Here is a 69,117-nt window from a genome sequence, read left to right as displayed (position 1 = left end):
GTAAAATGAATCACTCACCAGGCTCCTTTCCCTGTGCCTGCTGCACCCCCTGGGCTTGCAGAGCCCTCGCTTGGCGGTTCACAGCCAGATTTAGCACTTTATCTCTGGGTCCCTCCACCTTGCACAGGCCTGTGCTCAGTGGGCTCCACTCACTGCTGACCTCCTGGCACACGCTGTCCCTGCAGGTCCCCTGTGCTCTGCTGGCAGCTCCTGATCCCTTCCAGGAAAGCACTCATCTGCCATCAGCCCTAGCACATGCTGTAGAGCCCCAGGCAGGTTAATTGGAGACCCTTCCCCATCTGTGTGGGTGCTGTCCCCCAACCAGTAACACCTGAGACATTGCTCAGTCCCTGGAAGACCATACTGGGACCCATCCCACTGAGCCCAGGGAGAAACAAGCAAAGCAACAGTCCTCTGGAGACTCTGTTCCTTGGGCATGTTCTTGAGAACGACTTTGGACAAAGACCTCAGCCTTCGGGCACTGCCCTGAGGAGATCCCCTTTCCTGATGGAAATGGTGCTAGAGAGGCCAGCTCTGTCACCGATCTGCTGTGCAGGGACTCTGGACACAGGAACTGGCTCTGCAGCTCCAGAGAAGGTCTTGGAGGAAAAATCTCAGACAAAAAACATCCCTGCAGGGTCCTTCTTAATGTTGAAATGCACAGAGGGTGTGGAAATTCATTTGTGCTCTCTCTGGGTCAAATCAGACAGGTAGATAATGCATTTGAAATGGTATGAGTAATGAAAATTCCTTGTGGACAACATTATCAGAAGTGAAAAAAAAACCCAAAAAAACCCCCAGTAACATAAACAACTACAAAACATAAAAGACAGGTTGGGCCTGTAATGGGTTATGTTACGAGTGATATGTAGAAGAAGATGGGCAGTATATTGCTTCTAAAATACCATCTAGTCATCAGTTTCCACACTGCATCCTTGAGCTCCCGGTTCCTCATGCTGTAGATGAGGGGGTTCACTGCTGGAGGCACCACTGAGTACAGAACTGCCAGCACCAGGTCCTGGGGTGGGGAGGAGATGGAGGAGGGCTTCAGGTAGGCAAACATGGCGGTGCTGATAAACAGGGAGACCCCAGCCAGGTGAGGGAGGCACGTGGAAAAGGCTTTGTGCCGTCCCTGCTCAGAGGGGATCCCTTAATGGAAATGTTCAGTATCTGCACTCCTGACTCCTAAGCCTGTGGGCTGCAGAAGAGAGGCTTAGCATGTCTTGATGACAATTTTCTCTGTGTTTTTTGTTTTCCACCATCACATTTGCAGAGTACTATATGTAGGGGTAGAAATCCTCGGTCTTATGACTGAAAGTGTGGAGTCTTGAGACAAGACAGGCCAAAGGGCTCAGCTCCTGTGGCTCAGGGCAGAGTCAGGGGAGCTGCAGTGTCCATCAGTCTTGTTCCCAGCTGCCCTCTGCTTTCACTTCTGCTACCTCGAGCATGACTGCACGCACGTTACTCTTGAAGAAAAGAAAAGCAACTGGACTCTGATGAAAGCAGGGGAGTCCTGTTTCAATGGGCAGATCTGCAAACTCTTCTTTTGCCAGCACAGAGGTGTAGTTGTGATGGAGAGGGCAGGACACGGCCCCTCTCACAGAGAAGCAAAGGAATCTGAGAGGAGACTGGCGCCCCACAAGGGATGGCTCAGCACTCCCTGGGATCCTACAGGAGAGCCGTGCCTTTCTGGGGGGCAGCATGCAAGCCCGGCAGGATGGGCAAAACAGACAGTCGGGTGTCCTGAAGATGGGATGTCTTAAATGGAGAGTCAGCTCATTGCCCAGCAGACAACGGCCAGCAGACATCTCCAGTGAAGGCCCAAAAGAGAGCTGCCTGAACGCAGCCTCTCCCAGTGCTTCTTTGCAGTTGCCTCCCACTCCCTGCCCACGGCTCTGCTGGTTGAGCTGGAGTTGCCAGGAGCTGTTTCTCTTTCCCCAGGTCTCCTTCCTGTCCCTGCTCACAGATCCCATCCCACGCGCTGGGCACTCAGCTCTGCCCTGCAGACACCTCCTGGCAGCAAGGCACTGCCCAGGGGGATCTCCCTGCTGGCAAGTCTTCAAGAGAATATCAGGATAACCCTGAGGAGACCACAAAGCTGAGGTTAATGCTTTCGGTACGCTGAGGCGGGTGAAGTGACTTCATCAGGTTCCTTGAAAAGCCTATCCATCACTCACTGTAATGCTGTAGGAGTCCCTGTCTCTTGTGCAAACCTGACAGCTCCATCACCATTTCCACCTACCATCACAGCTGGGAAGTGAAAGCACCGACCCTGGCAAGCGCCTTTCCTCCCAGGTAGCCCCTGCCTTGATGTCCTTCTTGAAGAGTGCCCTGTGAAATGTCCCAGGGGTGATGTGGAGCTGTGAGCAGCCCTCACCCATGCAGCACCCTCTCGACAGCAGTGACCCTGCCCTGCCCCACCGGGGGTTGCTCCTTCCACACAGAGCTGCTCCCCGCAGTGCCATGGGGAGCTCCCCGGGCAGGCTGAGTGCTGACCCTGGCAGGGGGCAGAGTCCCTGCCCCAGCACACAGCCCCCTGGGGTGGGGGACCCTGCTCGGAAGGACAGCCCTGGGCACCTCCAGCTGCACACCGTGGCTTCAGATCAACGCAAAATTGCCTAAGAAGAGCCCCCTCCTTACAGATGCCACAAGCTGTGGGCTGTGCCAGCTTGAGGAGATGCCTCCAGGAGCTACAGCTGCATCGCCCTGCACCCAGAGACTGACCGTGTCCAGGGCTGCAAAGATTTCTCCTCTTTTGAGCTCTCAGTCCTCCTCCGAGTCCTGACCACCTTTGAGCTCTCAGTCTGCCTTGCTCATCTCCCTGGGAGACCCTGGGAGGGCCCTTCGCCCTGCTGCGCTTTGCAGAGGAGCTGCTCCTGGGCAGAGCTGTCTCTCTGCAGCACAGCGTAGTTGCCAGGAGCTCCTTCCATCCCAGCCGCCTGGACCAGCCCAGCAGCAGAGGACCAGCCCAAGGCATTTTAATGTCCCCTCTGGTGGGTTTGGTGCCGAGTCCATGAACCTCAGACCCTGAGAGAAAGTTGATGAAACCTCTCAAGAAGTCAAAGTCAGGTGCAACCTCCAACGTCCCTTGGAGCTTTAATGGCTCCCACTGAGGGACATCACTGAACAAAGCAACCCTGGGGGCTGGTTAGAGCAGACAACTGGAGGCAGGGATGAAGGGTAGGCAAGGGCTTTGTAAAGGTGGCTCTGATGCTGAGTAAACCTGGATGTGTTTTATCAGGCCAAGGCCTGGCCCCAGCCCCTGGGAAGGGAGATCCTGTCCCACACACATGGCTCGGGGCAGTGTTTTGTGGGGACGTGCAATGCCAAGTGCAGGACTAGGGTACGAGACCTCCCAGGCTCTTGGGTGGAGACAAGGAGGCCATGAGGCCCTAGTGCTGTAAGCAGGAGGTGTCTCCTGGCAGGCCTTGGTGACACAGACAACAGCCACACCCAACAGGAGAAAGACCTCAGCTCTGTTGGGGGCTTTCAGCCTTGTCAGCTCCCTTGACCACCTCCACCACAGGCTGTCCTATGGTGTCCTAGGCCTGCACCTGCTTCCTTGAAGGCTGTGGACATCCACTGTGGACTTTATTCCCTCCTGTCCCTACAAGCAGTTCTGGGATCACGCACAGGGTGTTTATAATCCCTTCAGACCGATCCATCTCCAGGCACAGGCCAGTCAGTCCAGCTGGGAACAGCCCCAGAGCTCTTTATTTTGGAGTTAGAGATGGATCTCGGCAGCTGAGAAGCCACCCAGCCCCTTTGCTAACAGCCACTGCTACAGTTGCTGCTCCCGGCACCTTCCCCTCTGCTGCGGTACCAGCATCTAGCGCTAGGGAGGAAGAAAGAAAAGTGCATGATCGTCTGACCAGGGAGAAGGCAGAGAAATGCTGCAGGCGTAGCTCAGGCCGCCTGTGATGGGATCTGCTTGCGCTGAAGCCTCAAGGTGCCTGTGAAGTGGGAGAGACCCCTTGTGCCCAAGCCCATGAGAAGGTCCCAGGTGCAGCTGATCAGCCTGGGGCTGAGTCAGCTTGGGCCAAGACCTTGAGTGTCACATACAGGTGTCCCCTCTTGGGGCAAGGTGTCTTGGCCCAGGACTCTGCAAGGGAAGGACATGCTCTCTGGTTTGGCAAGGGGAGAGCCAGCCATCAGAGGGATCCCTCGGTCTTCAGCCAGGACTTTCACATCACCCATGGAAAGCCAATCCTGGGTGCCCAGGCAGACCCCTTGGGTGTCAGGGAGGTCCAGCCCAAAGGCAGCCTCCAGAACCTGCTTTGGTCTTGCGAGGGCTGTCAGAGAAATGCCTCTTTCCCACAGGGCTGCCCTCCGTGCAGGGATGGGCCTTGCTGCTGTGGGAAACACCACCCCTTTTTGGAGATAGTTACCAGGGGAGCTGCCTCTGCTGCTCCTGCCGCCGCCTGTTGTTCTCAGCGACGTGCTGGAAGATCTTCCTCTGCACGTGATGTGGCTGCAGCCTTCTCAGGACCTGGACCGCTCGTGGGGAAAGGTGGCTGCAACAGCAGGGAAACATCATCCCTCAGCCCCTGCCGGAGACCCCTTCTGCCTCTCCCCTCGTCCAGCCTCTGCACCCACCCGGTCCCGCATGTGCCCACCCTTTCACCCTGTGGGGAGTTTTGGGCCTTGGCTGTGGGGGTAACCCACGTCAAGCCCATGTTAGGAGACATCAGAGGGTGTCCTACACAGCCCCAGGATGCAGGGATGGGGGTCCTGGACATCTCTGTGGGGTCACGACTGCTCGACTGCCCCAGGCTGTGGCCAGAGCCAGTGTACACTTACTCAGGCTGGAGTCTGTGCAGCTGGGCTGCTGCTGCCATCTGCTCTGCTGGGAGAGGCTTTTCAGCCCTTCTCCACCTCTCGTTGAGCTCCTTTCTCCTGGGCTGGTCTGGAGGGTGGGGAGTCCAAGTGCCTCCAGTGCCGAGTGCCTGCCAAGGAGGAGACGCTCTCAGCAAAGGGGATGGCAAAGAGGGGTGCTGCTTCCCAGAGGACCTCTTGAAAGGGGCCTGCAGCAGGACCTGGGAGCTGGGTAAGTCAGCACCACGCGCCCGTCATCACAGCTGACGGCTGCTTTTCCCCCTCGGATCCTGCTGCTGATCTCTCCCTCACAGGGATGAGCAGGCAAACCCCTGCCCTGCAGCTGGGTGTCAGTCCTGCTCCCAGCCCCTGGAGACCTGCCGCCCTGGGTGCCCCGACAGAGAGGGTCGCTGCTGCTCTCAGCGGTGTCAATCACTGCCCGTACCTGGGGCGGCTGTCGGTCCTCCCCTGCAGCCCAGGCTTCCCACGCCGCCCATTCTGCCTGTGCTTGCTGTCGCCGCTCTTGGCAATGGGTCTTTGTTTGCTCCCACTCTGCAGACAGCTGCCAGACCTCCTGGAGGGCATGGAAACGCAGCAGCAGGCAGGATTAGTCTCAGCTCCTGGAAGGGGATCCCTTGGGTCTGACCCGCCTTGGTGCCCCTTGCCTCAGCCGGTCGGTCAGCAGCGCTTTGCCCCTACCAGATCAGGGGCCGTGGAGTCATGGCAGGCTCCTCAGCTCAGGGCAAACACAGCTGAGTGACCAAAGACCTCCACTGTCAACGACCTACAAAGCACTTGTACATTTTCCAGAGCCCCTGGCCACAATCAAGTGTTTCATGACAACCCAGGGGGCAATAACAGGCAGGAAGGATGCGCAGCACCTTCCTTTTCGTGAAGAAGATGTGAAGGAGGTGACGGACAGGTTACAGTGAATGCACGCCAAGGGATCCTTTCAGGATGGCTCTCTGCACAAAAAGGCTTTTGCCCAGTCTCAAGCAGCACGGTCGTTACAGCAAGGCAGAGCACGTACCTGCAACGCTCTCTTGCAGCCTTCAGAGGACGGGAGTGCAGCGGTGCCCCTGGCTGGAGGAGCTGGCTCCTGCCTGCCTGCCTCCTTCGTCCTGGGGGAGCTGCCTGGACATGGCGGGAGAACACTGCCAAGAGACACCAGGAGGAGTCGGCGTGAGCACGGGGCAGTTTGCTCTCCCATTTTCATCTGCTATCAAAGCTCCACAGGCTGGCAGAAGCAGCAGGGGAGGTGGGGCCGTTTCCCATGGCAAGGGCAAGCCTTTCCTGAGCCCCATCAGATGGATGGGAGAGGACTGCACCTCAGGTCTGTTGTAAGGGCAAGCAAAGTGATGAGGGCTGCAATCAACATCTGCCATCTTCCCCACTAAGGGGCCTGTGATAGGGCAAGCAAGCTCCTAAAAACCCGTGGGGCATGTGTCAGGGACCCTCCCGAGTCCCTACAGCCGGAGTGTCCAGAGGGAATGTCTCTCCTGCACGGGTGCAAGGATCCCTTTCATCCCTTCCCACAAGGGGCTCACCTGGCAGAAGTCTTCTTCCCCACGTCTTGCTGCCTTGGGCCTGGCCCCTGGCTTGGCAGCACGGGGGAGGAAAACGTCACCCGCCTCTGCAGCAGCTTGTCAGGACGCCCCTCTGTACCTGGGAAAGGAGGAAGCTCTTCAGAGCAGCCCCGTGGAGAGTGCCTTTGAACCGGGCTGTGGTCACCCTCTGTGGGGCAGGGCCCCACCTGCACAGCAGGGACCCGTTCCTGTACCTCTTCTGGTCCTGTGCTTTTCTGCAGCCTTCTTGTGCCAGGTGGAGAAAGCCTTGGCCACCCTTCTGCTGATCACCAGGAACTTAAACCTGGAAAGCAGATGATAATAGAGGCTTGAAGAAGGGTGACCCCCTACCCTCTGCAGCTTCCCAGCACTGATCCTCCTGACTGCCGTGCCAGGCATGGCATCCCTTTTCCTTTGGGGCCACGCACGGCTTTTATTGGCAGCTCCCTCCCGTGGAGAAACACAACCACGACGTCTGGTCACTCCAGGAGAACATGCGTGGAGCCCAAACTCAGCATTAGTTAACCAGAAAGTAGTCACTTCAGGATTGATCCCTCACTCAACGCTGAGTGACGAGTCCCAACAACGTGCACTGCTCAGCAGGAGCTGGGAAGCCGCCCACTCGGTCGGTCGAGGGCTGCAGAGGAAACGCACTCACCTCGGGAACGCGCGGGCAGGAGCAGCCTGCATCCCCTGAGCGGCGGTCGCTCCACCGGAGACAGCTGCACCTGGCATCCACAGCCTCTGCAAAGTGACACAGAGCTGTTAGGAGGTTTCCAAGGCAGTTTTCTCTTGGCTCCCAAAGGCAGCAGACCTGTCTCCTGCTCCAAAAGAAAGCCATTTCTCCAAAACCCTCTTCCAAATCCTCAGAAACTACCAGGAAACTTTCTTTGCTAATGGAGAAGTCCGTGGGGGTGAGCATGGGGAAGGGCGTTTGACTGGCCTGCCACGTCCAGGCCGGCCAACGGCGATTGGGTTGCTCACCCTTCAACAGGCTTCCCAAAGACATTGAAGCAGCCCTCAAAACCTGAGCAACTCACGCTGTGAAGCAGTGCAATCCGGCTGGCCTTGCTCTCCAGCCCTGTGACGCAGTCGTAATAAAACCGCATGCACAGGACATCGTCCTTGCAGGACAGAACGCCAATGTCCTTGAAGGCGAAGGAGAGGCGCTGCCTGTTCCTCAGCTGGAACGAGTACAAGAGTATGGTCTCTTGCACACAGCCCTCCACCACGTGCCGCGGGAAGGAGGTGGCTCGCAACAGCCTCCTATAGTCCAGCGGCTTGATCTTGACATCGCCTGTAAGGAGAAGCACCATCGTCACTGCCACAGCAGGCCAAATAGCCACGTAAGATGCATAACAAAAGAAAATTCTCCAAAGAGCAGAGAGCACGCACCCCACCCCCAGACATGGAGGGGCAGAGGGGAGGGTGGCCGCTGCCTTCTCACCGGGGATAACCACTGTGGGGAACGCAAACTCCTGCAGACGTAACAAATCAGCGTCCAGCTGGAAGACGGGTCTTCGAACCACATACACCTCTTCTTTGCCCTGGAAGCGCTCATGCAGCATAGCGAAGGTCCCGAGTCCTGTGACCAGGACACCCTGCCCAGGAAAAAGACAAAAAGGCTGATGAGTGAGGACTTAAGAGAGCGGAGAAGTGAAGGCTTTGGAAAAGGCCCGCGATCTCCATGTGTTTTCTTCCCCTCCTCAAAAAAGTTGCTAACATCCCTTGGCTAGAGAAGAGGCCAGGCATTCCCAGCACAGGGAATACCCCAAGGATTATCCTTGGCACAGACCCAGCATAATCCCCTGTTTCTCTGCTTGTCCTCTCCACTCTGACCACAGGGAAGAGTGAAGCCCTATCGTGTGCCCAGTTCTTTCTCAGACTAGATCTGGACTTGGTTTCTCTCCGGGTTGACCAAGAGCAGCTCTGGGCACAACGGGTTGTCTCGGTGTGCTGCCACGATGCTCAGGGAGGGATCGCTCCCCAGGGCCCAGGCTCCCCAGGGCAAAGGAGGACCAAGATGCCATCCCACCTTGTCCAGCTTCAGCTGTCCCAGGATGTACGCAGACACAGCATCCCAGATGGCCACAACCTCTGGAAAGCAAGGGAAGGAGGTGTCAGGCTCTGGGCCAGCCAGCTCACAGCCTCTCGGCAGGCTCCTCGCCCAGGGGGTGACAGATGCAGGTGTCCACCAACAGCCCAGACCAACACTGCCATGGCTGCGGAGCTGGGCTGTGCCCCAATTTCAGACTGCCAGCCTTACCCTGCTCCCGGGGCAGGGCTGGAGCAGAAATGGGCATGTGGGAAGGGCTCAGGACCAGGGCTGTGACCATCTAACCCCCAGCAAGGGATGGCGCCCCAGAGCCCAGGACATGATCTGCCAGCCTGGTGGCACAAGAGGATCCCATGGGAAAGAACAGAGGTTCTCCCAAAGGAGACTAGCTCAAGGCAAAGGGCTGATTTACAGCAGAGGCATTTCCAGCTGGCTCCTGAGAGCCCTGTGGGAGCTGAAGGACACCCCAGCCTCCAGGACGCAGGGCCCCTTTTCATCGCAGAGCCAGAAGCCCAAGAGGTACCAGCTCCCAGGGGAAGCTGGCCCTGGACAGCCCCCCGAGCAAGGGCAACGAGCAATTCCCATGGGAGCCTCAGGGCAGCCGGGCGTCCTGGTTGCCACATTGTCCCCTGAGCCCGGTGGGACCCTCAGGCAGGGCTCTCGCGGCAGCCCCCAGCCCTGTCCAGCCACCCCCACAGCCCAGCAGCTGCAGCTTTTGACAGTGGACAGCCCCGGTACGACCCCTCGCGAAGCAGCTCCCAAAAGCCTTACCCTTGGTGGAGAGCTGCAGGAGCGTGGGGAACAAGCTGCTCAGCTCCAAGCTGACGGCCACGGTGCAGCAGCCCTCCATCGCGCTTGCTGCTTGCCCTCAGCTCAGGGAAAGGGATGCTCTTGGCAGCTCCTTGCCCAAAACTCCTCGCCGACGTGCCCCTGCTCTGCCAGTCAGCAAGGGTCCTGCCTGTCAGCGAGGGTCCCCCAGCGCAGCCCCGCTGCCTCCTGACCCCACTCCTGGCTGTGGAGCAGCTCTGAAGGGCAGCAGTGGGGAGCCCCTGAGCAGTGCCCAGCAGCACCCAGGCCTCGTCGGGAAGTGCCACGGTGCTGGGGACACCTCCCTGTCATGTGGGGCATCCCCCTGTGACATCAGCCCGCATCATCTGAAGGTGCATTATGACGCCAGCAGGGAGACGGCACAACTGGGTACAGAGGAGAGAGATTTCCCCTCTTGTCCTGAGAAACACTCATCCCCTTTCTCGCCAGTCCTTTCCCAAAAACCCGTCTGCCCCCTGCACCAGCGTCTCTGCTACTGGGAGCCCGTCTGGGCAGCTGGGGTTTGGGGGCTGGCTGCGGTTGGGCAGTGGAAAGGACCGATAGAAAAATGTGGTTTTTGTCTTGACATTGCCGCTATAGCGCCATCCTGCGTCGCGCTTCGAAAAGACCACCTTCTCCACAGCTTTGAGAAAAACAACCTCGTGCGCCTGCGCACAGACTAAAGGTGCAAAAATAGCTGAGGCGGGGACAAAAAGGCGCGAAAAGAGCAGAGGCGGGGACAGCACATCCGTGGCGAACCGCACGTCCGCATTTTTGATCCACGAATGCGTGAGAGCCCCTATATAAGGAGCACACGTGCCCCTCGGCGGGGCGGCCGCGGCGCGCGAGACCACTCCTTCTGTTCCTGCACCCTCAAGCCTCCCCCCACCGCCTTCAGTCCCCGACGAAGCCTGAGGCCACCGAAGACCCAGCAGAAGATCATCGGACTCGAAGTGCTGGTGATAAACTCCTCCTTCTCTTTCTCTCTCTCTCCCCCCTATTCTTTCCCTCTCCTCCCTTGCCCTCCTCCCTCCCTCCATTCTCTTCTCCCCTCAAATAAAAGTAAAAGGTTGTATATCTGACCGATTCCAACGTCTTAATCTCGTCCTTGGGATTGTATCGAAATCTCCTCCGACATTGGATCGGGAGAGGACTGTTGGTGCTGGAGGAAGGCTCCTTCTAAGCCACAGATCTACAGCTACAGAGCCGCCATGGTGCTCTGGCAAGAGGTGAAGGAGCAAGCAGGGCTGGGGCAGGCTGGAAGAAGGCAAATGGGCTTTGTAAACATATAAGGGAGAAATAGATTGCTGATCCCAGGGTTGAAGCAGGGACCTTGAGATCTTCAGTCTAACGCTCTCCCAGCTGAGCTACTTCAGCCCTGCCTTGCCCCCCCCAGCCCTTGTCCCTGTGGCAGCGGTGCCAGGCCACAGGCTGACACACAGGAGGAGGCTCCTCAGGGAGGTTCCCAGGGAAAAACTGTGCCCAGCCTCAGGCAGAGGGGACCTGGCCCCTCCCTGCCTCCAAGGCCCCGTGGGCTCCAGCTTTGGTGGAGGCCAGCTCGCACTGGCTGTGCCAAGATGTGCCGGGGCCTTGTACAAATGTGACAGGGGCAAAGGTAAGTGGGCAGGCCAGGCATGGGCAGCTGTAAAGGCTGAGGGTGGAAGAAGTGTGGGACTGGTGGAAGACCTTATCTCCTTCCCCATGGAAGGCCTCCCTCCCACCACCCTTTTTTCCCCAGCTCCACTTCACCCCTTTGTTCCCAACTCTTCTGCCCCTGAGCAGTGCAGGGGGATGGGGAATGGAGGCTGTGGTCAGTCCAGAACAGTTCCTCTCTGTGGCTCCTTCCTTCTCACACTTTTCCCATGGGGTCCGTCTTGTGGGCTACAGTCCTTTGAGATGAACTTGCTCCAGCATGGGCTCTCCTCAAGCCACCATTCTTGCAGGAAATATCCTACGTCTCCAGGCTTGGGTCCTCCACAGACTGCAGGGCTTACCTTCTCCACCGTGCTCTCTGCCATGGGCTGCAGGGAACCTGCTCTGGTGCCTGAAGCACCTCCTTCTTCACCAACCGTGGTGCCTGCAGGGCTGTTTCTCCCACTATTGTTTCCCTCACTCCTCTCCCACTTTGGCAGTTGTGACCTTTCTTAAATACACTTTCACAGAGGTTCCACCATCCTCGTTGATGGCCTCAGCTTTGGCCAGCGATGGGTCTGTTTGGAGCTGGCTGGAAGCAGCTCTGCCTGGCATGGAGGCAGCCCCTGGTCTCTTCTCACAGAGACCACCCCTGCAGCCGCCCCGCTACCAAAACCTGCACCTGGACACCAAGACACAGTGTAAAGCTTTGCCTTGCTAAATGACATCCCCTGCTCTTCCCTCATGCACAAATACAGTTTACTCGCTGGGGAGGCAGAGAGAGAAACAGAGAAGGCCTTGATGCTGTGCAAACCCAGTTCAGCAATGGCTACAACACTGGGATGTTGTCAACACTGTTTTGGTCACAAATCCCAAACATAGCACCATACGGGCTGATATGAAGAATATTAACTCCATCCCAGCCAAAACCAGTACAATGTGCCTGGAAATACAGTTTCCAGCATTCGCTGCTCTATCACCTTGCCAGGGAGAGAGGTGAGGCTGAGTGGCCTGTAGTTCCCTGGGTCCTCCTTCTTGCTCTTCTTGAAGATAGGACTGACATTTGATTTCCTCCACTCTTCGGCCACTTCCCCTGTTTTCGATGACTGGTAAAAGATTATTGAGAGTGGCCTCGCAATGACATCTGCCAGCTCCCTCAGCACTCGTGGCTGCATCCCCTCAGGGCCCAGAGACTTCGGTATGTCCAGTTTGCTTACGTATTCCCTGATCTGATCCTCTTGCACCAGAGATATGGCTGCCTGGCTCCCGACTTTCCCCTTGGTCTCTGGGATTGCTGAAGGCCTGTCTTGCCAGTAAAGGAGGAGGTGAAGAAGGCATTTAGTGTAATGGCCTTTCCCATGTCCTGTGTGAATAGGTCCCCTGGCTCCTTCAGCAATGGACCCACTGTTTTCAGAGCTTTTGTCAAAGCTTTTGTCAGCTCTGTCAGTGCAGAAACCCTTCCTCTTGCCATTAACTTCCTTCATGAGATTCAGTTCTACTTGGGCTTTGGTTTTCCAGACTGCGTCTCTGCATGCTTGGATAGTCTCTCTGTATTCCTCCCAGGTTACCTGTCCCTGCTTCCAACCTCTCTATGCTCCTTTTCATGTCTGAGTTTGCCCAGGAGGTCCTTGTTCCTCCATCCAGGCCTCCTGGCATTTTTGCCTGACCACCTCTGGCACCTCCAGTGTCACCAGGTGTTTGTGTTTGAACAACTCCCACCTGGCCTCCACCCCCAGTAATGAGCATGGGAGCTGAGACAAGGAACTCACATGCAGGAGCCTATTTTGTGCACCTGTGTGAACTGAGGCAAGAAGAAACCCACCACCTGTGGGGTTGTGGCAGGCATGGGATAAAGTTTAGTCTCCTTCTAGCCCAAGGACTACAAACCCAGAAGGAGATGCCTCGACTGACTCAGCTGAATCCCTTCCCTCAGCAGGGGTAAAGGAGATCATTCGCTGTCCCTCTCTGGGTGTCCTGTCTAATGATGGGAAAAGGAAATGTGATTTTCATGCGCAACTCTTTTTGCTGACAGGAGAAATGCCACTGCTGGGAGTAAGTGTCTCTCCCCAGCTAAGGGAGGGAACATGGAATCATAGAATCATAGAATGCTTTGGGATGGAAGGGACCTTTAAAGGTCATCTAGTCCAACCCCCCTGCAATGGGCAGGGACATCCACAACCAGATCAGGTTGCTCAGAGCCCCATCCAGCCTGGCCTTGAATGTTTCCAAGGATGGGGCAGGTACCACCTCTCTGGGCAACCCCTTCCAGTATTTCACAACTCTCATCACGAAAAATTTTTTTCTTGTCTTCAGTCTAAATCTTCCCTCCTTTCGTTTAAAGCCATTACCCCTTGTTCTGTCACAGCAGGCTTTGCTAAAAAGTCTGTCCCCATCTTTCTTGTAGGCCCCTTTTTAAGTACTGAAAGGCTGCAAGAAGGTTTCTTGTTGAAGAGCCTTCGCTTCTCCTGGCTGAACAACCCCAGCTCTCTCAGCCTTTCCTCATAGCAGAGGTGTTCCAGCCCTCTGATCATTTTTGGGGCCTCCTCTGGACCCGCGCCAACAGGTCTGTGACCTTCCTGTGCTGAGGACCCCAGAGCTGGATGCAGTGCTCCAGGTGGGGTCTCAACAGAGCAGAGAGGCAGAATCCACTCCCTCCCCCTGCTGGCCACGCTTCTTTTGATGCAGCCCAGGAGATGGTTGGCTTTCTGGGCTGTGAGAGCACATTGCCAGCTCATGTCCAGCTTTTTGTCTATCAGTACCCCCACGTCCTTCTCAGCAAGGCTGCACTCAATCCCTTCCTTCCCCAGCCTGTATTGATACCGGGGATTGCCCCGACCCAGGTGCAGGACCTTGCACTTGGCCTTGTTGAACCTCATGACGTTCCCACAGGCCCACCTCTCCAGCCTCTCCAGGTCCCTCTGCATGGCATCCCGTCCCTCAGGCGTGTCAACTGCACCGCAAAGCTTGGTGTCATCTGCACACTTGCTGAGGGTGCACTCGATCCCGCTGTCTGTGTCATTGATGAAGATATTGAACAGCACTGGCCCCAGTACGGACCCCTGAGGGACACCACTCGTCACTGATCTCCATCTGGACATCGAGCCATTGACCACTACCCTCTGGATGCGACCACCCAGCCAGTTTGCTATCCACCGAATGGTCCCCCCATCAAGTCCATATCCTTCCAATTTAGAGAGAAGGAGATTGTGGGAGGACCGTGTCAAAGGCCTTAGAGAAGTCCAGATAGATGACATCCTTAGCTCTTCCCTTGTCCACTGATGCAGTCACTCCATTGTAGAAGGCCTCTAGGTTGGTCAGGCAGGACTTGCCCTTGGTGAAGCCATGCTGGCTCTCTCAAATCACCTCCCTGTCCTCCGTGGGCCTTAGCATAGCTTCTAGGAGGATCTGCTCCATGGTCTTCCCACGCACAGAGGTGAGGCTGACAGGTCGGTAGTTCCCAGGGTCCTCCTTTGTACCCATTTTAAAAATGGCTGCAATATTTCCCTTTTTTTTGATCGCCACGATCCAAACTCTGCTCTGAGGTTAACTGCAAAATTAGCAAAGGTGCTTCTCTTCCGGCACTGGTTGTTCCTCTTTCAGCTCAGAATGAATACTGTGCCCTATAAAAGTAGGATGCAGTGGGAGAGGAGTTGGGAAGGGGGCTGTGAGCAGCAGTAGAGTTCAGGTGAGCAGCAAAACCCAGGTGTCTTTCATGGAAGCACTCACACTCTGGTAAACTTGTAGGATGAGCTGTCTGATCAAGAGCACAAACCTGGCAGCATTTTCCTTCTCTGCCTGGTGCAGTTGCAAGTCAAGGAGTTAGCTTGGCCGTTTCCATTACGTGACGTCCCAAACAAATACTCGCAAGGCTGAGAAATGCAAAAAAGCGTCCTCCTACCTAATAGGCTCAGTAGCCAGGGAATGGTAAGAGTAATAGCCAATCAGTAGTCAACAGCACAGGCAAGCCTTCTTTATAATGTGGTTTACCTATAATAATGTAATCTTATTTATAATAAAAATTGTCACCATTCTAATAATTATTATCCACCTTTATAATAATTATTATTCAACCTTCATCAATCACATCCATTTCTTTTTGCAACCTTTACTTATACCAAGCGGGATGTAGAACGTGAATGCTGAAAAGGGCAGAAACTCCTGGAAAATGCTCAGCTTGTCCCAAGGCTGACGGTCATCTTTATCTGCAAGCCCAGGAAAGCAATGTGTCATTACGTCAGCGCATGCTGAAGCAGCGGGAGAGGCTTAGTTTGGCCCATCATAAGACACTTGCTCTACAGGCTTACCAAGAAGAAAACTGGCACGCCACCGAATAAGTTTCCCTCTTGTCCGTGGCAGTTTTGCAACTCCGTAGGATAAATACCAGCCTGCATTTAAACCCTTCCTCGTAGAAATGTTTGGGTTTTTTTTTTGTTTTGCCTGAACAGAGACTGGAGGGGCTGGATAACACAAAGACTGATGTCCTTGATTTTATATGGATTGATGAGTTGCACAGTGGGGCCACTCTTCCAAATCCAGGTCAGAGACGTACCAGCGGGAGGCTGACTGTTTTACATGTAGCGTTGTCCTGGCAGGCAGCCACAAGCGCTGCAGAAACAGGAGGACCCTGTGAGAAAGCTGCAGCTGGGGCATTTGCTCAGCATCAGATGTGTAGACGTGGCGCTTAGGGACATGGTTTAGTGGTGGACTTGGCAGTGTTAGGTTTACAGTTGGACTCGATGATCTTAAGGGTCTTTTCCAACCTAAATGATTCTAGGATTCCATGATTCTATGATTCTATGGTTGATTTTGTGGCTGATGATGTTGTCTCAGTCTGGAACAATCTTTGTGAGAGTTACTATTCCTCTGACCCAGTTTGTAGGATCTTATTCCTCTTTTTATATGCGAACTTAGCAATGCAGCATGGACAATAACCATCAACCACAACTGACAGTCTTGTTTCCTTAATTTGGTGTACTAAAAGGACACTTAATTTCCTTACTCCTTTACATTTGTTGCTGGGCAGAATATGGTGGAGAAAATGGAGAAGATTCTGGGGAGGACAGGGCTTGGACGCAAGCTGCAAAACCTTGGCATATAAAAAGTTTGGTCTGTGCAACAAGACCTCCAAGTACATCTTCATCTGCGGTGGCATCTGCCTCCGCAGTGGTGTCTTCATCAGCAGTGGCAATTGCCTCTGCCATGGTACCTTAATCTCTAATGGTATCTGCACCTGCAATGGTATCTGAAATGGTATCTACAGCCACAGGGGCAGTTTCAGTGGTACCTGCATCTGCAGTGGCATCTGCATCTGTCTACAAGTTACAAAATCTCAGAATATAGGCTGTTCTGCATAATATTCCTAGCTTTATTTTATTGTATAGTATTGTTTTTTTTTTTACTGTTATATTCCTCCCCATTGGAACAAAGCAAACATTGACAGGGTCTTTGTGAACTAAGACAGGAGGTGCAGCACGTGGCCCTGAGGAGGCTCGGTGCCTGCCAGTGCCAGCGCAGAGAGCAGAGAGCTGGGGAGGCAGAGGAGAGGCAGGCTGGGGGCAGGGCAAGGGGCCAGCAGCGAGGTGGTGGCTGGGGCGGGGGCTGGTGAGGTCACTTCTGCCGGAGATGCTGGTAGGGTAGGAGCAGGCACGTGGCTTGGCTATTCCTTGGGAGGTCACCCCTGTCTCTGCAGGTGATAGGCCTGGAAGTTGCTTGTGAGGTCACCTCTGTCCCTGCAGGTGATAGGCCAGCAGCAGGCTGATGGCTGGGCAGTGCTTGTGAGGTCCAGCAGGCTGGAGGGGCATGGCTGGGTCTCTGCTCTCCACTGTGGCCCCTGGTCTCTCCTCCTTCTGCCACCTACCAGGACAAATAGCAGATGCTATTGCAGGTGCAGATACCATTGCAGATGCCACTGCAGATGCCGTAGGAGATGCAGATACCATTGAAGGTACGGTGGCAGATGCAGATACAATTCCAGATGCAATTGCAGGTCTCGGTATTGGTGTCTCTGTGTATATTGGCATCGGCATCTGTAACATCTATATGAGTACCTGCATCGGTACTGGTATTTGTATCTGCATCTGCACTGGCATCTGGACTTGCATCCACAAGTGTATTTGTATCAATAGCTTTATGTGTAATGGTACCTCTCTCTCTAATGGTATCTCTAAGGGACTCCGCTGGTGTCTGTACTTGTCTGAGTAACTGAATCCGTACGTGTATCTGCAGTGGTATGTGTAATGGTGCCTGTGACTGCACTTGCACCTGGACAAGTATGGCTAATTGTATCTTTATCCGTCATTGTCTCTGGAACTTTACAGACCTCGTGCCTGTATCTGCAGTTGTATCTCCAGTTCAGTGGGAGAATGTAATTATAAGGGTTTCTGTGATGGTATGGGTGATGGTACCTGTAGTTGTGATGGTACCACTCCCTGTGTCTCTTATAATTGTATCTAATGGCAGCTGTATCTGTACCTGTATCTGTATCAGTAACGGTATCTGTATCTGCACGTGTACATGCAATGGTTTTCATATGTGTACGTGTATTTGGTTTCTGTATGTCGTGGTTTAACCCCAGCCAAGCACCACACAGCTGCTCACTCGCTCCCCCTCCCCGGTGGGATGTGGGAGAGAATTGGAAGAGTAAAAGTGAGAAAACTCATGGTTTCATATGAGAACAGTTTAATAATTGAAATAAAACAAAGAGTAGTAATAATGATTATGATTATGATTATGATTATGATTATGATTATGATTATGATTGTGATTATGATATACAAAGCAAGTGATGCACGATGCAATTGCTCACCACCCACCGATCGATGCCAAGCCTCCCCAGTTTATATACTGAGCATGACGTCATACGGTATGGCATAGCTCTTTGGCCAGTCTGGGTCAGCGGTCCTGGCTGTGCCCCCTCCCAGCTTCTTGTGCACCTGGCAGAGCATGGGAAGCTGAAAAGTCCTTGACTGGTGTAAGAACTGCTTAGCAACAACTAAACCATCGGTGTGTTCTCAACATTATTCTCATCCTAAATCCAAAACACAGCACTGTACCAGCTACTAGGAAGAAAAGTAACTCTATCCCTGCCGAAACCAGGACAGTATCCACCCCTTATGCTATACCATCTACGTCATAACCAGGGCTTACACTTCCCAATACATTCCAATTAATCACCACCACTTTTCCAGTCTTTTGATGTACACATACAGATATCATTCCCTTAGTTGGTGGGCCATCCCTCCAAAGCGTTCGTTGAGTTCATTTAGTTCATGACTTTGGGCTCCATCTGTCATAACAGTCTTTCAGGGCAGGAGAGATGGTGCGCGGTGTTGGATTGTTGCACGCTGAAGCCAGTTCTGCTTCCATCCCCTCTGCACTTTGCTCGGTTTCCTCAAAGTTTAATCTGGGTGACTCAGTGGAAGCAGGGCCTGGTATCCTGGGAGGAGTAGAGGGACACTGCCCGGTTGTGTAAGGATGGGGTCAGGAAGGCCAAGGCTCGGCTGCAGCTGAACCTGGCGAGGGACGCAAAGCATAATAAGAAGGGCTTCTACAGGTCTGTCAACCAGAAAAGAAAGGTTAAAGAAAGCGTACCCCCTCTGATGAGCAAAACTGGCAAGCTGGTAACAACAGACGAGGAGAAGGCTGAGGTGCTCAACAACTTTTTTGCCTCCGTCTTCACTGGCAGCCTCTCTCCTCACACCTCCTGAGTCAATGGGCCATTTGGCGGGGATCAGGGGGGAAAAGTTCCTCCCACTGTAAGTGAAGCTCGGGTTCGTGACCACCTGAGGAACCTGAACGTCCATAAGTCTATGGGTCCCAATGAGATGCATCCCAGAGTCCTGAGGGAATTGGCTGATGTAGTTGCCAAACCACTCCCCATGATATTTGAAAAGTCATGGCAGTCAGGTGAAGTCCCTGTGGACTGGAAAAAGGGAAACATTGCAGCCCTTTTTAAAAAGGGTACAAAGGAGGACCCTGGGAACTACCGACCTGTCAGCCTCACCTCTGTGCCTGGGAAGACCATGGAGCAGATCCTCCTAGAAGCTATGCTAAGGCACATGGAGGACAGGGAGGTGATTTGAGAGAGCCAGCATGGCTTCACCAAGGGCAAGTCCTGCCTGACCAACCTAGAGGCCTTCTACAATGGAGTGACTGCATCAGTGGACAAGGGAAGAGCTAAGGATGTCATCTATCTGGACTTCTCTAAGGCCTTTGACACGGTCCTCCCACAATCTCCTTCTCTCTAAATTGGAAGGATATGGACTTGATGGGCGGACCATTCGGTGGATAGCAAACTGGCTGGATGGTCGCATCCAGAGGTCAATGGCTCGATGTCCAGATGGAGATCAGTGACAAGTGGTGTCCCTCAGGGGTCCATACTGGGGCCAGTGCTGTTCAATATCTTCATCAATGACATAGACAGCGGGATCGAGTGCACCCTCAGCAAGTGTGCAGATGACACCAAGCTGAGCGGTGCAGTTGACACGCCTGAGGGACGGGATGCCATGCAGAGGGACCTGGAGAGGCTGGAGAGGTGGGCCTGTGGGAACGTCATGAGGTTCAACAAGGCCAAGTGCAAGGTCCTGCACCTGGGTCGGGGCAATCCCCGGTATCAATACAGGCTGGGGAAGGAAGGGATTGAGTGCAGCCTTGCTGAGAAGGACGTGGGGGTACTGATAGGCAAAAAGCTGGACATGAGCTGGCAATGTGCTCTCACAGCCCAGAAAGCCAACCGTCTCCTGGGCTGCATCAAAGGAAGCGTGGCCAGCAGGGGGAGGGAGGGGATTCTACCCCTCTCCTTTGCTCTGGTGAGACCCCACCTGGAGCACTGCATCCAGCTCTGGGGTCCTCAGCACAGGAAGGTCACAGACCTGTTGGCGCGGGTCCAGAGGAGGCCCCAAAAATGATCAGAGGGCTGGAACACCTCTGCTATGAGGAAAGGCTGAGAGAGCTGGGGTTGTTGAGCCAGGAGAAGCGAAGGCTCTTCAACAAGAAACCTTCTTGCAGCCTTTCAGTACTTAAAAAGGGGCCTACAAGAAAGATGGGGACAGACTTTTTAGCAAAGCCTGCTGTGACAGAACAAGGGGTAATGGCTTTAAACGAAAGGAGGGAAGATTTAGACTGAAGACAAGAAAAAAATTTTTCGTGATGAGGGTTGTGAAATACTGGAAGGGGTTGCCCAGAGAGGTGGTACCTGCCCCATCCTTGGAAACATTCAAGGCCAGGCTGGATGGGGCTCTGAGTAACCTGATCTGGTTGTGGATGTCCCTGCCCATTGCAGGGGGGTTGGACTAGATGACCTTTAAAGGTCCCTTCCATCCCAAAGCATTCTATGATTCTATGATTCCATGTTCCCTCCCTTAGCTGGGGAGAGACACTTACTCCCAGCAGTGGCATTTCTCCTGTCAGCAAAAAGAGTTGCGCATGAAAATCACATTTCCTTTTCCCATCATTAGACAGGACACCCAGAGAGGGACAGCGAATGATCTCCTTTAGCCCTGCTGAGGGAAGGGATTCAGCTGAGTCAGTCGAGGGATCTCCTTCTGGGTTTGTAGTCCTTGGGCTAGAAGGAGACTAAACTTTATCCCATGCCTGCCACAACCCCACAGGTGGTGGGTTTCTTCTTGCCTCAGTTCACACAGGTGCACAAAATAGGCTCCTGCATGTGAGTTCCTTGTCTCAGCTCCCATGCTCATTACTGGGGGTGGAGGCCAGGTGGGAGTTGTTCAAACACAAACACCTGGTGACACTGGAGGTGCCAGAGGTGGTCAGGCAAAAATGCCAGGAGGCCTGGATGGAGGAACAAGGATCTCCTGGGCAAACTCAGACATGAAAAGGAGCATAGAGAGGTTGGAAGCAGGGACAGGTAACCTGGGAGGAATACAGAGAGACTGTCCAAGCATGCAGAGAGGCAGTCTGGAAAACCAAAGCCCAAGTAGAAGTGAATCTCATGAAGGATGTTAATGGCAAGAGGAAGGGTTTCTGCACTGACAGAGCTGACAAAAGCTGTGTCAAAAGCTCTGAAAAAAATGGGTCCATTGCTGAAGGAGGTGGGGGACCTATTGACACAGGACATGGGAAAGGCCAAGGCACTGAATGCCGCCTTCACCTCTTTCTTTGCTGGCAAGACAGGCCTTCAGCAATCCCAGGTCCCAGAGACCAGTGGGGAAAGTCGGGACCCAGGCAGCCATACCCCTGGTGCAAGAGGATCAGATCAGGGAATACGTAAGCAAACTGGACATACCGAAGTCTCTGGGCCCTGAGGGGATGCAGCCACGAGTGCTGAGGGAGCTGGCAGATGTCATTGCGAGGCCAATCTCAATAATCTTTTACCAGTCATCGAAACCGGGGGAAGTGGCCGAAGAGTGGAGGAAATCAAATGTCAGTCCTATCTTCAAGAAGAGGAAGAAGGAGGACCCAGGGAACTACAGGCCACTCAGCCTCACCTCTCTCCCTGGCAAGGTGATAGAGCAGCGAATGCTGGAAACTGTATTTCCAGGCACATTGTACTGGTTTTGGCTGGGATGGAGATGATTTTCTTCATAGCAGCCCGTATGCTGCTATGTTTGGGATTTGTGACCAAAACAGTGTTGACAACACCCCAGTGTTGTAGCCATTGCTGAACTGGGTTTGCACGGCATCAAGGCCTTCTCTGCTTCTCTCTCTGCCTCCGCAGTGAGTAAACTGTATTTGTGGATGACGGAAGAGCAGGGGACGTCATTTAGCAAGGCAAAGCTTTACACTGTGTCTTGGTGTCCAGGTGCAGGTTTTGGTAGCGGGGCGGCTGCAGGGGTGGTGTCTGTGAGAAGAGACCAGGGGCTGCCTCCATGCCAGGCAGAGCTGGTTCCAGCTGGCTCCAAACAGGCCCATCGCTGGCCAAAACTGAGCCCATCAACGAGGATGGTGGAACCTCTGTGAAAATGTATTTAAGAAAGGTCACAACTGCCAAAGTGGGAGAGGAGTGAGGGAAACAATAGTGGGAGAAACAGCCCTGCAGGCACCACGGTTGGTGAAGAAGGAGGTGCTTCAGGCACCAGAGCAGGTTCCTTGCAGCCCATGGCAGAGAGCACGGTGGAGAAGGTAAGCCCTGCAGTCTGTGGAGGACCCAAGCCTGGAGACGTAGGATGTTTCCTGCAAGAATGGTGGCTTGAGGAGAGCCCATGCTGGAGCAAGTTCATCTCAAAGGACTGTAGCCCACAAGACGGACCCCATGGGAAAAGTGTGAGAAGGAAGGAGCCACAGAGAGGAACTGTTCTGGACTGACCACAGCCTCCATTCTCCATCGCCCTGCACTGCTCAGGGGCAGAAGAGTTGGGAACAAAGGGGTGAAGTGGAGCTGGGGAAAAAAGGGTGGTGGGAGGGAGGCCTTCCATGGGGAAGGAGATAAGGTCTTCCACAGCCCCGCACTTCTTCCACCCTCAGCCTTTACAGCTGCCCATGCCTGGCCTGCCCTTTGCCACTGTCACATTTGTACAAGGCCCCCACACATCTTGGCACAGCCAGTGCGAGCTGGCCTCCACCAAACCTGGAGCCCACGGGGCCTTGGAGGCAGGGAGGGGCCAGGTCCCCTCTGCCTGAGGCTGGGCACAGCTTTTCCCTGGGAACCTCCCTGAGGAGCCTCCTCCTGTGTGTCAGCCTGTGGCCTGGCACCGCTGCCACAGGGACAAGGGCTAAAATGGGGCAAGGCAGGGCTGAAGTAGCTCAGCTGGGAGAGCGTTAGACTGAAGATCTAAAGGTCCCTGGTTCAACCCCGGGCTTCAGCAATCATTTTCTCCCTTCCATGTTTGCAAAGCCCATTTGCCTTCTTCCAACCTGCCCCAGCCCTGCTTGCTCCTTCACCTCTTGCCAGAGCACCATCGCGGCTCTGTAGCTGTAGATCTGTGGCTTAGAAGGAGCCTTCCTCCAGCACCAACAGGCCCCAGTCTCCCCCAGGTCAGGACTCTCCCTTCAGTGCTCCTCCAGGCTGGTCTCCAGCTGTCCCTCCTTCCCTGCTCCACAGGGATCGAGATCTCTCCTCTGCGGGGTCTCTGCAAAGACCCTGTCTCTCTCCTCTTTGTCATTCTCAGTGGTGCATAGACTGGTCCCATCCTCACACACCTCCTTCACCTGGACCCCCTTTCCCAGACCGGAGGCCACCATCCCCGCAGTCCCAGGGAGACGCACTCCCTGGAGCTGAGGCCTCAATGGCGGCATCCTCCCTCCGGAGGGAGCTCTGTCCCAGTAAGACCTCTCATGTGCCCAGGACAGCTGACAAAGCCGTGCTGAGGATCATCCGCTGTAGTGCATGGCCACCAGTCTTGCTCAGTCACACGCTGTCCTGAGCACTTTCTTGGCCCTCCCTTGCCCATCTCCTGCAATGACTGATGAAACATCTATGTGCTCCTCTCTGGGCATCAGCAGGAAGATACACAGCACAGGGGGGATCCCTCTGGGGCCCCACATCAACAGCCCTCTGCACCAGCTCCTCCCTGCTGCAAGGGCACAAGTTGGGACAGAAATGCCAGCACGGGCTCCCCTGGGGTTTAGCATGGAAGGTCACCAACTCTCACACTGTGCCTTCACAACAGCCCCAGATCAACCACTCAGCATCGTTTTACTCTCCAGATTTACCTTCCTCTGCGTGTCCTGGCATCGCACACGCTTCTGTGTTCTCCATCCCCTCAGCACCTATGGACCCAGGGCCCGTAGCACAAGTGTCTCAACTGTGCCCACTTTCCTTACCGAAACCTTCTCACCCACCACTGTCCAGCCCAGCTGCAGCCCCTCACAGCCATCAGGCCCTGCCCAGAGGAAGAAAGACCTGTTCTTGAGCTCCAACAACCTGCTGCAGTGCCCTCTTGCAACCTCTTGCTGCTACAAAATCCTGCTCACCCATCAGGAACACAATGACAACTGCAACCCAGGCCATCCCCCTCTGCTTCCAGTCTCAGCCTCTCCCCAGTCAACCACTCAGGTCAAGGAATGGCACATACGGGACTGTAGTCCCACAGCAATGTGCATGTCCTGGCCCCCTGCAGATCTGCTGCCTCATAGCCAGCTCCCTGGCAATGCACCTCCAGAGAAGTGTGGCTTTCTTTGTGAATGAGTGCAAGTGAGAGGACTGGGAGAGGGAGAGACTCTCTGTCCAAGCAAGGTTACTGTCTGGCCAGCTTTGAGCATGAGCTTGACAATGCTTGGCTGCAGGGACAGAGCCTGCAGGACTCTCACTGCTCCAAAAGAGTCCTTCTAGGTTGTTCCTGAGCAAGAACAGGAGAGTCACTGAGAAGGCTGGGCCCTGGGGCCATGTGTGCAAAGCAGACTGGATGAGCAGCCCATCCCCTTACCTCCTCCACTCCACCACTCCAGAAGGTCACGGTGACTGCGGTCTGGTTTTGATTCCCCCAAGCCCTCTCTGCCAGGCAGGGGCTCAGTGGGGAACAAATCTATGGCACTGGGCGACGCAATTGCCCCAGCTGTAGCACCACGAGGACACCACCCATGCGTGGGGCCAAACCGTCGGCCTTTCAGTTAACAGCTGACCATGCTCACCCACCCTGCCACAGAGACCCTTAGCCCCAGGGAGAGGGAAGCTTGCCCTTCCCCCCACCTGCAGGGATGCTGGGGGGCAAAGGGGTGCAGGGGGAGGCCCAGCGCCTGGATGAGGGGCTGTGAGCTTTCTGCTCCTGTGTCCCCGCCACTGTCATACCTGCTGGGGCTGGCTGGGGTGTCCAGGGCACCGCGGGCACCATAGGGCTAACTTCTGTGAGGCCACAGCCCAGGGCTCACCCACCACAGCAGCTCTGTCGTGGCCTCTCTGCGTGGGACCAGCATGGCCCAGGTAGGGCCTGGCGGAAAGAGCAACTGGGGAACCCAGAGGTAAAGTGATGGGCACTCACAGGACCTTGGAGAGAGCCATTTTGGCTGGAAACTGTGGCTGGCAGGATGGCAATGTCTCTCTCAGCAGGAATATTCCCCAGGGACCAGGGGCTCAACAGGGCTGTTCTTGTCATAGACACGTCACGGGAGGAGAGTGTCTCTCCTGCTGGCAGGTGTCAAGGGGATGGAGCTCAGCAGCAGAGCACCCTCTCTGCAGGTTGGAGGTCCTGGGTTCGATCCCCTGCATCTCCAAGGGTGCTGTTTCCCTGACTCCCCAGCCTCAGGCAGGTACAGGCTGGAGCTGGAGCACTGGTCCTCTCCAGGCACTGTGGGCCTGCCCTGCCCACCCAGGGCCTGGCTGTGGGGGGAGGAGGGCTGTGCTGCTTTTGAGCCCCCTCTCAGAAGAGAGGCAGGCAGCTGTGCTGGACCTGAGCTCAGGTCACTGCCCTGCACCACAGACCCACCCACCCAGCGCCCAGGGACAGTGCTTGGCAGCAGAGCCCTGTGGGGAGAGCTCAGGGAGGGGAGAGACACCAGCAGCACACTAGGAATCCTTCCTGGCTGCAGGAGAGAGGTGGTGTGAGGGTGCGGGGGCCCTTTGGGACCAGAGCCACACTGCCCTGCTGGCTTTGCAGGGGTAAGGGTCTGAGATTGTGCTGTCTGCAGGTAGAGATCCCAGACCCCGTGGGAAGCACCCCGCTGTGCCAGCAGGGAGGGGTGTCTGAGCTGGAGGAGCCGGGACAGGCCTGTGGGACTCCCAGCTGGAGGAATGACATTTCCTGCCCTGACCCTGTCTCCAGGTCCTTTTCCCTCTGCCATCATCACTGGCTTGAGCAGAGCCACAGCTTTGGGAACCTGGTGCAGAGGAGTTGGGGCCAGTGCCCACCTCTTGTTCCTGGGGGGTTTGGAGTCTCCTTCCACCCCACGCCAGTGGGAACAAGGAGGCAGAGGCCTGTCCACAGCCATGCACAGGTGGGGAGGGCCAGGAGATGGTGCCTTGGCTGCTCCCTCAGCAAAAACACCCGAAACCAAAATGGGCTGTGAGACATGGCCTTTCACCTGCAGGGTCTCCAGCCCCTGGGAACGGTGAGCCCCAGTTCCAAGAAATAATGTAGAAAAGTGAAGCAAAGAAGAAAGGGGGTGGGGCTGTCTTCTGAACACAGGTCGATAGGCACCAGCATGGACACTGACATGTGGCTGCCCCAGGCAGGGTCTGGGGAGAAGAGCCCGGGTCTGCCCCATGCCACCTCCCCACCAGCTCTGCCCTCCCCAGTTCTAATATTTCTCCCTTACTCTGGCACCTGGCAGAGCTTTGCCTCCTCCTCCTCAGGGAGATGAGCCACAGGCCCTGGGGGTGTGTGAGGGGGCAGCACACCCGAGCAGAGACAGCCCGTTTCATGGCATTTGGGGGCCTGAACAATCCGGCCCTGCAGGCTGGGTCTGTGCTCTGGAGCAAGGCAGGATCAGCACTGTGCCCCAGATCTGGGCTTGCTCCTGCAGCTCCTGAGGACCTACCCGAGGGCGTGACAGTGAGACCCCAACCCTCTGCACTGCTGCCCCACACTGGGCAGAGCATGACTGTGGGAAGTCCACGGGAGAGCAGTGTTTCCAGGGCGAGACCCCCAAGGGGATGGGTGACACACATGGGCACTGCAAACACAGCCTCCATCCCATGGGAAACCCCCACCGGGGCAGGCTCCAGCTCTGCATCTCCACAGGGAGAGATGGGCTCAGGGCTGGGGATGGAGGGGCTGGCTTGGGACCAGGGGCTGCCAGCAGGAAAGCTCTCGGGACCAGGGCAGAGGGGTGTGTGAGCCTGGGCTCCCCCTGGGCCCCTCCAGGGTCACCCCAGGGCTGGAGGAGCTCCCAGCAGGGAATGGGGCAACACTGCTGTGGGAGAGGCTGATGGCAACAGCCACCTCCTCCCCTCTTCTGCTCTGGTTATGGATCCTGCTGTTTGCAGTGCTAAGGAGCTGTGGCTGCTTCCCGCAGGGAGCCCTGCCATGGACACCAACACACCTTGCAAACAGCAGCAGAGGAGCCTGTTGGGGAAGAGCCAGAGGGCTGTGGAGATCCTTGAGCGGGAGCAGGGAGGGCAGTTTGGGCTCCAGGTTCCTGCACAAGTGCCAAATCATTTTCCCACCCGACTCCTGTGTGAGAAGTTCTCTTCTTGGGTGAAAGCCCCAGCTGAGAGAGAGGGACCCTGGCTCAACTCCCATCAGCGCCTGCTTTAGGGGAGGGACACAAAATACCCTCTGCCATGTAAATGTGCCCACGTGAGCTTCCTCCCAGACAGGGCCCTCTCCAGGCCAGGGACTGGGTGATGGGTTGGGTACCAGTCCATGTCTCCTGGCTCCCTGCCCCTGGGCTCTCCCTCCTCTGTCTCCCACAGCGCTGAGGGAAAGGTCCCCGCATTCCCCTGCTCCCATCCCCCCCCTGCACCAGCACACAGGTACTGCCCCGACACAAATGGGCGTGTACCGTGCACCAAATGGCCACCTGCATGTGAGCTCCTCCTCTCAGCTCTGCTGCTAATGAATGGAGATGGAGGGCAGCAGCGAGCTGCTCAGACACAAACACCTGGGGGCACAGGAGGTACTGGAGATGGTCCAGGCTATGTGCAGGTAACTGCAAGCTCTGCTGGAGCAGCTCTGAGAGACAGGGCAGCATCTGGGGGCATCTGCTCGGAGGTTGCTGGGAAATTCCTCTGGCCAATTGAAATGACAGCAGATGGCAAAAGTTAGGGCAACTGAACCTTTCGCTGCTCATTATGTTCAGGGCTTCATCAGCACAACAGTAACTTGGAAAGACAAATGCCGTATCCTTGACCATACACCCCCCACACACCTTGCTCGTTCTTTCCCCAACTTTTATTGCAAAGCATGACGTCACATGGTGTGGGACATCCCATTGGCTGTTGGCGTCAGCTGTCCCGGCTGTGTCCCCTCCCAGCTTCTTGCCCACCCCCAGCCTCGTTGCTGGTGGGTCAGCGTGAGAAACAGAGAAGGCCTTGATGCTGTGCAGGCACTGTTCAGCGACAGCTAAAACATCGGTGTGTTATCAGGACTGTTTTGGTCACCAGTGCAACACACGGCACCATATGGGCTGCTCTGGAGAAACTTAACTCCATCCCAGCCAAAACCAGTGCAGCAAAGCCCGTCCTACTCCTGCCACGCAAGCGACACGCAGCAGAGAGGAGTGTTTGGGCCTGCTGGAGGGGCTGTTGCATCCCACAGGCCTTCGCTCCCATCTCTTGTAACTGCCCAACCGCAGCCAGCCCCCAAACCCCACCTGCCCAGACGGGCTCCCAGTAGCAGAGACGTTGGTGCAAGGGGCAGACGGGTTTTTGGGAAAGGACTGGCGAGAAAGGGGATGAGCATTTCCCAGGACAAGAGGGGAAATCTGTATCCTCCGTACCCAGCTGTGCCATCTCCCTGCTGGCGTCATAATGCACCTTCAGATGATGCGGGCTGATGTCACAGGGGGATGCCCCACATGACAGGGAGGTCTCCCCAGCACCGTGGCACTTCCTGGCGAGGCCTGGGTGCTGCTGGGCACTGCTCAGGGGCTCCCCACTGCTGCCCTTCGGAGCTGCTCCACAGCCAGGAGCGGGGTCGGGAGGCAGCGGGGCTGCGCTGGGGGACCCTCGCTGACAGGCAGGACCCTTGCTGACAGGCAGAGCAGGGGCACGTCGGCGAGGAGTTTTGGGCAAGGAGCTGCCAAGAGCTGCCCCTGAGCTGAGGGCAAGCAGCAAGCGCGATGGAGGGCTGCTGCACCGTGGCCGTCAGCTTGGAGCTGAGCAGCTTGTTCCCCACGCTCCTGCAGCTCTCCACCGAGGGTAAGGCTTTTGGGAGCTGCTTCGCGAGGGGTCGCATCGGGGCTGTCCACTGTCAAAAGCTGCAGCTGCTGGGCTGTGGGGGTGGCTGGACAGGGCTGGGGGCTGCCGCGAGAGCCCTGCCTGAGGGTCCCACTGGGGTCAGGGGACAATGTGGCAACCAGGACGCCCGGCTGCCCTGAGCCCCCAGGCTCCCGTGGGAATGGCTCGTTGCCCTTGCTCGGGGGGCTGTCCAGGGCCAGCTTCCCCTGGGAGCTGGTACCTCTTGGGCTTCTGGCTCTGCGATGAAAAGGGGCCCTGCGTCCTGGAGGCTGGGGTGTCCTTCAGCTCCCACAGGGCTCTCAGGAGCCAGCTGGAAATGCCTCTGCTGTAAATCAGCCCTTTGCCTTGAGCTAGTCTCCTTTGGGAGAACCTCTGTTCTTTCCCATGGCGTCCTCTTGTGCCACCAGGCTGGCAGATCACATCCTGGGCTCTGGGGCGCCATCCATTGCTGAGGGTTAGATGGTCACAGCCCTGGTCCTGAGCCCTTCCCACATGCCCATTTCTGCTCCAGCCCTGCCCCGGGAGCAGGGTAAGGCTGGCAGTCTGAAATTGGGGCACAGCCCAGCTCCGCAGCCATGGCAGTGCTGGTCTGGGCTGTTGGTGGACACCTGCATCTGTCACCCCCTGGGCGAGGAGCTTGCCGAGAGGCTGTGAGCTGGCTGGCCCGGAGCCTGACACCTCCTTCCCTTGCTTTCCAGAGGTTGTGGCCATCTGGGATGCTGTGTCTGCGTACATCCTGGGACAGCTGAAGCTGGACAAGGTGGGCTGGCGTCTTGGTCCTCCTTTGCCCTGGGGAGCCTGGGCCCTGGGGAGCGATCCCTTCCTGAGCATCGTGGCAGCACACCGAGACAACCCCGTGTGCCCAGAGCTGCTGCTTGGTCAACCCGGAGAGAAACCAAGTCCAGATCTAGTCTGAGAAAGCATTGGGCACACGATAGGGCTTCACTCTTCCCTGTGCTCAGAGTGGAGAGGACAAGCAGAGAGACAGGGGATTATGCTGGGTCTGTGCCAAGGATAATCCTTGGGGTATTCCCTGTGCTGGGAATGCCTGGCCTCTTCTCTAGCCAAGGGATGTTAGCAACTTTTTTGAGGAGGGGAAGAAAGCACATGGAGATCGCGGGCCTTTTCCAAAGCCTTCACTTTTCCCCTCTCTCAAGTCCTCACTCATCAGCCTTTTTGTCTTTTTCCTGGGCAGGGTGTCCTGGTCACAGGACTCGGGACCTTCGCTATGCTGCATGAGCGCTTCCAGGGCAAAGAAGAGGTGTATGTGGTTCGAAGACCCGTCTTCCAGCTGGACACGGATTTGTTACGTCTGCAGGAGTTTGCGTTCCCCACAGTGGTTATCCCCGGTGAGAAGGCAGCGGCCACCCTCCCCTCTGCCCCTCCATGTCTGGGGGTGGGGTGCGTGCTCTCTGCTCTTTGGAGAATTTTCTTTTGTTATGCATCTTACATGGCTATTTGGCCTGCTGTGGCAGTGACGATGGTGCTTCTCCTTACAGGCGATGTCAAGATCAAGCCGCTGGACTATAGGTGGCTGTCGCGAGCCACCTCCTTCCCGCGGCACGTGGTGGAGGGCTGTGTGCAAGAGACCATACTCTTGTACTCGTTCCAGCTGAGGAACAGGCAGCGCCTCTCCTTCGCCTTCAAGGACATTGGCGTTCTGTCCTGCAAAGACGATGTCCTGTGCATGCGGTTTTATTACGACTGCGTCACAGGGCTGGAGAGCAAGGCCAGCCGGATTGCACTGCTTCACAGCGTGAGTTGCTCAGGTTTTGAGGGCTGCTTCAATGTCTTTGGGAAGCCTGTTGAAGGGTGAGCAACCCAATCGCCGTTGGCCGGCCTGGACGTGGCAGGCCAGTCAAACGCCCTTCCCCATGCTCACCCCCACGGACTTCTCCATTAGCAAAGAAAGTTTCTTGTGAGTTCCTGGGCCCTTGCCCTACAAAAAGCCCAGCAGCACTGTTGTGCAATCTCAGTGTTTCCTGTGTAGCTTCTGGAGAGCAGAGCAAGGGCTAAAGTTCCTGGAGGAGGATTTGGAAGAGGGGTTTGGAGAAATGGCTTTCTTTTGGAGCAGGAGACAGGTCTGCTGCCTTTGGGAGCCAAGAGAAAACTGCCTTGGAAACCTCCTAACAGCTCTGTGTCACTTTGCAGAGGCTGTGGATGCCAGGTGCAGCTGTCTCCGGTGGAGCGACCGCCGCTCAGGGGATGCAGGCTGCTCCTGCCCGCGCGTTCCCGAGGTGAGTGCGTTTCCTTTGCAGCCCTCGACCGACCGAGCGGGCGGCTTCCCAGCTCCTGCTGAGCAGCGCACGTTGTTGGGACTCGACACTCAGCGTTGAGTCAGGGATCAATCCTGAAGTGACTGCTTTCTGGTTAACTAATGCTGAGTTTGGGCTCCACGCATGTTCTCCTGGAGTGACCAGACGTCGTCGTTGTGTTTCTCACGCCTGGCCTGCTTTCATTCCCATCAGAGAGACCCAGCTGCACACGGAGAGGAGTTGAAGCTGTATTTTCTGGTGTTGGGGGGAGACTGCCAATAAAAGCCGTGCGTGGCCCCAAAGGAAAAGGGATGCCATGCCTGGCACGGCAGTCAGGAGGATCAGTGCTGGGAAGCTGCAGAGGGTAGGGGGTCACCCTTCTTCAAGCCTCTATTATCATCTGCTTTCCAGGTTTAAGTTCCTGGTGATCAGCAGAAGGGTGGCCAAGGCTTTCTCCACCTGGCACAAGAAGGCTGCAGAAAAGCACAGGACCAGAAGAGGTACGGGAGCGGGTCCCTGCTCTGCAGGTGGGGCCCTGCCCCACGGAGGGTGACCACAGCCCGGTTAAAAGGCACTCTCCACGGGGCTGCTCTGAAGAGCTTCCTCCTTTCCCAGGTACAGAGGGGTGTCCTGACAAGCTGCTGCAGAGGCGGGTGACGTTTTCCTCCCCCGTGCTGCCAAGCCAGGGGCCAGGCCCAAGGCAGCAAGACGTGGGGAAGAAGACTTCTGCCAGGTGAGCCCCTTGTGGGAAGGGATGAAAGGGATCCTTGCACCCGTGTAGGAGAGACATCCCCTCTGGACACTCCGGCTGTAGGGACTCGGGAGGGTCCCTGACACATGCCCCATGGGTTTTTAGGAGCTTGCTTGCCCCATCGCAGGCCCCTTAGTGGGGAAGATGGCAGATGTTGATTGCAGCCCTCATCACTTTGCTTGCCCTTACAACAGACCTGAGGTGCAGTCCTCTCCCATCCATCTGATGGGGCTCAGGAAAGGCTCCCCCTTGCCATGGGAAATGGCCCCACCTCCCCTGCTGCTTCTGCCAGCCTGTGGAGCTTTGATAGCAGATGAAACTGGGAGAGCAAACTGCCCCATGCTCACACCGACTCCTCGTGGTGTCTCTTGGCAGTGTGCTCCCGCCATGTCCAGGCAGCTCCCCCAGGACGAAGGAGGCAGGCAGGCAGGAGCCAGCTCCTCCAGCCAGGGGCACCGCTGCACTCCCGTCCTCTGAAGGCTGCAAGAGAGCGTTGCAGGTACGTGCTCTGCCTTGCTGTAACGACCGTGCTGCTTGAGACTGGGCAAAAGCCTTTTTGTGCAGAGAGCCATCCTGAAAGGATCCCTTGGCGTGCGTTCACTGTAACCGGTCCGTCACCTCCTTCACATCTTCTTCATGAAAAGGAAGGTGCTGCGCATCCTTCCCGCCTGTTATTGCCCCCTGGGTTGTCGTGAAACCCTTGGTTGTGGCCAGGGGCTCTGGAAAATGTACAAGTCCTTTGTAGGTCATTGACAGTGGAGGTCTTTGGTCACTCAGCTGTGTTTGCCCTGAGCTGAGGAGCCTGCCATGACTCCACGGCCCCTGACCTGGTAGGGGCAAAGCGCTGCCGACCGACCGGCTGAGGCAAGGGGCACCAAGGCGGGTCAGACCCAAGGGATCCCCCTCCAGGAGCTGAGACTAATCCTGCCTGCTGCTGCGTTTCCATGCCCTCCAGGAGGTCTGGCAGCTGTCTGCAGAGTGGGAGCAAACAAAGACCCATTGGCAAGAGCGGCGACAGCAAGCACAGGCAGAATGGGCGGCGTGGGAAGCCTGGGCTGCAGGGGAGGACCGACAGCCGCCCCAGGTACGGGCAGTGATTGACACCGCTGAGAGCAGCAGCGACCCTCTCTGTCGGGGCACCCAGGGCGGCAGGTCTCCAGGGGCTGGGAGCAGGACTGACACCCAGCTGCAGGGCAGGGGTTTGCCTGCTCATCCCTGTGAGGGAGAGATCAGCAGCAGGATCCGAGGGGGAAAAGCAGCCGTCAGCTGTGATGACGGGCACGTGGTGCTGAGTTACCCAGCTCCCAGGTCCTGCTGCAGGCCCCTTTCAAGAGGTCCTCTGGGAAGCAGCACCCCTCTTTGCCATCCGCTTTGCTGAGAGCGTCTCCTCCTTGGCAGGCACTCGGCACTGGAGGCACTTGGACTCCCCACCCTCCAGCCCAGCCCAGGAGAAAGGAGCTCAACGAGAGGTGGAGAAGGGCTGAAAAGCCTCTCCCAGCAGAGCAGATGGCAGCAGCAGCCCAGCTGCACAGACTCCAGCCTGAGTAAGTGTACACTGGCTCTGGCCACAGCCAGGGGCAGTCGAGCAGTCGTGACCCCACAGAGATGTCCAGGACCCCCATCCCTGCATCCTGGGGCTGTGTAGGACACCCTCTGATGCCTCCTAACATGGGCATGACGGGGGTTACCCCCACAGCCAAGGCCCAAAACTCCCCACAGGGTGAAAGGGTGGGCACATGCGGGACCGGGTGGGTGCAGAGGCTGGACGAGGGGAGAGGCAGAAGGGGTCTCCGGCAGGGGCTGAGGGATGATGTTTCCCTGCTGTTGCAGCCACCTTTCCCCACGAGCGGTCCAGGTCCTGAGAAGGCTGCAGCCACATCACGTGCAGAGGAAGATCTTCCAGCACGTCGCTGAGAACAACAGGCGGCGGCAGGAGCAGCAGAGGCAGCTCCCCTGGTAACTATCTCCAAAAAGGGGTGTGTTTCCCCCAGCTGCAAGGCCCATCCCTGCACGGAGGGCAGCCCTGTGGGAAAGAGGGATTTCTCTGACACCCCTCGCAAGACCAAAGCAGGTTCTGGAGGCTGCCTTTGGGCTGGACCTCCCTGACACCCAAGGGGTCTGCCTGGGCACCCAGGATTGGCTTTCCATGGGCGATGTGAAAGTCCTGGCTGAAGACCGAGGGATCCCTCTGATGGCTGGCTCTCCCCTTGCCAAACCAGAGAGCATGTCCTTCCCTTGCAGAGTCCTGGGCCAAGACACCTTGCCCCGAGGGGGGACACCTGTATGGGACACTCAAGGTCTTGGCCCAAGCTGACTCAGCCCCAGGCTGATCAGCTGCACCTGGGACCTTCTCATGGGCTTGGGCACAAGGGGTCTCTCCCACTTCACAGGCACCTTGAGGCTTCAGCGCAAGCAGATCCCATCACAGGTGGCCTGAGCTACGCCTGCAGCATTTCTCTGCCTTCTCCCTGGTCAGACGATCATGCACTTTTCTTTCTTCCTCCCTAGCGCTAGATGCTGGTACCGCAGCAGAGGGGAAGGTGCCGGGAGCAGCAGCTGTAGCAGTGGCTGTTAGCAAAGGGGCTGGGTGGCTTCTCAGCTGCCGAGATCCACCTCTAACTCCAAAATAAAGAGCTCTGGGGCTGTTCCCAGCTGGACTGACTGGCCTGTGCCTGGAGATGGATCGGTCTGAAGGGATTATAAACACCCTGTGCATGATCCCAGAACTGCTCATAGGGGCAGGAGGGAATAAAGTCCACAGTGGATGTCCACAGCCTTCAAGGAAGCAGGTGCAGGCCTAGGACACCATAGGACAGCCTGTGGTGGAGATGGTCAAGGGAGCTGACAAGGCTGAAAGCCCCCAACAGAGCTGAGGTCTTTCTCCTGTTGGCTGCGGCTGTTGTCTGTGTCACCAAGGCCTGCCAGGAGACACCTCCTGCTTACAGCACTAGGGCCTCATGGCCTCCTTGTCTCCACCCAAGAGCCTGGGAGGTCTCGTACCCTAGTCCTGCACTTGGCATTGCACGTCCCCACAAAACACTGCCCCGAGCCATGTGTGTGGGACGGGATCTCCCTTCCCAGGGGCTGGGGCCAGGCCTTGGCCCTTTGGCCTGATAAAAGACATCCAGGTTTACTCAGCATCAGAGCCACCTTTACAAAGCCCTTGCCTACCTGTCATCACTGCCTCCAGTTTTCTGCTCTAACCAGTCCCCAGGGAGGCTTTGTCAGTAATGTCCTTCAGTGGGACCCATTAAAGCTCCAAGGGACGTTGGAGGTTGCACCTGACTTTGACTTCTTGAGAGGTTTCATCAACTTTCTCTCAGGGTCTGAGGTTCATGGACTCGGCACCAAACCCACCAGAGGGGACATTAAAATGCCTTGGGCTGGTCCTCTGCTGCTGAGCTGGTCCAGGCTGCTGGGATGGAAGGAGCTCCTGGCAACTACGCTGTGCTGCAGAGAGACAGCTCTGCCCAGGAGCAGCTCCTCTGCAAAGCGCAGCAGGGCGAAGGGCCCTCCCAGGGTCTCTCAGGGAGATGAGCAAGGCAGACAGAGCTTAAAGGTGGTCAGGACTGGGAGGAGGACTGAGAGCTCACAAGAGGAGAAATCTTTGCAGCCCTGGACACGGTCAGTCTCTGGGTGCAGGGCGATGCAGCTGTAGTTCCTGGAGGCATCTCCTCAAGCTGGCACAGCCCACAGCTTGTGGCATCTGTAAGGAGGGGGCTCTTCTTAGGCAATTTTGCATCGCTGTGAAGCCACGGTGTGCAGCTGGAGGTGCCCAGGGCTGTCCTTCCGAGCAGGGTCCCCCACCCCAGGGGGCTGTGTGCTGGGGCAGGGACTCTGCCCCCTGCCAGGGTCAGCACTCAGCCTGCCCAGAGAGCTCCCCATGGCACTGCGGGGAGCAGCTCTGCGTGGAAGGAGCAACCCCCCGTGGGGCAGGGCAGGGTCACTCTGCTGTCGAGAGGGTGCTGCATGGGTGAGGGCTGCTCACAGCTCCACATCACCCCTGGGACATTTCACAGGGCACTCTTCAAGAAGGACATCAAGGCAGGGGCTACCTGGGAGGAAAGGCGCTTGCCAGGGTCGGTGCTTTCACTTCCCAGCTGTGATGGTAGGTGGAAATGGTGATGGAGCTGTCAGGTTTGCACAAGAGACAGGGACTCCTACAGCATTACAGTGAGTGATGGATAGGCTTTTCAAGGAACCTGATGAAGTCACTTCACCCGCCTCAGCCTACAGAAAGCATTAACCTCAGCTTTGTGGTCTCCTCAGGGTTATCCTGATATTCTCTTGAAGACTTGCCAGCAGGGAGATCCCCCTGGGCAGTGCCTTGCTGCCAGGAGGTGTCTGCAGGGCAGAGCTGAGTGCCCAGCGCGTGGGATGGGATCTGTGAGCAGGGACAGGGAGGAGACCTGGGGAAAGAGAAACAGCTCCTGGCAACTCCAGCTCCAACCAGCAGAGCCGTGGGCAGGGAGTGGGAGGCAACTGCAAAGAAGCACTGGGAGAGGCTGCGTTCAGGCAGCTCTCTTTTGGGCCTTCACTGGAGATGTCTGCTGGCCGTTGTCTGCTGGGCAATGAGCTGACTCTCCATTTAAGACATCCCATCTTCAGGACACCCGACTGTCTGTTTTGCCCATCCTGCCGGGCTTGCGTGCTGCCCCCCAGAAAGGCACGGCTCTCCTGTAGGATCCCAGGGAGTGCTGAGCCATCCCTTGTGGGGCGCCAGTCTCCTCTCAGATTCCTTTGCTTCTCTGTGAGAGGGGCCGTGTCCTGCCCTCTCCATCACAACTACACCTCTGTGCTGGCAAAAGAAGAGTTTGCAGATCTGCCCGTTGAAACAGGACTCCCCTGCTTTCATCAGAGTCCAGTTGCTTTTCTTCAAGAGTAACGTGCGTGCAGTCATCCTCGAGGTAGCAGAAGTGAAAGCAGAGGGCAGCTGGGAACAAGACTGATGGACACTGCAGCTCCCCTGACTCTGCCCTGAGCCACAGGAGCTGAGCCCTTTGGCCTGTCTTGTCTCAAGACTCCACACTTTCAGTCATAAAAACGAGGATTTCTACCCCTACAAATAGTACTCTCCAGATGTGATGGTGGAAAATAAAAGACACAGAGAAAATTGTCATCAAGACATGCTAAGCCTCTCTTCTGCAGCCCACAGGCTTAGGAGTCAGGAGTGCAGATACTGAACATTTCCATTAAGGGATCCCCTCTGAGCAGGGACGGCACAAAGCCTTTTCCACGTGCCTCCCTCACCTGGCTGGGGTCTCCCTGTTTATCAGCACCGCCATGTTTGCCTACCTGAAGCCCTCCTCCATCTCCTCCCCACCCCAGGACCTGGTGCTGGCAGTTCTGTACTCAGTGGTGCCTCCAGCAGTGAACCCCCTCATCTACAGCATGAGGAACCGGGAGCTCAAGGATGCAGTGTGGAAACTGATGACTAGATGGTATTTTAGAAGCAATATACTGCCCATCTTCTTCTACATATCACTCGTAACATAACCCATTACAGGCCCAACCTGTTTTTTATATGTTTTGTAGTTGTTTATGTTACTGGGTTTTTTTTTTGTTGGTTTTTTTTTTCACTTCTGATAATGTTGTCCACAAGGAATTTTCATTACTCATACCATTTCAAATTCATTATCTACCTGTCTTGTTTGACCCAGAGAGAGCACAAATGAATTTCCACACCCTCTGTGCATTTCAACATTAAGAAGGACCCTGCAGGGATGTTTTTTGTCTGAGATTTTTCCTCCAAGACCTTCTCTGGAGCTGCAGAGCCAGTTCCTGTGTCCAGAGTCCCTGCACAGCAGATCGGTGACAGAGCTGGCCTCTCTAGCACCATTTCCATCAGGAAAGGGGATCTCCTCAGGGCAGTGCCCGAAGGCTGAGGTCTTTGTCCAAAGTCGTTCTCAAGAACATGCCCAAGGAACAGAGTCTCCAGAGGACTGTTGCTTTGCTTGTTTCTCCCTGGGCTCAGTGGGATGGGTCCCAGTATGGTCTTCCAGGGACTGAGCCATGTCTCAGGTGTTACTGGTTGGGGGACAGCACCCACACAGATGGGGAAGGGTCTCCAATTAACCTGCCTGGGGCTCTACAGCATGTGCTAGGGCTGATGGCAGATGAGTGCTTTCCTGGAAGGGATCAGGAGCTGCCAGCAGAGCACAGGGGATCTGCAGGGACAGCGTGTGCCAGGAGGTCAGCAGTGAGTGGAGCCCACTGAGCACAGGCCTGCGCAAGGTGGAGGGACCCAGAGATAAAGTGCTAAATCTGGGTGTGAACCGCCAAGCGAGGGCTCTGCAAGCCCAGGGGGTGCAGCAGGCACAGGGAAAGGAGCCTGGTGAGTGATTCATTTTACCGTCAGTGGACTTTTGTAGACTGGATCCAGTGCAGCACCCAAACGCATCTCATGGTGTTGGCAATAAGGCAGGGTAGCTCTGAGCACCCTCCGTGGCCACAGAAGAGCTTCTGTGGGAGGCAGGCAGTGGCAGTGATGCCCCTGAGCTGGCTCTGCCTCCCAGCCTGACCAGCACAGCCCTGGGGAGTCACCCTGTGACCCCAGGTCCCACAGCCCACTTGCTCTGCAGAGCAGCCCCACCAGCTCAGGGGCTGTGGAGAGCATGGGAAGGGGGCGCAGAAATGGCCGGCCAGGCCAGCACAGATGTGCCCACCTTGAGGAAAGGCTCTGTGGAGAGATGGGATGTCCTGGGAGAAGAGCAGGACACCATGTGTGTGCAGGGGAGAGATGGGAAGAGAAACCCTTTGCTGTGGGTGCCAGCTCAGGGCAGGGTGCCCTGTGGCTGGGGCAGCGGGAGCTGCCTGAGGAGCCCCAGGGCCAGGACTCTGTGCTGTCCTGGGGAGCGGGGCTGGCCCAGGGGGCTGCAGGCTCCTGGGATGGCATCTCCAGGACATGACAGCAGGAGAGACACTGCCACTGACCTCCATTTCCTCCTTGCTGCGGGGCCAGACCAGACTGGGCTGCCCTGCTCGGCTGGGGAGAGGGCTGGGGAGTGGGGAGAGCTGGGAAGGGGCTGGGATGCCTGGGCTGGGAAGTGCTGGGGAAAGGGAAACACCAACGTACTGCTGAAGTGTGTGAGTGTGCAGGGGAGGGGGACACAGCAGCGTCCTCGCACACCCAGCCAGGCCTCCTGGCAGAGACATGAAGGACCAGCAGAGCAGGACCTGGTCTCTGCCCATGTGTGCTGGACACCCTGGGAAAGCTGCCCCAGGGTAATCGTCACACACCAGCCAATAACAACCACCATTGCCAGCACTGGCCTCTCACCCCAGCTCCCAGAGGTTGGTTGTCCCTCCACCGAGGGACACGGAATGACTAGGTCAGAAGTCCATGTTTGCATTGTACAGACAAGTTGTAAGCATGCACATGGTGTGTGCGTGGGGAGATGAACCTGAGGGAGCACAAATGCCTTCAGCTGCTCCTGGGGATCCCATGAATGTCTGTGGGACACACAGTGTCTCCAAGTCACTTCCCCTTGAGAGTAACATCCCCTGGGAAACCACCCGCATGCAGCACTGAGATGTGCTTCCCAGAACTGAGGTCCCCGTGTCCATTCCTCATGCCTTGGGGCATCTCAGAGGAGTGCAGAGCAGGGCGATACACCGCAAGGCTGAGGTGCCTGCCAGCCTCTGGGAGTGGCAACAGGAGGCCAGAGACACTACGACTGCTGCAATGCACTGCCTGTGCCTGGGCAAGGGAAGGACTTGTATCTCTGAACACCCCTGTGTACATGAGGAGTGCATGAGGACAGCTCAGACGTGGGCACCTCACAGAGCCCGGACATTTCTCTGTGTGACTCCAGGAGCAGCTCCCACCGTCCCAGGGCGATTTATCTCACTCGCCTTGGAAACGCTCATTGCCAGTTCCTCTGGCTGCTATGATTTTCATTCTTGGCTTTCTGGCCTGTGCCTTCAAATACACAGCAGGAAAGCAGCACGCCTGTGGAGCATCTCACCTGGGCAGTCAGAAGGGGTTCTGCACGCAGCAGCGACATTGCCCTCTAGAAGAAGGCCCTTCTCACCTTTCAGAAGGCACAGAGCACATTTAGGGATTAGTAACACACCCAGAAGCGCACACCTCCATGTTTCACCTCTCTGAACTTCCTTCTCCATTTCTTTAAGCAACGAACAAAGAAGGAAAAGGTTCTTCCTCACAGGTGTCCTACTAGGAGAGAGCGGAAAAGAAGGACCTTAGCCTTCCATGGTGTCGCAGAAGAGCAGAATGCACCCCACTTAAAAGAGAGAAGCAGCAATAGGTTTTACTGAGGTAAAAGAATAATTTGAAAACGTTCAATAAGTTAGATGGAATTTAACAAAGGTTTAACAGTGGTTTACTAAGGTTCAACAAATTTGATGGCAAGGTTCACCTTATTAATTAGTCTCAGACTTGATCAACGGTTCATGTCTAATGGAATTCTCCATACCATGTTTATAATATCTGAGGAGCTACATGGATTAAGTACTGTTTCATAGTATTAATTCAGCATGCTCGCAGTCACTTACCGAGGGTGTTGTCGCAGGTGAGGGATCTCTCTGCCTTGGGTAAGGAAGGATCTCTCAGTCTCAGGAAAGGGATCTCAAACCCTGAGAGGCGTCCCTGCTCGAGGGGAGAGTCACCTCGCCTGCCGTCCAGCTGCCAGTCAGGGAGAGCTCACATTGGGCCCATCCTGGTGGTAATATTTCTAGGGTGAAGTAGCTGGCTGCTAGTCAGCAGTATAGACAAGATGTCTTCATTTTAGCTCTGGCATCTTGTACTTTTGGCTTTCAAAACCACCTTTTGAAATCTTGTTCCAGACACCTTCACTGCCTTGTACGTCAGCCAGGGGCTTTCCAGCTCACACGTTCACCCCAAGGACGTGAGGGCTGTTGCTCCTGCGTCAGCCTGAACCAAAGTGCGGCTCGGAGCCAAGTGTATCCGTCACATTGACCAGATGCAGAAACTCTGAGGGATTTATTCCTTTAACCCTTGCCTCTCTCCCCTCATCCTCTTTTCCTAGGGTGTTTTGGACTTTAAGGGGTTTTTTTTTGTTGTTGGAGGTGTTTCTGTAATTATTTTGCTTAGGAAGGTGGCGCAGCCTCGAAGCCCTGGGAGGCGGGGAAAGGTCTTACGTCCGGCACAAAGCCGGGAGCTCTGACCCCACAGTGAGCCCTTCTCTGCCCACGGCTCCCAAGAAGCATTTTCACCTCCCCACGTGCCTTCCCGGTGCCTGTTGGGATCCCTGCCCTGGAACACGCCAGAGCACGGGCACCGCTGCTGCGGGAGACATGACGGGACCGGGGCCCCGCCCACCAGCTTCCGCTGGAAGCCCCGCCCCCTCCCAGCACCCGCAGGGGCCCTGTGCCCCGGAAGTGGCTCTCCTCTACCGGCCATGTGCTCCGCTGGGATTGGCTGGCAGGACCGGCCACCCCTGCCGGTTGGCCCAGAGATACGGGAGACCCGGAAGGCCCTTCCCCTGCATCCACAGGGGCCGCCATTTTGGGTTGGTCGCCATTTTGGGACAGGGTGCCGCCATTCCATGGCAGTGAGCTGCCCTTTTGTTAAAGCTCATACTGCTCTGTGATTGGCTAATGGCCATCTCTCGACACCGTCACACCCGTGTGTTCTCAGCAGCCCCTGTGATTGGCTGGCAGGACCGGCCACCCGTCCCGCTGTCCCCAGGGGCACGTCCCAAAGGAAGGCCCCTGTCATTTCCTACAGGGAGGCCGCCACTTCTGCCAGCCTCATTCCCCACGTCTTTTCATCCTGCATTGTGATTGGCTGACAGCCATTTCATGACGCCTTCATACCCACATGTTCTCAGGCAGCCCTGTGATTGGCTGCCCACCTCCTTTGGTCCAGGAAGTGCTCAGATATAAAAATATCTACAATTATATAATATATATTTAGAAATAAGTGTACGAATATGTACAAATACATCTTTTATTTATTTCTAAATAGGTACAGTTTTTTTATATATATACTTCTGTATATGTACTTCAGTATAGAATTTTTTATGTATATGTAAACATTTATAAAGGTATAGAAAGTAAATATATATAGCCATAAAATCATAGGTATGAAATGGATACACCTTTTCTAATAGGAGCTCCTGGAGTGAGCACTTAAAGTTTAAATGTGAATACAAACAAAAGGAAGAGGCTGACAGCCATTTCATGACGCCTTCATACCCACATGTTCTCAGGCAGCCCTGTGATTGGCTGCCCACCACCTTTTGTCCAGGAAGTGCTCAGATATAAAGATACATTTATGTAATATATATATTTATAAATAATCGTACACATATATATAAATAGGTACAATATTTTTAAATAGATGTACCCCTATATATGTATTTATGTATAGATTTATATATCTTTGTAAATATTTATAGAGCTATAGCAAGTAAATATAGGTAGCTATTAAAACATAGGGATGAAATGTATAAAACCTTTTTTAAGAAGAGCTACTGGAGTGAGCCCTGAGAGGTCTGGGGTGGGGGGGCTTCAGCAGGGCAGAAGGGTGCCTGAGAGGTGGTGGGGTGTGGACAAGCTGGAACGTGCCCAGGGGCTACAGCCACCTCCAAGGAACAACAGACTCATTTGCCACACGATATTGAATAGATATCAACACATATATCTATGTTATATATATAATATGTATAAAATGTCATAATATGTGATATTATGTATACCACAATGTATATAATACAGAATTATTTATTAATATATTATAAATTTTATTTTTAAATTATATTATAATATAATATTATACCAATTATTATATTATATTATATTATATTATATTATATTATATTATATTATATTATATTATATTATATTATATTATATTATATTATATTATATTATATTATATTATATTATATTATATTATATGCATTAGTATAATTATCATATTTATTATCAAAATTATTATAAAATAATAATTATTATAACTATACAATTAATATGATTGTAATATAAGTATTATAATTCTTAAAATATATAGTAATTATTATATTATATTAAACTATATTATGATATATATAATATATAATGATATATATTATATATAATATATATCACCATATATATACAATATATCACCAGAGGAGTACATAGCAAATAGGTTGGTATGTGCTTGTGACGTCACTCCTGCCTGAGTACCTCAACGGCAAGTACATGGAAATGGGCAGATACGTACTTGTGAGGCCACTCTCAGACAATAGGCCAGGGGCTGACTCAGGGCACGTGCAGCTGGTTGTGAGGGCTCTGCTGCCTGAGTAGCTGCTAGGCCAGGAGCAGGCCCATGGCTTGTGTCTGTGCTTCTGAGGTCACTCCTGCCTGAGGAGCTAGGAGGCCAGGAGCAGGCCTATGGATTGTGTAAGTGCTGGTGAGGTCAGTGGTGCCTGAGCAGACAGTAGGCCAGGATCTGGCACATGGCTTGAGAATGTCTTTGTGATGTCAGTGGTGCCTGAGTAGCTGGTAGGCCCGGAGAAACATGTCTTGCGCTGGATATTTTGAGGTCACAGGTGCCTGAGAAGCTGGTAGGCCAGGAATAGGCACCTGTCTTGTGTAGGTGTTTGCAAGGTCATTTGTGACCGATGAGCTGATGGGCCAGGAAGAGGCCCCTGGGTTGTGTAAGTGCTTGTGAAGTCACTGCTGCCCTGGTAGCTGATAGGCCAGGAGCAGGGCCACAGGTGGTGTAGGTTGCTGTGGTGTCACTGGTGCCTGAGGAGCTGATAGGTTAGGAGCAGAACAATGGCTTGTGTAGGTGTTTGTGTAGGTGTTGGGTCACTGGTGTCAGAACACCTGACAGGCCAGAAGCAGGCACGTGGCAGGTTTAGATGTTATGACATCACCTGTGGCCGAGAGACGGATAGGCCAGGAGCACGCACATGGCTTGTGTACGAGCTTGTGATTTCACCAGTATGGGATCAGCTTATAGGCCAAGAGCAGGCATAGGGCTTGTGTGGGTGCTTCTGATGTCATCAAAATAGTATTTGGACCCCACCCAAACATGGCTTTTTGGAAGAACCATCATCAGCAGAAGCCCATGCACAGCACCCGCACCCGTGTGACAGTGTAACTCTTGAGCAGACAGCAATGGCAGCAGGAGGGTGTGAGGTCACCGTCCCTATAACTGCTGAGCACCCAGTGGTGGCTGTAGGAGGGTGTGAGGTCACCATCACTATAACTCAGAAGCACACGGCTGTGGCAGGAGGAGGGTCTGAAGTCCCATCACCGATGGCACCACGTGGCCGTGGGGCTCGGTGCAGAGCGGCCGTGTGCATCAGCGGGGCATGCCGGGGGCTGGGAGCTGCCCGGCCCCGTGTCTGCGAGGCCGAAGGAGCAGCCCCTGCAGCCCTGGCTGGAGCAGTCGGGCTGGGGGTGGCTCGGGGGCACCGCAGGGATGTGCCTGGGCACGGTGCCAGGAGGAAACCACAGACTTCCTGCCCGGGCGCTGCGCTGCGGGGGGAGCGCGGCGAGCGCTGCGAGGCCCCGTGGGCTGTGGTTTGTGCACCTGCAGGCTCCAGCTCCCGATCCGCCTGTGGGGAAGAACGGCCCCTCGATGACAGGCTGAGAGTCAGGGGCCTGCCTGAGCCTCTGGGCTGCAGGTCTGCTGCCAGGGCAAGGCCATGGCCCAGCTGCTCTGGCTCCTGCGAGGGACCCAGGGTGGGGCTGTGCAGGGAGGGACGGGCGAGCCAGCCCTCCTGGGATGGAGCTCTTCCCCTGCCCAAGGCCCTTGCCCAGCTGCTGCTCCCAGCACAGTGGGGTCTGTAGCAGGGGCAGGGGCTGTTTCCTTCCCATCCTGACACAGACCCTGGTGCAGTCCCAGCTCTGTGGTTCCCTCGTCTCATGGTGGAGCTGGACACTTGTCTCTTGGCCTCTTGGATGAGCCCACCGTAGAAGATGCTCAGTGCTCCCAGTGCCCACAGCAGGATGCAAGGGGTGACGGACTCATTTCCCCTCCCTGCTCAGCTTCTCCCATGACGATCCCCTGCCGCAGTGACCATGACACCGGCAGCGGGACATATATGTCCTTCATATATGGTCATGAACGGCGCTGGAGAAGTTCATTGGAGGGCTGGGCTGTGTCGGAGGGGAGATAGCTCCCGATAATGTCTCAAAAGGTGCTGCTGCTGCTTTGATTGGCTCCTCCTGCAGCTGGGTCGGCATCTGCAGAGATATATTACCCTCCCATCGTCGTTGTCCCCGTGAGTCCCCAGGAGCCGTGGCAGGGAGTGGGGCGCAGCAGGGCTGTGCCAGCAGGGCAGGAGGCTCAGGATGGGGATGGAGGCAGTCCTGTCCCCTCGGGTGCTGTGGCTGCTCCTCTGGGTGCAGCTGTGCAGGGGTAAGTGCCAGTTCCCTTGTCTCACAGCCCAGGGCCAGCGGGTACCAGCAGGGTCATCGGGATCCCTTTGGGAATGGGGTTTCTTTCCATGCTCTGCTCAGACAAGGGTCAGAAGGTGCTCAGGTCCATGGACCTTCTGCCTTTCCCTGGGCCTCTCTGTGTTTAAGGCAGCCTGTGCCTGCCTGCATTTATGGACCCCCCCCCCCCCATCCTGGGTGACCCTTTTGGGACCCCTTGTTCCCCAGGTCTGTGCCCCTGAGGCTGGCAGTGGCCCAGATGGTGACGGCAGCACTCAGCGATCCCCAGGGCACAGCCAATCTCCATGGTGCCCTGGAGGGTGATTGTGTGCTGCTCCCTGCCCCAGGGTGCAGGGGAACCCCGACCCCAGGAAGGCAGTTCGTGCCCCACAGAGAGAAGGGGCCTGGGCTGTGTGCACCCACAGGTGGCAGAGAAGTTTCCTTCCTGGGGGCTCCGGCCAAGCACAGGTGTTGGGCTGATGCCTGGCACAAGGAGGGGATGTGGGTTAGGGGGACCCTTGGGATCATCTCGGTGCTCCCTGAGGACATGGGAAGCCCTGGGGGTGGTGTGGGTTTGGGTGGTGGCAGGGCAGGTGGTGGGCAGGGGAAGCTGCGGGCCTGGGGGCATGGGGCTTTCCAGGGTGTGCTTGGCTGGGGAGGAGGTGGTGCCCTGTGCAGGGCTTGGGGGCACGGTGTGTGGGTGGGCATGGGCAGGGGGCTGTTGGAGTGGGAGGAGGTGCCGAGGGCTGTGGGGCAGCGAATGGCCCAGCAGGGCTGGAGTTGGCCCCCCCAGCCTGCACAGCCCATGGGGCGAGGAGGGACCCCCACACTTCCCCAGGGACAGCTCAGGGAGGAGAGGGCTCCCAGCCTGGTGCTGTGACTCGACTCCCAGACCTGCAGTCTGGGGCTCAGCCCTCTCCTGACCGGTCCCGTGTTTTGGTGTTTGAAGGGGCTGCGGAGGTGAGGCTGGAGGCTGGCGGCGGGCGCTGTGCTGGGAGAGTGGAGGTGAAACACCAGGGCCAGTGGGGGACCGTGTGTGATGACTCCTGGGACATGGACGATGCTGCAGTGGTTTGTAAGCAGCTGGGCTGTGGGTCTGCTGTTGAAGCTCATGACTACGCACACTTTGGGCCAGGATCTGGCCCCATTTGGATGGATGATGTTGGCTGTGGTGGCACCGAGTCTGCCCTGTCTGACTGCACACACGGTGGATGGGGTGAAAGCAACTGTGCTCACGGTGAGGATGCTGGAGTGACGTGTTCAGGTAAGGGGTCAGCCATTTCCCCACCTTTGAGGCCAAGATGCAGGGAGGGAACTGGCTGTGCCCTCAGGAAGGAATGAGCAGACACCAGATCAGGGCCCAGTGTGGCCGGTCGCACTGCTGAGCTGGGACATACGTTGCTGCTTTTGCCAGTGCCTGAGGAAAGCCCCGTGAGAGCCCACCCTGGGTGCGCACACCCTTCCTGGTCCCTGAGGTGGCTCAGCCCAGACTCCGTTGGTGCCTGGGGCTCAGGTGAAACCCCCTCCCTGCCCCTTGGTGTCTGTTGGTGCCCATCTTTCTCCTCCCATTCAGCCAGGACCTGTCTGGCATTGCCAGGGGCCAGGTCCCCCCATGCCAGAGGCACCGAGAGCTGCTCATGCGGCCACCCACAGCCCCAGGGAAGGGCACAGAGTGGCCGGGGACCTTTGGGCTGTGCCTCCTGGCAGGCATGAGTCCCTCGGCCTAAGCAAAGGGGCTGCTCAGAGAGGGAAAGCGCTGGCCTTGGGCAGAGGAGCAGAGGGGCACACAGCACCCCATTCCTCTCCCAGGGTCACCCCGCGAGAGCCAGCCCACGTGGACATGGCCCCGTGCTGTCAGTGCTGACCCGCTGCCCAGCCTCTCCTGCCTACCCCAGCCCCGGCTGCCCTGTGCCACAGGGGCTTTGCCAGCCCTTGCACTGTCCTCGGTGCCTGTCCTTGCACCAGGAGCTCGTGTCAGCGCAGGGCTGCTCCTCTGCCCGCTCTCCTGCCCTCTGCCTGGCCGTTGGTGGGGATGTGCGTGCCTGGCAGTGCACTCTGGCCCTGGCTGAGGACCCCCTCCCCGGGCAGGTGCCAGAGTGGGGGGCTGGCACAGACACTGACTGTACCTAGAGCTGTGCCATAGCTGTACCCCGTGAAATGGCCCATCTAACAGCAGTGCCCCAACAGCCTGAGACTGCCCTGAGAGAAGGGTGTGTTTCTGGCGATTCCAAGGTGTTCCTCAGCCAGGCCCTGAGCTCAGTGGGCAGATCAGGCTGCAGCAGCCAACAGTGCCTTGGCCAGTCTCCCTGGGCCCCAAGTGCTCGGAGCGCTGCCAGGAAGCCCAGGGTCTCCAAAATGGCAGCAGTTTGTCTGAGCAGTGCCTACGGCTGGGGGTTTGGGAGAGAAGCAAGGCCACAAGTGCTGTGCTGATGTCTGAGGAGCGGCAGGGTGTCCCTGGTGTGTTTGTGCCATCAGCAGCCACTGGGAGCTGCTGGGAGGGTCGTGGGGCTCTGTGCCTGTGGCCACCTTGCAGACCAGGTGGGACGTGGGCATGTAACTGCCAGAGGGCTCTGGGAACTCTCTGGGGACTTTGCTTGCTCCAGGATTTGTCCAGCTGGTCGGAGGGGAGAGCCCCTGCTCAGGACGCGTGGAGATCCGCGATGGGAACCAGTGGAAACCTGTCTGTGACTCAGACTTTGGTCCCAAAGCTGCCGACGTGGTCTGCGGGGAGTTGCAGTGTGGTGCAGCCCTGCCTGTGCCCAGGGCAGCTGACTTTGGAGAAGGTGTTGGTGCCATGTGGGACAGAGAGCTGCAGTGTGTGGGGAATGAATCCTTCCTCTTCTCCTGCGCCAGGGGATCCCCCCGAGACCAGCCCTGCACCCACACGAACGCCGCTGGTGTCACCTGTACACGTAAGGACTGAGGGTGGGGTGTTCCATATCTGGGGGTGTGCTGGGGCCAAGGGGAGCAGGGCAGGGACAGTGCCATGCTGTGCTGGGTGTGAGGGCTGGAAGGGGTGATGGGGTTGTCTGCAGCCCTAAAATCAGGCAGAAAGAGGAGAAAGGCAGGCTCTCCTCCATTTGGCTGCTCCATCTCCTGACGAAGTGAGAACACCATTCTGCCCTGTCTCATCCTTCTCTGTCCGCAGAGTACACAGGGTTCAGGCTGGTGAACGGCAGGACGGCGTGTGAGGGGAGGGTGGAGGTCCAGGTGCTGGGGACCTGGGGCACCCTCTGTGCCTCCCGCTGGGATCTCTCGGATGCCCACGTTCTCTGTCGTCACCTCGACTGCGGGTTTGCTGAGTCCATTCCCAGAGGAGGGCATTTTGGGAGAGGCACGGGACCTGTCTGGAGAGACTCATTCCACTGTGATGGGACTGAAGCCCACCTGGGACAGTGCCCAGTGACCGCCCTGGGGGCCTCACCGTGCTCCCATGAGAACGAAGCTGCTGTCATTTGCTCAGGTGAGTGCTGGGACAACGTTGTGTTAACTCCATTTGTCCCTTGGGTGTGACATGGCCACCCAAAGCAAGGGACCCCATGGCAGCAGCAGGGTGAATTTCTCCCTGGAGAAACCCTAACTTCAGGAGGAATCTCTGCCCCACCCAGGGCAGGGCATCAGGCACTGGGGCCATCATGAGGCCAGGGGTCCTCTGCTGTCCTGCTGCAGGACAGACCCAGGACAGGGCTGCGGGGCTCACTCCATCTTTCTGGCTGCAGGCAGCCCTGTCCCAGCCCCACAGAGAGTCCCACAGAGCCCAATCCCACACCCGTGGGGGCTGCCCAGGTGCCCCCAGCAGCAGGCCTGGGTGTGAGCTGCAGAGCAGGGCTGGGCTTTGCCCTCGCTTCTGGTCAGCACAAGTCCCAATCCTGTCCTGTTTGATCGGGAAGGCCCCCCTTGCTCTGCTCCCTGCCAGGGACACAGGCTCCCAGGCCCAGATGCCCAGGGATGCAGAGGGGCAGAGGCGTGGGTGCTCTGCCCCATGGCTCAGCAGTGCCAATGGCAGCGCTGAGGTGGGGCAAGGCTTGTCCTGGGGCTGCCTGTCCCCAGGCCACCGCCGGCTGCTGCTCCCTCCTGCGGGAGCTGCCCCATCTGCCTCAGCAGGGACGTGTTGGGTGGCTCTGCCCCACCAAGAGCCAAGAGAGTGTCTTGCTCAGGAAGGCTCAGGGACTGGGGAACCAAGCCTGTGGAAAGCTGCTCCTGAAGCTGACCGCAGAGGGCTGGGGGCAGGCGGGTGAGCTGCAGGGGGTTGTGAGGGTTGGAGAGCCTGGAGAGGTGCTGCAGGTTTGTGGGCTGTCTGGTGGTGCTGAGGGCTGGGGCATGGCTGCTCTCCCCAGGCCCAGGCAGCTCCACATCCCTGCGGCTGGTGGGTGGAGGGAGCCGGTGCGACGGGCGAGTGGAGATCTTGCAGCGCGGGACGTGGGGCCGAGTCCTGGACGAGCAGTGGGACATGCAGGAGGCCAGCGTGGTGTGCCGGCAGCTGCGGTGCGGAGAGGCAGAGAGAGCCTACAACCCCCCGAAGCCTCAGAGAGGGACGGGTCCCGTGGGGCTGCGAGGGGTCCGGTGCGCAGGGCACGAGGCCAACCTGACCCTCTGCAACACCTCCGTGCCTGAGAGCGCGCTGGCAGCAGGGATTGCAGAGGACGTGGGGGTCGTTTGCTGGGGTGAGTGGCACTGCACAGGCCCCCCCAGGCTCTGGGCTGGGTGGGCAGCCGGCCCCTGAGGGCAGCTGGGGTTTCTTCCTGCTGCAGGGAGCCGGCAGGTCCGGCTGGTGAACGGGCCCGGGCGCTGTGCTGGCAGAGTGGAGATCTACCACCAGGGCAGCTGGGGGACTGTCTGCGATGACGGCTGGGACCTGTCTGATGCCGCCGTCGTTTGCCACCAGCTGGGCTGCGGAGGGGCGGTGGAGGCGGTTGGCTCCGCTCGGTTTGGGGAAGGCTCCGGTCAGATATGGCTGGAGAGCGTGAACTGCTCCGGGGCCGAAGCTGCTCTCTGGGACTGCCCAGCAGGGTCCTGGGGGCAGCACGACTGCGGGCACAAAGAGGACGCAGGAGTCGTCTGCTCAGGTCTGTGCTGGGAGCTGTGGTGGGAGCCCAGTGCCCGGGGAGGCCGGGACGAGGGGAGATCCAGCAACGGCCGAGGCTGTCCCTGGCTGCCTCTGAGCCCCTGCCTGAGCCTGTCCTGGGGACACCCATGCACAAACCCCCTCGGTCCCACTGGGGGCCCCTTGGAAGCTGAGCTGTCCCCAAGGCTTAGCGGGGAGGGCATGGGTGTCTGTCCGTCAGGGACTTCTCTCTGCCCCTGGCAAAAGGGTGACTTGCTGTCCATGCCTCTGCCTGGCTGAGGGCCTGCGGGGTGAAGAGGCTTCTCTGCTCCCATAGCCCCACACCAGCCTGTTCCCCTCTGGGGTCTTTCCTCCCAGATTTCATGGCCCTGAGGCTGCACAACAGCACCAACTGCTCCGGGCGCCTGCAGGTGTTCTACAATGGGAAATGGGGGACCGTTTGCTCCAACTCAATGACTCCCCAGACGGTGTCGCTGGCATGCAAGGAGCTGGGCTGTGGGGATGGAGGGACCCTGGAAACACGCCTGCCCTATGGCAGGGTGTCTGGCCCCACCTGGCTGGATCGCGTGGAGTGTGGGGAGAGACACAGCTCCTTCTGGCAGTGTCCTTCTGCTCCCTGGGACCCACAGTCGTGTGATGACCTGCGAGACGAGACCCACATCACCTGCAATGGTAATTCGGAGCTCCCCGGGCACCAGCATCCCCCCAGCTCCTGCTCCCTGCTGGGCACAGTCAAGCGCAGAGACGGGGCCCTCAGGGGCTTTCACTTTACGTGCCAGACCCTGCTGCTTGTGGTGGCACAAATGGGACTTCAGCTCTCAGAGCCCCACACATTCCCCTGGAGTTGTCATGCAGGCTCCCAGCAGCGCCCGGGGGAGGCAGAGGTGTCTGCAGGCAAGGTCTCAGAAGAGACCAGCCAGGGCTCCAAGGAGCGTCCCCTCCATGGACGCCCTCCTGCTGCTCTGTGAACCAGGGTCCCTCTGGGGCTGAGCAGTCAGGGTCCCCCACATTGCCGTGCGTGTCCCCTGAAGGACTGGGGTTCAGCTGCTGCCGTGAGCGAGGCGGCACGGGGAGGCGTGAGCAGAGCTCAGCCCCACGCTCTGCTGCACGACCCCCTTCAGCAGCCCCTTCACCGCAGCATTTCCTTCTGCAGGGAGACGGCCAGAAACACCCCCGGCCCTGGGGACCGTGTGCCCAGACTCCACGAGCTGCACAGGTAGCTGCTCCTCTGCATGCCCCTCTGGCCTGGCAGGGCTCTGCCTGCTGTCCCGGTGCCCTGGGAGGTCTCTGCCTTCTCCAGACAGGGAGAAGATTCGTGCCGTGGGAGGCGAGAGTGGGTGCTCGGGCAGAGTGGAGGTCTGGCATCGCGGCTCCTGGGGGACAGTGTGCGATGACTCCTGGGACATGCGGGATGCCGAGGTGGCCTGCAGGCAGCTGGGCTGTGGCCCCGCGGTGTCTGCCCTGGACGAGGCTGCGTTTGGGGAGGGGACGGGCCCCATCTGGCTGGAGCAGGTGGAGTGCCGGGGGACAGAGCCATCTCTGCAGGACTGCTGGGCTCGGCCTGGGGACAGCGGTGCCTGCCGGCACAAGGAGGATGCTGCCGTGCACTGCTCAGGTGAGCGGCAGGGCTGGGACCCTTGCTGGAGCTCTTGGCAGAGCTCCTGAGAGCAAGGCTGTCCTTGTGGAGCCTGGGAGCCTGGTGCCAAGTGGGCAGCAGCCTCTGTGGGGCTGGATGTCCTCTGGCTTCTGCCTGCAGGGCCCTGCAGCCCCCAGGGGCATCTCCTGGGCTACCTGTGCCATGCTGCCCAATAGCCAGAGCAGGGCCCTGGGCTCTGTCCTGGCCACCCTGACCAGTTTTGCAGGAGGGGCAATTTGGGTGGGCTGTGTCAGGGATACATGCACACACAAACACATGACGTGTGAGAGAGGAAGCTCCCTGGTACCTGCACACCCACCCTCTCAGCCCAGCTCTCCTTCTCCTCTTCTACAGCTGCACCCACGACAGCAGCACCAACCCCCCGACCAGGTAACCTGTCCTCCCCGATGGTACTGTGTCTTCTCAGGGCCAGCTGTGACCCATGGTGGGAGGGAAGGGGCTCCTTGCCGGGATGTGAAACTCCAGGCACTGGGATAGCAGTGGGGTGGGGGCATTGGGGAGGGCTGACATTTCCCCATCAGGGTGGGATCTTCCTCATCACTCACTCCTGGGGTCATCTACCCCTGGTGTAATGGGGTCAGGACTGGGGTGTCCCAGCCCCCCACCTCTCCCAGGCCTGGTGCTGCCCTTTTTGTGCTCCTGCCATGCAGATCCCACCCGGGGCCGTCCGACCGTCAGCGGGAGAGTCTCATTGCCCGTCATCATCTGCATCATCCTGGGGGCCCTTCTCTGCCTTGTCCTGGCCCTCCTGGCCGGGCAAGTGCGAAGCGCCAGGGCTGGGCGCGGAGGTGGGTGGCGGGGAAAGGTGCCTCCTGGCAAGGCCAGGGGTGCTGTGAGGTGTGAGTGAGTGGCACAGGCAGAGCTGGGGGGATAAGGGTGTGTGCTGCCTTCATTCCCATGCACCGCCTCCTTGACTGCCTGACCATGGGCCACCAGCAGCAAGGGGCAGAGAGAGTCCAGACATGGGGGGAGATAGGGATGGGTTGAAGACAGAAATGGCGGAGCTGGGGTGAGGGAGATGGGAGCAGAGGGGAGATAGAGGAGGACATCACACTGGCAGCGCTCTGGGCAGGTGTGGAGGGGGCTGTGGGGCAGGGGAGATGCCAGGAGGAACGCAGGGCAGCAGGGTCGATCCCCATGGTTTCAGGCCTGCAGGCTGTTCCCCTGTCCAGCCCTGACCTCCCCCCAGGATCCATGGGGCAGAGAGGGGGCAGCTCCAGGGGAAGAGGGAAGGCGGGAGCTGCTCCAAGCTCAGCATGAGGGAGCTGACCCAGGGGCCAGAGGGGCACAGGGGCTGTTTCTGAGGGGACGGTGTGATTGTGTCGCTGCCCCAGACTATGTCCATGGGGACATTGCCCTCACTGAGGAAGTGGTAGCGGTGACCAGACAGCACAGCAGGGCTGTCCTATGGCAATAGCCTTTTGCTGGCCCAGAGGACCAAAGCTGGGGGAGCAGAGTGGGATCCTGTCCCATCTCTGCCTGTTCCTGGGCCAGCCCTGCTGCTGTCCACAGGCTCTGGGAGAGCTTGGGAGCCCTTCCCTGAGGCCGTGTATGAGGAGATCGGTTACAGCCCGGCGTGGGAGAAGCAGGCGAGGTTCAGTGGCTCAGGTGGGTGTGGGTTCCTCCCGGGGGGCACATCTGCCAGGCTCTTCCCTGTCAACCCCACCCATGGCTGACCCCCTGCAGTCCCCTGGCCCATGGTCCCTGCAGTGCTGGGGCTGTGGGGGCTGTGGGGAGAGCAGCCAGGTCCTGGGCCCAAGAGAGGAGCTTCCTCCCCACCAGTTCTTCCCGTCCCAGCTGGGGACAGCCCCTCTCTGCCTGTCCCTGCACCCCTCTGGGACACGTGAGGGGGGAGGGAAGGGGCTGTCCCGGGGCAGCTCTGGGAGCCCCTTTGAGACAGGGTTTGTCCCAGGGGAGCAGGGTGAGTCCTGAGCCCTTCTCCCCACTCAGCCCTGCCTCTGTGGGTGCCCCGTCCCCAGCAGCACTGACCACAAGCCTGGTCAGCAGAGCGCACTCCCCTAACAGCCGCTGCGCCTCTCTCCAGGCTTCTCTTCAGAGGGGTCCCTGACCAAGCTGCAGCCCTACCCCGGGGACAGCAAGGAGGAGGATGGTCCGGGATCAGCAGCAGGTAATAGGGTGCGGGAAGGAGTGGATCTCTCCTCCCTGCAGACATGGGAAGAACAGCGGTGTCACTGAGTGTCTCTGTGGGAGTTGGGGAGGACATGGGGGGTGTCTCCTGTGGCGCTGCCAACACCGGTGTCTGAGCCCCATGTCCCTGCGCATCCTCCCATCCTCTGCTCTGCAAATGTATCTTCTCCCTGTCACCAGCTCCCCTCTCCTTTCAGACGTCCCTGTCCTGCCCGGAGGTGACCCAGCGGATGGCTATGATGATGCCAGGGAGGTTTCTGAGCCTGGGGAGGATCGTGCCCCTGGGCAGGGAGACTGGGAAATGGGCAGGGCACCAGAGGAGGCAGCAGGACCCAGGGATGCACCTGGAGGTGAGAGGGCAAGAGAGCGCTGCCGGATCCTGGGCTGCCATCCCTGGTGCCGGATGAATCGTTGTACTGAAAGGCCCAAAATTTTGGGATGAGGGATTGTGGCCCAGGAATTTTCCTTGGGGGCCCGGGGGTGGGAGAGGGAGCTGAACGTCTCAGGACTGGTGAGGAGAAGGGAGGAAGGTGATGTACAGAGCAGGAGGGGCACCCCATGGGGAGAACGTGCAATGGCTGCCTTGCTGCTTGCAGGGGCAAAGCTGTGCTCCCAGAGACGTGCTGGGGCCCCTGGAGCTGAGGGAGATGCCTGGTCCCTGTCCCCAGAGAGCACAGGCTATGACGATGCTGAAGAGGTGTCTCTGGCACATCCCCCTGAGGACACACAGGCTGTGCCACCGGAGCTCAGTGCACAACAGTCCCTGAGCCCCGCGCCAGGAGAGCCCGTCCCTGCCATGCAGCTGGGTGCAGCCAGGAGGGAGGAGAGGTCTGTGCAGCTGGGAGAGCCGTGAGCACCAGGGAACCATCTCCCTTTTCCCACAGGCAGCAGAAACAGCCGGGCATTTCCTCTCTTTTTATTCCCCTGTTTTTGCATCGTGCCTCCACATTTGTTCTTATTAAAAGCCTTTAGGGGTTTGAGCCAGAGCTGGTGCTTGCCTGGCCCGATGTTGGGGTGTCTCCCTGAGGCTGATTGGGAGGAGCACAGCACAAAGACATGGTGGTAGGGAAGGGGCACATCTCAGGGATAGACAGCAGTCTTGGGGTCAGACTGTGGGGCTGCGGGAGCCCCTGGTCCCTGGGGAATATTCCTGCTGAGAGAGACATTTCCATCCTGCCAGCCACAGTTTCCAGCCAAAATGTCTCTCTCCAAGGTCCCATGAGTGCCCATCTCTTCACCTTGGGGTTCCCCAGTTGCTCTTCCCTCTCCCACAGCAGTGTTGCCCCATTCCCTGCTGGGAGCTCCTCCAGCCCTGGGGTGACCCCGGGGGGTCCCAGGGGGAGTCCAGGCTCACACACCCCTCTGCCCCGGTCCCTAGAGCTTTCCTGCTGGCAGCCCCCGGTCCCAAGCCAGCCCCTCCATCCCCAGCCCTGAGCCCATCTCTCCCTGTGGAGATGCAGGGCTGGAGCCTGCCCCGGTGGGGGTTTCCCATGGGATGGAGGCTGTGTTTGCAGTGCCCATGTGTGTCACCCATCCCCTTGGGGGTCTCGCCCTGGAAACACTGCTCTCCTGTGGATGTCCCACAGTCATGCTCTGCCCAGCATAGGCAGCAGTGCAGAGGGTTGGGGTCTCACTGTCACACCCTCGCGTAGGTCCTCGGGAGCTGCAGGAGCAAGGCCAGACCTGGGGCACAGGGATGATCCTGCCTTGCTCCAGAGCACAGACCCAGCCTGCAGGGCCAGATTGTTCAGGCCCCAAAATGCCATGAAACGGGCTCTCTCTGCTCGGGTGTGCAGAAAACAGCATTTGAGCCCTGCTGACATGGGGAAATTCAGGACTACCTCTGCACTGGGGCCTGATCCTGGCACAGGGCTGTACTACAGAGCACTGCCCCTCCACGTCTCTGCAGGGCAATGGGGCAGAAGCAGGCTCTTGCTGCAGGCGCTGCTCCCACGCTCTGGCCCACCCTGGGGTGTTTTGATGGAGAGGAGCAAAGCCCTTCCCTTGAGCCTCCCCTGCCCCCCAGGGCTACAGCCCTCTGTGTCACATCTGTCCCCAGCTGCACAGCAGGAGCCGAGCAAGAGGCTGAGGGAAATGCCCTCCCTGGGCTGAGGTGCCCCCAGGCTCTGATGGCAGCCCAGGGCATGCGGTGGAGGGGACACAGGAGCAGAAAGCTCACAGCCCCTCATCCAGGCGCTGGGCCTCCCCCTGCACCCCTCTGCCCCCCAGCATCCCTGCAGGTGGGGGGAAGGGCAAGCTTCCCTCTCCCTGGGGCTAAGGGTGTCTGTGGCAGGGTGGGTGAGCATGGTCAGCTGTTAACTGAAAGGCCGACGGTTTGGCCACACGCAGGGGTGGTGTCCTCGTGGTGCTACAGCTGGGGCAATTGTGTCGCCCAGTGCCATAGAGTTGTTCCCCAGTGAGCCCCTGCCTGGCAGAGAGGGCTTGGGGGAATCAAAACCAGACCGCAGTCACCGTGAACTTGTGGAGTGGTGGAGTGGAGGAGGTAAGGGGATGAGCTGGTCATCCAGTCTGCTTTGCACACATGGCCCCAGGGCCCGTCCTTCTCAGTGACTCTCCTGTTCTTGCTCAGGAACAACCTAGAAGGACTCTTTGGGAGCAGTGAGAGTCCTGCAGGCTCTGTCCCTGCGGCCAAGCATTTTCAAGCTCGTGCTCAAAGATGGCCAGACAGTAACCTTGCTTGGACAGAGAGTCTCTCCCTCTCCCAGTCCTCTCACTTGCACTCAGTCACGAAAAAAGCCGAACTCCTTTGGAGGTGCCTGACAGCTGGAGACCCCCAGCTGAATGATCCCCAGCACGGCTTTGTCAGCTGTCCTGGGCAAATGAGAGGTCTTACTGGGACAGAGCTCCCTCCGGAGGGAGGATGCCGCCATTGAGGCCTCAGCTCCAGGGAGTGCATCTCCCTGGGACTGCGGGGATGGTGGCCTCCGGTCTGGGAAAGGGGGTCCAGGTGAAGGAGGTGTGTGAGGATGGGACCAGTCTGTGCACCACTGAGAATGACAAAGAGGAGAGAGACAGGGTCTTTGCAGAGACCCCGCAGAGGAGAGATCTCGATCCCTGTGGAGCAGGGAAGGAGGGACAGCTGGAGACCACCCCGGAGGAGCACTGAAGGGAGAGTCCTGCCCAGGGAGGGGCGGGGGCCTGTTGGTGCTGGAGGAAGGCTCCTTCTAAGCCACAGATCTACAGCTACAGAGCCACGATGGTGCTCTGGCAAGAGGTGAAGGAGCAAGCAGGGCTGGGGCAGGCTGGAAGAAGGCAAATGGGCTTTGCAAACATGGAAGGGAGAAAATGATTGCTGAAGCCCGGGGTTGAAGCAGGGACCTTTAGATCTTCAGTCTAATGCTCTCCCAGCTGAGCTATTTCAGCCCTGCCTTGCCCCATTCTAACGCTTGTCCCTGTGGCAGCGGTGCCAGGCCACAGGCTGACACACAGGAGCAGGCTCCTCAGGGAGGTTCCCAGGGAAAAGCTGTGCCCAGCCTCAGGCAGAGGGGACCTGGCCCCTCCCTGCCTCCAAGGCCCCGTGGGCTCCAGGTTTGGTGGAGGCCAGCTCGCACTGGCTGTGCCAAGATATGTGGGGGTCTTGTACTAATGTGACAGTGGCAAAGGTAAGTGGGCAGGCCAGGCATGGGCAACTGCAAATGCTCGAGGTCGAAGAATTGTGGGACTGGTGGAAGACCTTATCTCCTTCCCCATGGAAGGCCTCCCTCCCACCACCCTTTTTTCCCCAGCTCCACTTCACCCCTTTGTTCCCAACTCTTCTGCCCCTGAGCAGTGCAGGGGGATGGGGAACGGAGGCTGTGGTCAGTCCAGAACGGTTCCTCTCTGTGGCTCCTTCCTTCTCACACTTTTCCCATGGGGTCCGTCTTGTGGGCTACAGTCCTTTGAGATGAACTTGCTCCAGCATGGGCTCTCCTCAAGCCACCATTCTTGCAGGAAATATCCTACGTCTCCAGGGTTGGGTCCTCCACAGACTGCAGGGCTTACCTTCTCCACCGTGCTCTCTGCCATGGGCTGCAGGGAACCTGCTGTGATGCCTGAAGCACCTCCTTCTTCACCAACCGTGGTGCCTGCAGGGCTGTTTCTCCCACTATTGTTTCCCTCACTCCTCTCCCACTTTGGCAGTTGTGACCTTTCTTAAATACACTTTCACAGAGGTTCCACCATCCTCGTTGATGGGCTCAGCTTTGGCCAGCGATGGGTCTGTTTGGAGCCAGCTGGAAGCAGCTCTGCCTGGCATGGAGGCAGCCCCTGGTCTCTTCTCACAGAGACCACCCCTGCAGCCCCCCCGCTACCAAAACCTGCACCTGGACACCAAGACACAGTGTAAAGCTTTGCCTTGCTAAATGACGTCCCCTGCTCTTGCCTCATCCACAAATACAGTTTACTTGCTGGGGAGGCAGAGAGAGAAGCAGAGAAGGCCTTGATGCTGTGCAAATCCTGTTCAGCAATGGCTACATCATTGGCGTGTTGTCAACACTGTTTTGGTCACAACTCCCAAACATAGCACCATACGGGCTGCTACGAAGAAAATTATAGAATCATAGAATTGTTACGGTTGGAAAAGACCCTCAAGATCATCGAGTCCAACCATTAACCCAGCACTGCCAAGGCCACCACTAAACCATGTCCTCAAGCACCACGTCTACCCGCTTTAAATACCTCCAGGGTTGGAGACTCAACCACTTCCCTGGGCAGCTGTTCCAGTGCCTGGCAGCCCTTTTGGTGAAGAAGTTTTTCCTAATATCCAACCTAAATTTCCCCTGGCACAGCTTGAGGCCATTTCCTCTTGTTCTATTGCTTTTTACTTGGGAGAAGAGACCGACCCTCACCTCGCTACAGCCTCCTTTCAGGTAGCTGTAGAGACCAATAAGGTCTCCCCTCAGCCTCCTCTTCTCCAAACTAAACAACCCCAGCTCCCTCAGCCGCTCCTCACCAGACTTGTTCTCTAGACCCTTCACCAACTTTGCGCCCTTCTTTGGACACGCTCTAGCACCTCGATGTCCTTCTTGGAGTGAGGGGCCCAACACTGAACACAGTACTCAAGGTGCAGCGTCACCAGTACCAAGTACAGGGGCACCATCACCTCCCTGGTCCTGCTGGCCACGCTATGCCTGATACAAGCCAGGATGCCATTGGCCCTCTTGGCCACCTGAGCACCCTGCTGGCTCACGTTCAGGCAGCTGTCAACCAACACCCCCAGGTCCTTGTCTGCCAGGCAGCTCTCCAGCCACTCTTCCCCAAGCCTGTAGCGCTGCATGGGGTTGTTGTGAGCCAAGTGCAGGACCCGGCCCTGAGCCTTGTTGAATCTCATACAGTTGGCCTGGGCCCATCGCTCCAGCCTGGCCTGGGCCCTCTGTAGGGCCTTCCTGCCCTCCAGCAGATCAACACTCCCGCCCAGCTTGGTGTCATCTGCAGACTTACTGAGGGTGCACTCAACCCCCTCATCCAGATCATCAATGAAGATATTGAAGATATTGAACACTGAAGATTATTGAATATAATGAACACTGTCCACCCTGGATGGAGATTATCGGTGAAGTCCCTCAAGGCTTGATGCTGGCACACGTCCTTCAGTCCCCCTCACACAACCCTGCCACTCCTCTGAGTGTTTGGTGGTGTCAAATACGCAGATGGGTCCAAAGAAAGGTAAACAAATTGACAGGAAAAGGTTCCCCAGCTCCTTACTGCATTGGTACAGACACTTCTAGGCCACAAGTCCTGTAACCTCCGGCTGTTGCAAAACAGGGAAAGGCTGACTGCATGGGGTTTACACGGCAAGGTTTGGAGAGGGGCCAGGGCTGCAGGGGTGGCTTCTATGAGAAGAGACAGGGGCTGCCCCTGTGTTGGACAGAGCCAGTTCCAGCCAGCTGCAAGACAGATGCATTGCTGCCAAAACCTGGATCCATCACTGACCAAAGCTGAATCCATCAGCAAAGCTGGTGGTGCTTTCATGATAACATAATTAAGAAAGCTTAAAAACCTGTGCGCAACAAGAGCTGGGAGACAGGAGTGAGAAAATGTGAGAGGAACAGCCTGCAAACACCAAGGCTGAGGACTGGTGCCGATGCTTGATCCTGACACCAAGCACCTTTCTGCATGCTTAGGCAAAAGACCCAAACCTGTCCCGAGCTGGAGGCGCCGTGGGCATAGCTGGGGCTATGTGTGCTGGAGCAGGGGGAGGTGGGAGGCAGGAGGGGCTCAGGCAGCGGAGGAGCGCGGCTGCGCATGCAGGGCACGATGCTCAGTGCAGACTGAGAAGAAGGAAGGGTCAGGCTGAGAGCGGGGCAAAGGGTCCATCTGGGAAGGAGGAGGAAGAGACAACAGAAGTTGTTTCTGCAGTGGAGCCTGGGCAGGCAGGAGGGTGGCTCCCCTCCCCAGCATTGCCTGTCCTCCTGCTCCCACGAGCACCCAGGAAGCAGGGTTTTCCTGGCCAGCCTCGTGGGATGGAGAGCAGCAGCCTCTGGAGTCAGGGCCCTGCCCTGCTCCCCTCCCACCCAAGGGCAGGTCTGGCCCCTGGGAAATTGTTTCAAGATGGCATGCGGTTGGCTGAAGGAGAAAGGACTCCTCCAATGTTTCTCCTGCTCTTCAAAGGCAAGAGACTGTCCTGCCTCTCATGGCGTGTCAGCACCAAGACACTTTTCCCTGAGGGTCGATGCGTGTTGAGGCCAAGGCCCCATCCCTGAGCCAAGAGTGGCTGATCAGCAGCACTGGGGACACGCCGTGGGCTTGGGCACAAGGGCCAGTGTCCCAGCACAGACAGCTCTGAAGCTCCAGCAGCAGCAGCAGCAGCTCCAAGACCACGTGGCCTGAACAGCTTGTGAGCACCAGAGCCCTGGGAGAAAAGCTGCCTCTGGGACTGGAGGGAGAGACCCAGGGAGTGTCAGCCCTGACAGCACACTCCCCTTTTCCCTTCCCTTCCCTTCCCTCCCCTTCCCTGTGGACAACAATGAGCTTTGCAGACTGGTGTGGACTTTCCGTGAGCGGTTGTGAGATCAGCCGTTAGCAGTGTGAGGGCTTTGGAGAGGCAGGAGAAGCACAGCCCAGAGGCAAGGACTGAGTTTTAGCCCAGCTGCCACGGACCTCTCTCCCAAGGGGAGGCTGCAACGATTCAGGACAGCATTTCCATCATGTGCCCCTGTCTTTCCCCAACCCTCCTCCTCCCCTAAGAAGCTCTGGCCCTCTTGGCCACTTCCAGCCCCCCAAATCCCCTCAGAGCAGGCCTCTGGGCTGGAGGGAGCAGCCCTGCCTGTGCCTTTTTGTGGAGATACCAACTGCAGCTGGTGCAGAACCTCACTTCTAGACACCAGAGAAGTCCCACGGAGGCTCAGTGCCAGGGAGCCGGCTTCTCCCACTCCCATGGTGATGGAGCTGGGCCACACATCCCGGGGGGATTCTCTGCAGTAGCCGCTGGCCCCAACATGCCTTCCTGGCCTGTGCTGGGGGGGTGTCCCAGAGAAGGGTGTGGGCTGGGGATCTGGGAAGGCGCATGGGCCCAGCATGGGGCTCTGAAATCTCCTGTGAAGCCAGGAGTGCTGAGTCCATGGGGCAGGGAACCACCGCCCCTCCCAGAGCGGGGCAAAGGACCCAGGGATTCGGACTGCCTGTGCGCGCTCCTCTCCTGCCCCGACACCCAGTTGTGCTGTTTGAGGGATGGTGCTCACTAGAGCCCCAGTAAGAACCTGTTTCCCACTGTGCCTCCAAAACAGCAGGTGCCCCAAGGGCTGGCACCATCTGCCCCTTGCCTCGCCAGCCTCGTGGGGGGACACTCCAGCTTGCCCTAATCTGCTCGTATCTGGCGGCACATGCTGGGTGGGAAGGGGATCTCCTTTGCAGAGACACCCCAGGCATCTGGGCTCCCTCAGACGCTCTGCTCATCGCGGTGGTGCAGCCAGAAAGGACCCAGGTGTCTGGGCACTGGCAGAGGAGAGGGGACATGGACACGGACACACCCACACACGCAGAGCAGAGCTTTGCTGAAGGGGTTTATTGATCATGAGAGGGAAATGGCCCAGGGCTCCCAGGGGATCAGGTGGGGTCATCCAGGGATGATCATCTCCTCATGCCGCTGGAGGGGGACAGGACAGGGGGGTCACCACCGGTTCCGGTCCTGAAAGACAGAGCCCAGAATGAGACCCGCAATGTCCGCTGGAACATGAGAGGAGCCTTGTCCCCACCATCTCTCTCTGCAGAGAGCTGGGGAAAGAGAAGGGAGTTGGAGCCCTCAATATCCCCAGGACAGGACTTGGCTCTCCTGAGATCCATATGGCACCCAGAGCCCCTTGCCCAGTGTGTCATTACCCCGGGATGTCCCTAAACCTCCCAGAACCCTGCCCAGCCCTCACAATGACCCTGGGGGTCTCTATGGCACCAGAGCCCCTGCCTGGCCTGCACAGCAACACTCTGGGTCTGCAGAGCCCCACGGGGTGCAAGGAAAGGCATGGGGGTGGCTCTGTCCAGCTCACCCTGGGACATGGATCATGGACAGTCCCGTCTCTTTCCCTCTCGCAGGGAGAAAGCAACGGAGTCCGTGGGGAAGATGCGCTCAGGGATCCCCTGAGGCCCAGGATGCTTTGTGGGGCTGGAGGTGCCCTGATGCTGCTCACCTAGACATCAACGGCTACAGGCACTGCTCTCCGGTGCAGAAGCGCCCTCAACAGCTCAGGCGGAAGGGCCTGGGGAGAAAGAGAGGGTTAGGGACTCGCTTGGGGGCACTGGGGTGTACTGGGAGGCAGGGGAAAGCAACGGGGTCCTTGGGGAAGGTGAGTCAGGGATCCCCCCGGGGCCCAGGATGCTTTGTGGGGCTGGGCATGCCCTGAAGCTGCTCACCTGGACATCAGCGGCTACAGGCAATGCTCTCCGTTGCAGACGCGCCCTCAACAGCTCAGGCGCAGGGGCCTGGGGAGAAAGAGAGGGTTAGGGACTCGCTTGGGTGCACTGGGGTGTACTGGGAGGCAGGGGAAAGCAACGGGGTCCTTGGGGAAGGTGAGTCAGGGATCCCCCCGGGGCCCAGGATGCTTTGTGGGGCTGGGCATGCCCTGAAGCTGCTCACCTGGACATCAGCGGCTACAGGCAATGCTCTCCGTTGCAGACGCGCCCTCAACAGCTCAGGCGCAGGGGCCTGGGGAGAAAGAGAGGGTTAGGGACTCGCTTGGGTGCACTGGGGTGTACTGGGAGGCAGGGGAAAGCAACGGGGTCCTTGGGGAAGGTGAGTCAGGGATCCCCCCGGGGCCCAGGATGCTTTGTGGGGCTGGGCATGCCCTGAAGCTGCTCACCTGGACATCAGCGGCTACAGGCAATGCTCTCCGTTGCAGACGCGCCCTCAACAGCTCAGGCGCAGGGGCCTGGGGAGAAAGAGAGGGTTAGGGACTCGCTTGGGGGCACTGGGGTGTACTGGGAGGCAGGGGAAAGCAACGGGGTCCTTGGGGAAGGTGAGTCAGGGATCCCCCCGGGGCCCAGGATGCTTTGTGGGGCTGGGCATGCCCTGAAGCTGCTCACCTGGACATCAGCGGCTACAGGCAATGCTCTCCGTTGCAGACGCGCCCTCAACAGCTCAGGCGCAGGGGCCTGGGGAGAAAGAGAGGGTTAGGGACTCGCTTGGGGGCACTGGGGTGTACTGGGAGGCAGGGGAAAGCAACGGGGTCCTTGGGGAAGGTGAGTCAGGGATCCCCCTGGGGCCCAGGATGCTTTGTGGGGCTGGGCATGCCCTGAAGCTGCTCACCTGGACATCAGCGGCTACAGGCAATGCTCTCCGTTGCAGACGCGCCCTCAACAGCTCAGGCGCAGGGGCCTGGGGAGAAAGAGAGGGTTAGGTGCCTCCATGGAAAAATGGGGTACATGAATTTGTATGATGGTGCACAGAAAGCAGTGGGGTCCTGGGGAGGGCGTGTACTGCGATGCCCTGGAGTGCCATGGCCATGGAAGGTCAGGGTCTGGGCCAGCAGAACTCCTGGTACCCACCTCAGCCTCCAGTAGTCCCTCGACTTCATCCCCCACCTGTAGAGAGATCATGAGACCTCACTGGTCACTGGGCCGTCCCCAGTGCCAGCAAAGGATGGGAGGACCAAACTGCCCTCCAGTTCCTCCAGGGAGGAGATGTCTGAGGGGACCAAAAGGATGGGATGGGGAGCCCCAAAAGGGAGGGATGTGGGGGCAGCAAGACAAGAAAGCGGTGGGGGCCCTCCCAGGAGTTTGCAGTGGCCCCTGCCAGGGAGGGGACAGGTCCAACCATTCACTGAGGAACTTGGGCTCTGGGCACAAGAAGATTAATTGTGGGCAAAGTGGAGGGAACAGGTGGAATTGTGTGAGGCAGAAAGCTGCATTGCCCGGGGCTGGAGATGCAGGGGAGCCTGGAGGAGCTCCTTGCTTGGGAAAGGGAGAGGCCAAGTCACGGGGTTTCGTGCCCACCACTACGATTCCATTCTGCAGGAGAGCTGATGTCCTGCAGCCAAGAGCTGTCCCCAGACTTGAGCACCTCCCCGTGGCACTGAGGACTCACCTGAGCATCTGCCGGGGTGCACAGCAGGATGGTGAAGAGCAGGGCCACGCTGAGCACTGCGACCTTCATCTTCCTCTGCAGTGTGGTGAGTCCTGGGTGAAGGTGCAGAAGGTGACGGGCAGATTTATCCCTCCCAGGACTCCTCCTTGCCCCTCCCTGCCCCGAGAGCCCCCAGGGCAAAGCCAGGCTTGGCAGAGACACCAGCCCTGGCAACAAGCCCAACAGAGGCACAGAGTCGCCCCCACCTCGGCACTGATCCAGACACCTTCCCCGGCATCAGTCCAGCTTCCTGCCTGGGCCAGCTGCACAGGCAAGGGCCCAGGCATCTGCAGGTGGCGAGGGGGGTGGGCACTGCGCCTCTGACTGCTGGAAACCCTACGGTGACGACCCACTGCTCCAACACAAAGCCACCCTCCAACAGCCCCCCAAAGCCAGATGCCCCCACCTCCCAGTGCCCATCAGCTCCCAGCACTGCCATCTCCCAGTGCTGCTCGCCTCCCAGGCCAGTCTTTCCTTCTGGGACTCCCCTGAGATGACGCCAGCCTCAAACCAGGGGTCCCTAAGCAGGATTGTCTCTGAGCCCTCTCCAGCCCCTTGGGTACAGAGGGAGCTGGGACTGACCCCTCTTCTTGGGCCACCAGGGACCCCGGGATTAGGGAATACTGGAAGGTGGGAGGACAACCTGGGGCATGGGCAATGGGCACTGCTGTGTGACTGGGCTCTTCAGACACTGGAGGCACTGGCAGTGGGGAGCACTGGTGAATACTGGGCAGCGGGAGACGAGGGCTTGGCTTGGGGGAAGTGCTGGGGTGGTGGCAGTGCCCAGCCTCAGCCCACCCCATTTCCCCTGCACTGCAGGCCCCAAACTGGTGCAGTCCCCAGCCACGGCCTCCCCAAAGCGGAGAACGGAGGGGAATATCCCCTGCCCTGGCCCTCATCCTGCCACCGCCTGGGGCCACCGTGCCCTCCCAGACAACATGGGTCCCACTCTGCAGTTGCCCCCAGACAGGGGGTCCCAGTGACCCCATCCCCAACAAGGCTCTGGCTTCAGCCCTGTCCCTGCCTGGGTCTTGGCCACAGCTCACCAAAGGCCCTTGTGCCAACAAAGTGTCCCTTCAATGCCTTCGTCCTTGGTCCAGGCCAGCGCTGTCCCTGAGCAGGATGTGGCCATTCAGAGGAACAGGATGAAGCGGGCGCTTGTCCCCAGGCAGCCACTCGGAGCTAATTGAGGGGACAGAGCTCCCCTGGCCAGGGGAGGGATGTTTGTCCCCGCAGCATCTCTGATAAGCTTTGTTTGCCCAGGGCCCCTGGCACAAGGAACCTGTTTGGCAAGACTGGTGCTTCAGGAGAGTGCCCAATTAGGGGGAGTCTGGAGGGGTTAAAGTAGCCTGGACGCTTGGGCTCCCTCCAGCCCTGGCAGCAGGCAGAGCCCACAGAGGAGGGCAGTGCTGGGGGAAGTGGTGAGGAGCAGGTCCCGGGGCACTGCGCACGCTGGAGCCCAGAAGCGGGGGCAGTCCCGGGGGAGCAGCCTGACACCCGGGGTGTTGCTCTCCTTCGGGAAAGCCTGGTGGCAGGGGAGTCCTGCGGGAGCGGGGCTTAGAGCAGCCTGGGCGATGGAGCTGTCTCCCTAGGGGCACTGCCTCCCTTTCCCTCTCCCCCGCTGCCTGCCCTGCAGCTATCCCTGCCTTTCCCAGGTGGTTTCCTTCACAGCACCCCTGGCCCAAACATCACCATCCTGGGGGCCCTGGGCAGCATCCTCTGGCCAGTGTGGGGCAAGGGCAGCGTGGGATTGTACGCAAGTGGTTCAGCTCTCCGCGCTGAGTGGGGAGAGCTGCTGGGTGAAGCTGCTGGCCTGGCTCGCACAAGCCAAGCAAGCTCTTTTCCAGCAATCTGGCATCGATGCACCCATTCTTTCCAGTCAGGACACTCACGCGATCTGCCATCGCTGCTCTCTTCAAGGCTGCAGGTGCCCCAAACAGCAGAGGGAACAGCTGGTACCTCTGTTAGCAGGGACACGCTCCTAATGAAGACAGGCCTATTTTGGATCAAGAAGCGCAGGCCCCCCTGTTTTGCCTCCTTGTAGATGCCCACAACTCTCAGAAGAGATAGACAACAGGGCAGGTATTCATTCATTTCTGCATAATGAGAAGACCAGCCTTTTCACTGGCGGTGTGAGTTAGCACTGGGAGGAGATAGGGCCAGTAAGGTCTCCGTCAGGAGATGCAGCACGCATTTACATAAAAATGATGAGAGGGCTGGAACACCTCTGCTATGAGGAAAGGCTGAAAGAGCTGGGGCTGTTCAGCCTGGAGAAGAGGAGGCTGCGGGGAGACCTGATTGCGGCCTTTCAGTACTTCAAGGGGGCTTATAAGAAAGATGGGGAGAGACTTTTTAGCAGGGCCTGTAGCGATAGGACAAGGGGTAATGGTTTTAAACTAAAAGAGGGGAGATTCAGACTAGATAGAGGGAAGAAAATTTTTACGATGAGAGTGGTGAAACACTGGAACGGGTTGCCCAGAGAGGTGGTAGCTGCCCCATCCTTGGAAACATTCAAGGCCAGGCTGGATGGGGCTCTGAGCAACCTGATGGAGTTGTAGATGTCCCTGCCATTGCAGGGGGGATGGACTAGATGACCTTTAAAGGTCCCTTCCATCCCAAAGCATTCTATGATTCTACGATACATGTCTCTCTCAGCACGTGATTCAAGCTACCACGCTGTGCTTCCCAGTCGCCATTCACTTCCAAAACCATCCAGCAGTCCACCTCACGTGTCTGAGAGTAAATCAGTGCTCTGCTTTAGCCCTCTGTCTCTGAGGGGGTGAGGGTAATTCATTTTTAGGAGACACAGGCTGGGAATCAAAGGCTGGTGGTAAAAGTCTGGTTTAGGTTCTGAAGTCAGCGGGAGGTTTGCCTGCGTGGCAGTGAATCCAAGGTGTCACTGGTTTTGTTCTGATGATGATACACGCTCCTGCCACGGCTTCAAAGAAATAAAAAAACACTGGTAAGTGGTTCACGAGAACTGTAGATGGCTCAGATTCTTCACTGACATTCTATGTCATTTTTAAGGGTTAGGGATATGGTTGTATCTTTACGGGACACTAACTATAAATAAGAGATCTGTTGTGGATCGGTTGCGAAAAGATTTAAGGCAATGACTCGAGTATTTGCTTTGGAAATTGCCCAAAGGGCAGGCAGTCACCTGGAAGATTTTCAGTTTGACTGCTTCTGCTTTTGCGCTATTTATTAGATAGCCAAGTTACACGGTGTTATCTATCATGTTTAAATCCGCTGTGCGCTATTTGTATTCTGAAGTTATTTTTAAAAGAATTGATGGATTGTATGCACTGTCATAATTGAGGAATACTGACTTAGGAGGGGTCAAGGCTGCCTTTGAGATAAATGCAAATCAGGTGGATGGCGTTTGATAGCCACTTAACATTAAAGGTGCTCCTCAGGAAGATGCCATCTGCTGATTTAATGGTATCTAAAAGGACGTGCTCATGGTTTTGCAGCAGTAGCATATTGAAAAAGTAAAATGTCACGAGGTTGCCGGTTTGACCAAGAGATGGACAGGAGACTTTACAGGGCTGGTCTAAACTGTAGCTAATCTCTCTCCGCCTTCTCCGAGCAGGGCTGAGAGCACTTCTGGGAGTTTCTCTGTTTTTCCTGCAGTCGCTTCTGTGAGGCAGTGGACTTTGGACCACATTTATTTCCCAAATAAAGTTTTAGCAAGGTTCTTCTCCTCAGGCTTTGACCTGCCTACAGGATACCTACAAAAGGTATGCCGTTGTTTTAGAGAGAGAAAGGGGAGAAAAAGAAAAGTGATTGTGCTACTTCTTCTTTGGTGGGAACACTTGGTTTATCTGTCCATCTTGCCTAGGTATACAGGGTGGGAGCCTAAGCTATGAGCCCAGCTCTCCCCTCTCCCATTTGGAGATGCATCTTCCCCTGCCCCATCGTAGGAAACCCAGGGATGGAGGCAGGGAGGGAGAGACCAACAGAGGCAGGCACAAAAGGGGAGGAGAAGGGATGGGAGGGTTAGAAGGAGAAGGGAGAGACCGCTCTGCAGCACTGGCAGGCACGTTCGTGGGGACAGACGGACACTGGGGACCTTGTTTTCCCCATGGTCACGTCTTGCTTCCCATCTCCCAGTACCCTCCAGTTCCCTTAGTACCTGCGGAGGGTGGGGGGAAGGACAGGACTCAGCAGGGGGTCTCTGTCCTGCTGTACTGCTTTTGGCTGGGATAGAGTTAACCACAGATTTGACCAGAGTGTAGTAGAGGGAACTTATAATTGCGATAGCTGTTGAACAGTTGCTGGTTATCATATTGACTCCTCTGTCCCCAACTTTAGTTTATCTGATCTGTGCCATGCTCCCTTTTTTGTTGTACATGTTACAGGCTGGCTTTGGCTTTTGCTGTTTGCTGTGCTCTGTAGCGCTTGGTGGTGTTTTCTCTGGCAGGTATATAAACCTGGCAGGTATATATATATATAAAAGCAGTGGCCTTGAGCTTAATCTGGTCTTTGAGCTCTGCAATGATGCCACTACTCTACTTTGGGAACCATCTCATGGAGACAATCAACAATTACACTTTTCACCTTTTCTCCTCCAAGAGCTTTTTGGTGGAGGAAACACAGACTGGCACCTTCACCACCTTTCCCTGCGTGGCAGATGTTTTCTCCCTCGGTACAAGAGCTCTTCAGTATCTTGGACATCCTTGGGGAACCAAAGTACTCCTATTGGTACTTCTCAAGACTAGTTT

At 57.3% G+C, this 69,117-nt stretch overlaps 1 protein-coding gene and 1 non-coding gene across 3 annotated transcripts; both read left to right on the top strand.

Moving 5' to 3' along the window:
- Window positions 1-22,564: 22,564 nt before the first annotated feature.
- On the top strand, window positions 22,565-22,637 carry TRNAF-GAA (transfer RNA phenylalanine (anticodon GAA)). Its single transcript has one exon. It is a non-coding gene; the product is annotated as a tRNA-Phe (tRNA).
- Window positions 22,638-44,842: 22,205 nt separating this feature from the next.
- Window positions 44,843-54,820, top strand: LOC148050662 (antigen WC1.1-like). Of its 2 annotated transcripts, none has more exons than XM_087741105.1 (15): window positions 44,843-44,954; window positions 45,921-46,235; window positions 47,575-47,883; window positions 48,120-48,434; window positions 49,309-49,635; window positions 49,723-50,037; window positions 50,394-50,708; window positions 51,190-51,252; window positions 51,337-51,651; window positions 52,027-52,062; window positions 52,344-52,481; window positions 53,206-53,301; window positions 53,738-53,821; window positions 54,039-54,191; window positions 54,510-54,820. In XM_087741105.1, exons 1-15 carry the CDS (start codon window positions 44,888-44,890, stop codon window positions 54,692-54,694), a joined length of 3,033 nt encoding a protein of 1,010 aa, XP_087597231.1. In that variant the 5' UTR covers window positions 44,843-44,887; the 3' UTR covers window positions 54,695-54,820. The 2 variants fall into 2 exon arrangements, with proteins under 2 accessions (XP_087597231.1, XP_087597230.1); XM_087741104.1 differs by having other exon boundaries at window positions 54,438-54,820.
- The last annotated feature ends 14,297 nt before the right edge of the window (window positions 54,821-69,117 follow it).

The sequence above is a fragment of the Nipponia nippon genome, unplaced genomic scaffold, assembly GCF_047370975.1.
Source record: "Nipponia nippon isolate SJK-2023a ecotype South Korea unplaced genomic scaffold, ASM4737097v1 scaffold_75, whole genome shotgun sequence".
Taxonomy (NCBI): Eukaryota; Metazoa; Chordata; class Aves; order Pelecaniformes; family Threskiornithidae; genus Nipponia; species Nipponia nippon.
Note: the sequence above shows the minus strand (reverse complement) of the source record. Positions and strands in the feature narration are given on the sequence as shown.

Coding starts and splice junctions, on each gene's coding strand:
- LOC148050662 (XM_087741104.1), top strand. CDS start 44,888: ATGGGGATGGAGGCAGTCCTGTCCCCTCGGGTGCTGTGGCTGCTCCTC. Junction 47,884..48,119: donor CGCTGGTGTCACCTGTACAC/GTAAGGACTGAG, acceptor CTCTGTCCGCAG/AGTACACAGGGTTCAGGCTG. Junction 50,038..50,393: donor CGCAGGAGTCGTCTGCTCAG/GTCTGTGCTGGG, acceptor CTTTCCTCCCAG/ATTTCATGGCCCTGAGGCTG.